This window comes from Choristoneura fumiferana, chromosome 7, assembly GCF_025370935.1.
Source record: "Choristoneura fumiferana chromosome 7, NRCan_CFum_1, whole genome shotgun sequence".
NCBI lineage: Eukaryota > Metazoa > Arthropoda > Insecta > Lepidoptera > Tortricidae > Choristoneura > Choristoneura fumiferana.
Genome location: NC_133478.1, coordinates 1060035 through 1132123, shown reverse-complemented (window position 1 = coordinate 1132123; position 72089 = coordinate 1060035). Strand labels below are relative to the sequence as shown.

General features: G+C 39.1%; 5 protein-coding genes across 6 annotated transcripts; 1 reads left to right on the top strand and 4 right to left on the bottom strand.

Annotated features, from left to right (window-relative positions):
- Positions 1–13218: 13218 nt before the first annotated feature.
- Positions 13219–16945, bottom strand: LOC141429875 (uncharacterized). Its single transcript, XM_074090434.1, has 2 exons — positions 14189–16945; positions 13219–13488 (listed from the first exon to the last, which is right to left on the bottom strand). Exon 1 carries the CDS (start codon positions 16943–16945, stop codon positions 15620–15622), a length of 1326 nt encoding a protein of 441 aa, XP_073946535.1. The 3' UTR covers positions 13219–13488; positions 14189–15619.
- A 22163-nt stretch (positions 16946–39108) lies between these two features.
- On the bottom strand, positions 39109–46560 carry mdu (mitotic spindle positioning protein meduse). The gene is made up of 2 exons (XM_074089779.1): positions 46434–46560; positions 39109–40790 (listed from the first exon to the last, which is right to left on the bottom strand). The coding sequence occupies exons 1-2, from the start codon at positions 46440–46442 to the stop codon at positions 39882–39884; spliced, it is 918 nt and encodes a 305-aa protein (XP_073945880.1). The 5' UTR covers positions 46443–46560; the 3' UTR covers positions 39109–39881.
- A 2229-nt stretch (positions 46561–48789) lies between these two features.
- Positions 48790–50593, bottom strand: LOC141429350 (uncharacterized). The gene has a single exon (XM_074089637.1). The coding sequence runs from the start codon at positions 50281–50283 to the stop codon at positions 48895–48897; it is 1389 nt and encodes a 462-aa protein (XP_073945738.1). The 5' UTR covers positions 50284–50593; the 3' UTR covers positions 48790–48894.
- A 1298-nt stretch (positions 50594–51891) lies between these two features.
- On the top strand, positions 51892–53998 carry LOC141429469 (zinc finger Y-chromosomal protein 1-like). The gene has a single exon (XM_074089778.1). The coding sequence runs from the start codon at positions 52039–52041 to the stop codon at positions 53410–53412; it is 1374 nt and encodes a 457-aa protein (XP_073945879.1). The 5' UTR covers positions 51892–52038; the 3' UTR covers positions 53413–53998.
- On the bottom strand, positions 53991–70802 carry smg (sterile alpha motif domain containing protein 4 smaug). Of its 2 annotated transcripts, none has more exons than XM_074089776.1 (7): positions 70305–70802; positions 65863–66058; positions 64268–64905; positions 60866–61108; positions 59803–59912; positions 57950–58080; positions 53991–57411 (listed from the first exon to the last, which is right to left on the bottom strand). In XM_074089776.1, the coding sequence occupies exons 1-7, from the start codon at positions 70555–70557 to the stop codon at positions 57255–57257; spliced, it is 1728 nt and encodes a 575-aa protein (XP_073945877.1). In that variant the 5' UTR covers positions 70558–70802; the 3' UTR covers positions 53991–57254. The 2 variants fall into 2 exon arrangements, with proteins under 2 accessions (XP_073945877.1, XP_073945878.1); XM_074089777.1 differs by having other exon boundaries at positions 65863–66055.
- Positions 70803–72089: the final 1287 nt, after the last annotated feature.

Genomic DNA, 72089 nt, shown 5'->3' with positions numbered 1-72089 from the left:
GTTGTTTTTTCTTTTGCAAGAATGTTTGTATGTTCTTTCCATGTATCAGCCCTCCTGTAAACCCCACTTTATATGCAATAAATGATTACTTACTTACTTACTTATTCATTATTAGGCAAAAACTACGTAATTGCGGAAATCTTCTTTATGAATAACCATATTATATAACAGGTGTAGGTAAAGGAGAAAATGAACAGGTTTGGTTTGTTTTCATTTTTATTTCACAAATAATTAATTTACAAAAATTCAAAGTCAAAGTCAAAGTCAAAATATCTTTATTCAATTTAGGCTATAACAAGCACTTATGAATGTCAAAAAAAATCTACCACCGGTTCGGAAAAACCTCTGTTGAGAAAAATCCGGCAAGAAACTCAACGAGGTATATTTAGCCAGTCTGTAAGATGGAACTTTAAGCTTCCCTGTGTTTCTAGTAGCCTTTGGGTTATCGACGTTAGTGGGAAAATCACATATGTTCTTCCTTACATACATGATTATTTCAAAAACATAATGCGACGGCAGGGTTAGGATACCTGTTTCCTTAAAAGAAGATTCACGCGTCTTCAAATTATAAATTGCTCTAATTGCTCTCTTTGGTAAGATAAAAATTTACTCAATGTCTGCAGCAGATCCCATAAAATAAGGCCGTACGATATAATGCTATTAAAGTAAGCAAAATACACCAACCGTGCCGTCGCCACATCGGTTAGCATCGAGCGTTATTCCTAAAAATATTGTTGATTTTACAAATTCAACAGTTTGACCATTTAACTTTATATTAGAAACTGAATTCGAGTCAATTTATCAACGAGAATTTAGATAGATTTTTAGAGAACCTGTCAAGACAATTCAGGCTACCTTATCTTGAAATTATATGGTTATGGTAGATTTAAATTTGGCGTTGGGGGCAGTTCTGGAACTGGTAACCTAAAACAAAAAAAAACATGGTACTTACATAAAAAAAACATTGACATAGCAGAACATGAGTGACCGACTTTCGTTCAGTCTTTTGAATGGCGTTTTTTTTTACAATGAAACGACTTACGAAGGCATAATATTTTCTACATACCAAATTTTCTTCCAAAAACTTTAGCGCTGTCGTATGTATCGAGAAACCTAATAAGTACACATTCAACACACACACACAATTGAATTGCTTGTTTGTAATGGGAGACTCTATCAAATTGGTAACTAATCAAAAAAATGCTCCTCACCTTGCTTGCAGTAACTCCTTGACTGCTTTAATTTCATTCCTAATTTCTTGCAGTCCTGCGCGCAAGGTCTCATTTTTCTCCCGAGCTATTTCAGTTAAGGCCCGGCGAGCCGTCTCTTGCGACATGGGGGGCTCGCGGCGCCGGCGCCTGGGTCTCTGGGGCGGCGAGCCTGCACGTTGTCGTGCTTGGATGCGGGCTCTTGGACTTTGTCTCGGACTTCGTAGGTACTCACGACATTGTGCTTCTTAACTCCTCATTGATTTTTCAGTGAGAAAGGAGACTCGTCGATTAGTGACAGCGTAAACATTTTACTTATTTGTAATCAACACAACGGTTGCTAAGAACACGAAATGACATAGAGTTATGGTTTTGCAAAATAAAGAGGTTTTAGTATACAAAATTTGGTTTGCATATAGCGGCATCCCTTTCGCGACTTAGCGTTTCAGTTTCGGACCAGAGACAATATCGGTCTTTCATTCACCTGTAAACCATTGAGACTCAGCTCTGAGAAATAAACGTCGTGGTACTAATTTCGACGATTCAGTTTAGGTGCCTAAATTAAACTGCTCTGCGTTTGGATCGTTTGTGAAAAGATTATGGTACGCCTGCTGGTCACATTAAAAAAATATTAGTAAGATGTAGCAGTATAACGAATGCCACAGTTATATTAAATGTTGTTGTTATAATATATACACACCCTACTAGTTGACATTATTACGCTAAGATATGGGAACTATTTTGAATTCTATCTTGAAAGAGATTGGAAAGATATGATCAGGTCTAAATGCAATACAATTTTAAAATCTGCTCTTTTTCGCGTAATTACATTGAGTGGGTACTCATGTGATTATGTTAATATCGCTATGCGCGAGGTGATAGAAAAAGCAACCAATGGCATTGTTTCAGAGAACCGTCCCTTGTAAAACCATGCGATCTCATTGGTCGTTTCTTTCATTCGTCTCGCAGATCTTATGGAAATTCAGGCTATGAGAAGAAAATTTAGATCTACTTTGTACTGTAAAGCTCGCCTATGTTTAAGTCAAAACATGTTATAAATTAATATTTAATTCATCAAGTGGTATTTTTGATTTCATCCATTGCGTTTCATGGCAGGTAAGTCTAACATACGACTACATTAGTCAAAGTTACGTAATAATCGGGAAAAACATTTCTTATTCCCCATAGTCACAGCGGAAAAGAAGAACCAGTGAGGACACTCAATCGTATAAGTATCTAAACTTATACAACAACGTTTATCTCTTTATCAAGATAAGATCGTACCTAGTAGCTCTCAACTTTGTCTGCATCCCGTGGGAAGTTTGTATAATGTGACCGGATACTCGGCTTTCCTATATGGTTTTCCTGGTAGTTTATCTCTTATTAGACCTATCGGGCATCTCGACCAGTAAGAATTTATGCGAGACAAAAGTTTTTTTTGTCACAAACAGTCAATAAATAAGATTTAATTACCTTAATTTATATGCAACTGCTCCAAAAACACCAAACAGGATTGCATTCGCGGATAACGAAAGTAAAGTTACGAAACAAACGGTTAAATTTCACTTTCGAAATAATCTTAATTTAGAGTTACAGGTGACCCTAGCATCATGTGTTAGCCCATATTTTTACACCCGCGAGTCGCAGACGCAGTCGTGCGTAGTTCGTAAAATGTAGGCATGCTAGAGATTCGTTAATGAGGTAGACAAAAAACTATAAGTTCGGTCACGCGATTTGTACATCTTTGACACGACCGACATGTGATGCGAGATAGTCGAAAATTATTAGAAAATACATCATTAAAGCTCTAAGAAGCTTTGTATGTGTATTGGGTAACAAACGAAACATCCCTAGATGGCGTTAGTATCGAGTGGTATCTTTGACATACAGTCTTGTTTGTGATTGGCTCGTTTAGCTAACGCATTCACTGCCACCGACGCACATACGTATGTTTTCGGAACTTCGCTCAGTGCCGCTGTCATAATTATTCATATACATCTTGAACGCACATGTGCGTCGGCGGCACCAATGAAATAAGTATTTAAGTATTTAACCAATCGCAAACGTGGCACAAATGTAAAGCCAACTAAACTGTTTAGAAATCTTCATTCATAAAAATGCAGCATCGTAAATATTATAAAATATTATGTACCTCGAGTTTCTTGCCAGATTCTTCTACAGAGATTTTTCCGAACCAGTGGTATTTTTTTTTGATATTATGGTCTCAATTGAAGACTTTATCTATGGATTACACCAATTTCGAAGTTTTGGCCGGATTAGTGTCTAACGCTTCGCAAAAAAAATGTTACTCCTTTGCGGGCGGTATGGCGGCCATTGGGAACCGTCGGAAAAGTATGACAAGGTGATTTCCGTGACTCGACGATGAATAGCTGCGCAAAAATTAGCCTGGTACAAAAGGATATTTTTTTATTTAAATTAATGTATTCGCGTCGGTGTGACGGGTAAGTCCCACCGGAGAAGAATGGCATTACGTTACCGCTTACATCTTTTTTTATCACCTATCGGAAAATACAAGCATTTTTGTGGAAGATATCGTTCGATTTTCGTTATTTATCCGACACGTTCGATTAACGCCCACGCGATTGGGCCGCCGGTACCAGAGCTATGAACATCATTTTCTTTTTTGTCATTCCGTAATTAGACCCCTGAAGAACCGCCATACTGGTACTAATGATCTAATATTTTGTGTCACCATCTCCGGGTCTAAAAACGGCAACGTCCCCATTGTACACCTAAACCTACCTACCTAAATAGGCATAGGTAGAAGTGATAAACCCAGACGGCGGACTACATTCCAACTGCAACGTTACGCGACTGGTTGTGATATTTCATGGCAGTCACTATATCAGTAGTTGTCATATTTCATATTATGTCATTAGCAATAGATGAGACCAGCAAAGTGTCATCACCACCACCATCACCATCACCAGCATGCCAATACTTCGTCTTCCAGTTCGTGGTTCGTTTTCCTGCAAACCTACTAAAATTATCTTCTCCATATTTTGTGTAGGTAAATTTGTCAATTCTTAAATTTAAAACCCTGATTCCATGGAAGATGGGTCGTGTGCTTGTGTGGGACGCGACTTGCTCTGACACGCTGGCTCCTACATCTCTATGGAACCTGCAACAGAGCCGGTGCAGCATCCGAAGCAGCTGAAAAGACAAAAATATCCAAATACAGGGGTCTAGGCACCGAATATGACTTTGTCCCATCCGGTGTCGAGACCCTTGGTCCGTGGGGTCCTAGCGCTTTAAAACTTTTAATTAGATTAGTAGACGTCAGGTGACCGAAGAGCTGGCAGTTTCCTCGGGCAAAGAATTAGCCTACCCATTCAAAGAGGAAACACTGCCACTATCTTCGGGACCTTGCCTGGGTACTCTTATCGAAAATACAAACTGAGACATGGATGCACAGAAAAACCAGAAAAAGAGACCAGCGCTGGGAATCGAACCCAGGTCCTCAGCAATCCGTGCTGCGTGCTATAACCCCTACACCACCGCTGGACAGGAATCTAGACACGTATGCATACATATCTCAGGTTGCTTATTTCTACTACGCTACTTATGCAGCAGCACTCTTTATGTAATTTGTTTTAGTTTTAGATTCTATTTTTATTTTATGTAAGTTTTTTATTTTATGTAGGTACTTAAGTTTGTAAGTTATGTATGATTTCAAAATGAACTTTATATAAAACAGAATCTGGTTGAAAAAAAACCCTGTTCCCACGTATAAATCACGTAAGATCATTGTATAACGCAACTGCCGAATTACAAGAAAATCTCGAAAGTGAACCCGTAAACTGCTTACTTATTGTTACCGTCATTATGTAATTTTAGTATGTTATTGTACATTGTGTTTTCTCGCGGCGACCTTTGACAGCAGTTTACTAATGTGTTTGTTATTTCGGTTACGCTTGTAATCGACTTTCGCTGGGAAAACTGTTGCGTGCGATGCCTGAGCTTATGATCGCCTGCGGTGGATCGCCCCGAAACACGTTATTTATTTAAAGCATGTAACGGAATCGAAAAGGAATCGAATTACAAGTCACAGGTCAGTGGTTCCCAAAGTTGTCTGGGCTACGACCCATCTAATACAAGTATTATGTATGTAAAATCTTTATTGTATTGTACACAAGAAAAGAAACATAACCTTAACAACAAAAAAGTTGGAAAACCCCAGACTTTGTCACTTCAAAGTTCAATATCTCAAAAACGGCTGAACCGATTTTGATAAAACATGTCCAAGAACCATCGCTAGGAAACCTGATTTCAAATAAAAAAAACCGCATTCAAATCGTTCCACCCGTTTAAGAGCTACGGTGCCACTGTTTGACACCAAATAATCAAGTTCCTTCCATAATAGTTCAAATGAAAATTATGTCACTCATTTAATACAATAATTAATTGTCACTTCAGGTGCCGTCGTATTCCTATATTGTCGTATATTGAGATCCGACTTTCCCGATGGAAAACCATTAGGTAGGTACCTATATACTACAGCTGTTATACTTTTATTAGCTGCCAGGGGCTCCAACAATCAAGAGCACTTTCTGTTAAGGATTTCTGTGCCTAGAGCGCTTTCAATTTCGCCTGGACGTTGAGGTATGGTATGGTACCTAATGCTAATGCCAACCGGAATAGTTATGGCGGCTGTCTGTCGACGACAAATGCGACTTACTTTGTTGCTCGCACGCGTCATTCTAGTTTTAGAGAGTTTTTAACCCCCGACGCGAAAAGAGGGGTGTTATAAGTTTGACCGTTGTGTGTCTGTATGTCTGTGTGTCTGTTTGTGGCACCGTAGCTCTTAAACGGTCGGACCGATTTGAATGCGGTTTTTTTTATTTGAAAGCAGGTTTTCCAGCGATGGTTCTTAGATGTGTTTTATCAAAATCGTTTCAGCCGTTTCAAAATCACATTACTAAGAATTTTTGAGCTGATCACGATTCGAATGGGTGCCGACTGTTGAACTTTAAATTAGCTAAGTACTTTTTCTTCCTTTTTAGTTTATAATGCAGTCGGGTTTTTGATTTCTGAAATTTAATGTTTTATTTTATACTTTTTTGATATTTCTGTGAAAATGGTAAATTAAAAGTATTATATTATAAACCATATATAATGGGCATTAATGGACATTGGGCATGGGAGTGGAAATTAGCTTTTATTTGATACCCATATTGTTAAAGTACCTACAAATTTTTTTTTATTCCTCCGCCATATTTTTTCGCAGACACCATATTGAAATATTATAAACCCTATGTCACTTCGACAATTATGACGAATCCAATGATACCTCAGATGTTAAAATCCGTCCAGCCTTTGAGGCTGCAGCGAGGACCACAGAAATGGACATACATACATACGCTCGAAAACATAACCCTCCTTCGGGAAGTCGGGTAAAAAGTTGATGACCCAGCTAAATACTCGCATAACTCACGTCTTAAATCGAGTTTGGCTGGCTGGCTGGCTGGTAGATCAAGGTTGAAGAAGAAGAAGAAGGAGAATCGAGCGTCTATGGTTTATCAAAAACGAAGACTATCGGTTGGTTTTTTGGAATCTTTTTGTATTTTTTATTTCAATTCCAAATTTTTACTTTTACGGTCATGCCGTAAAACCTAAATTGAAAATATTTAGAAACTGAAATATAGATGCACAGAAAAACCAGAAAAATAAGACCAGCACTGGGAATCGAACCCAGGTCCTCGGTATTCCGTACCGCGTGCTATACCGCTACACCACTGCTGGTCGAGGACCTGGGTTCGATTCCCAGTGCTGGTCTTATTTTTCTGGTTTTTCTGAGCATCTATATTTCAGTTTGTATTTTCAATTGAAGACTTTCGGATTGCCGGATTGGATTCAAACTCCTCCTGTGGCTTTACGCGCCAGAGGTATCCTTACTGGAGCACCCTAGGTACTTGGCCCTTTACTACGAAGTGCAAAATTCGAACTTCATATCTCACCGTCCCTGACGCTGGTATTACTTAATACGAGAGGGACGGTGCGACTTCGATTTTCGAATTTCGTGGTAGCCCCCCCAGTCTGGTCTTTTGGTTCTCCTATCAAAACAAAGTAAAGGTGTGTACACACGCGCCGCATTGTGATGCAAATCCGCGTCACAGCCGGCCGCTCCGCCGCGTGTTGGTGTTTCGTGAGCGGAACGCTTTACAATGGTAGGAGGCTTTGTGGTCTATAGTCTAAAACATAGTATTTTTCAAAAAAAAAGTAACTTACGCACATTTTTTGGTTCTATGGAACTTAGAAATGGTTATATCTTTGAATATCGAAAATAAAAATACCTACGGTTAAAATGTCGATGTTCAAAATATCGAAAATTAAAATATCGATTGTATTACAATATCGAAAGTTGTTGTACCTATGGTCAAAATGTCTAAGATTGAAATGTCGATTGATTAAAATATTGAATGAGTAAAAATAAAACAATATATCTAAGCTGGAAATGTCAACATATTTGAATGTCGAATACATCCTTTATCCATAGGTGCATAAACGGTTTAATACGAAGCCGAGAAAAGGACCTGGCGATGCTGATAAAAAAGTAGCATCGGTGTGTGTGTTATTCCAGCTATCTACATACCAAATTTGTCGTCCGTCCAGCCGTTTTAGCGTGAAGGAGTGACAAACATATACGTACGATTTAGTTTTCATTTTTTTTACATATTTACCTAATTCATATGAAATGCCAAGTCGGGAAAATTATTGATACTTGGGCCAATGACTAAAAAATAAGTACCTACACCGTTTCTGGTACAGAATGTAACAAAGGAAGGACAGGCAGCTAACAAATTTTCTACTGTCCTTCGGTCAAAAAACGCAAGTAAGCTTAGTGGGTCACAGGGGCCCGCGTGCCCTGATTCGGTGACCCACCGCGGCCTTGCGGGAAATGGGGGACGATTACTTGACATGTCCTACCATTAGGTCACCTTGGGCCAGAGGGGTATTAGGGAGTGTTATCACACTACTATAATAAATACGAAAGTTTGTATGTTCGTTTGTTTTTACTTCATCACGTCTAAACCACTGAACAGATTTAGATGAAATTCGGTATACGCAAAGTTTGAGTCTTGGAAAAGGGCATAATAGTTTTTATCCCGGAAAATAGTTCCCGCGGGATAGCGATAAACGAATTCTGCGCGGACGGATTCGCAGATAACAGCTAGTTAAAACTTTAAAGGGAAAACAGAAATTTGTTATATATAAGTAAACTTTAGCAGTAGGGCTGCTGATGCTTTAGTTAATTAAAGAGTACTAGAATACTAGACTTTTTCTTTTTTTTTGTATTTTATTTACAGTTTTTTCACGGGTTTAATTTAAAAAAAAACAGATACTGCACATTCTTACAGCTTTAGCATCAGTATCCCACGGATCCAACGACCTAGGTCTAAGCCAGTTTAAACTAATTTACGCAATTAGAAAACCGAATAAGGTATAATTAGGTGTCAGTAAGACTTTATTCGCGCCGTTGCACAACAGCTCTTATTGCAACGCGTTAAGGTGCTCTTTGGTAGCTGAGTCTATGTCGAATTTGTGACGAAACGATTCGTTGTGCGACCAACTCGCTCAAGAGTGACTGCGCCATCTTAGAAACTCTAAAAAAATATTGTGATTAGGTACAGCACGTACCGAACACAAGTGTGATGAGCTAAAATAATTTATTTGCTCACCCGCGACCTTATGATAGCTAAGTTTATGCAAGATATGCGTGTTCATGCAGTTCCTCCACCTCCACACTGTAAGAACACACACAAATCACACAAACCCATCTATCACCACCACCACAATACACTGACGCGTTTAGAACTCAACCAGAGCTCATCTTCAGAGCAACACAACCGTACACCAGATGTTGCACAATATTAAAAAAACCCCGATATAAAAAAACGCCAGCATAAATAATAAAAAACGCCCGAAAAAAAACGCCGCTAAAAAGGACAACTAAAAAGTAAAAAATAATTATGCTTAGCTGTTGCCCGCGACTTCATCTGCGAAGTATTCGTTTATCCCAATCCCGCGGGGACTATGCTGATTTCTCGCAAAATTAGCCTAAGTTAATTTAGTTTAAGTACCTATGTAGTAATATTTTTTTCTCTAAGCGTCGTCGGTGTCGGGGGACCGCTAAGGTTAACAGGAAACTAAAGTACATATGTTGTATTTTTTAAAGTATTGACAGACACACAGACAGACACACAGGCAGACACACATAGCGGTCAAACTTATAACACCCCTCTTTTTGCGTCGGGCGTTAAAAAATAAAATAGAAAATTCACAATCCCCATGAATTGACACAATTGACTAACTAACCTAACCGTTCAATATCTCAAAAACGACTAAACCGATTTTGATGAAACATGTCTATGAACCATCGCTAGAAATCCTGATTTCAAATAAAAAACCGCATTTAAATCGGTCCACCCGTTTAAGAGCTACGGTGCCACAGACAGACCCACAGACCAGACACATATAACAGTCAATCATATAACACCCCTCTATATGCGTCGGTGGTTAAAACAGACAAGTTGGTTGTCCAGAAGGTATAATTGTGGTTATTGGCGACGGTAATTCCACAATCATTACGCTTATCAGAGATAACGGCCTCGTCCGATAACACGCACTTGAGATCCATTGTGCCTGTCTTCGGACAGCTAATACATATTGATAAAATTAAATAATATTGCTTGTGATTGTATTGTTTTCTTTTTACCCGACAACAGCAAGGAAAATAACTGCAAAGTAAAAAGATATTTTATGATAAGTACTTACCAGATAAACGTAAAGCGGGGGCGATTTTTGTTCTTGTCTACTTCTGGTCGATGAGTGAGCGAAATGCATTTAACACTTAAATTAAGTTGGTTTAATAAAGATAATGAAATAAAATGGAATATTTTTATTGCGAGAATACAAGCTATGAACATAAGTTAACATAACTATATATATATAGGTAGGTACTCTACACTATGCTTTGCGCAAAATAGATAAAGTACAATTCAATAGAATCTGTCAATTTTCTACATATTTAAGACACCCTATCGTGGGCACACTTGATTATATATGTCCCTGTTGTTGCAATTATGATCTAAAAGGAATCAAAAAAGAATAATAGTCTCATCACAAAGCCTTAGGCAGCCCAATGTTTATATTAGTAGGCTGGAAGTGTCTACAGGATTGTCAGATTCTATTGAATTGGAGTTTAGGTACTTTTTAAAATTGCGCGTGATAGCGGTCCACTGTGGGTTTTGAAAAATAAATAGTAGATTGTAAAACAAGTGCATAAAACCCTTAAAAGGTTGCGCATTTTCTTACTCTTCGCTATCCTGGAATCATATAATGTTTCTTTTGTTTCCACAATAAATAAGCGCCGTCAAACAAAATGTTTTTGACCTCGGGCCATCCAATAGAGCGATCAGCTGGTCGATACCGCGATAACATACGCTGATAATATCGTCCGTGACTCAGCCAACATCTATGTTAGTAACAGCCATGGTGTTGATTTATTTAATATGTGAAGGAGATTATGGTTAATATGCAGACGTCCAAGATACAGGCTCAGCCTAGTTTGGAGTCTGATGGATATTTCTCTTGTATTGGCTATGTTTATTTAAATAAAGTATTTTGTATTTGTTTTTTGTTTGTATTTGTGCTAACTGAACCACTGCTTCCTGGGAGCCTGGTTTTTGGAATTATGTGATCGAGTTATTGTTAATTTACTTTATTTGCTTATTTACTTTATGGACCACGTTAAATGGCGTTTATCATACAAAACGACTGACTGAAAAAAAATGCAATTGACACGAAAATTTATCCGTACAACTGTATGAACAGGATGTGTAACAACGGAAAACTTTCATACTAATTCTAACTCATCATCATCCCAGCCTATATACGTCCCACTGCTGGGCACAGGCCTCCTCTCAGAACAAGAGGGCTTGGGCCATAGTTCCCACGCGGGCCCAGTGCGGATTGGGAACTTCAACACAATCCATTGAATTGTTTCGCAGATTTGTGCAGGTTTCCTCACGATGTTTTCCTCCACCGTAAAGCTCGTGGTAAATTTCAAATGTAATTCCGCACTTGAATTTCGAAAAACTCAGAGGTGCGTGCCGGGGTTTGAACCCACGACCCTCTGCTTGAGAGGCGATAGGTCAAACCACTAGGCCACCACGGCTTTCTAACTATTACACCCAAATACCTCCCATTCAAAAGTGATGAAAATTCGTTTAAAAAAATGTTTGCAATTCAAATCGAAATATGTAGTCAGGACGCTAAAGGGCGACCTAATATTAGGTGAAAATTGTTTGTCGCTCTCCCAACACAGCAATCCGCCAAGCAGCAAAGCTTACGCTTCTGTGTTCCGGCACGAAGAGTGAGACAGCCGGTGCCATTGTCAGCACTAGCACTAGTCTTCATCTTAGCCTCCTAGCCGGCAACGCATCTGCATTCCTCTGGTGATGCGGATGTTCATCAGGTGATCTATTTGCTCGCTGCACAATAAAGTAATGTACCTACTATTACAGACAGACTTATGCTAAGAAACTACTAGGAAATACCAAGTTTCATTGTAAAATTCAGTCATAATTCTAAAACAAGTGGTCTGTTCTGTTGAGTTGGCTTTGTTATCTATTTTATCAAATATATTACTTTGATATCACCAAGTAAGTCACAGGTAGGTACATAACATAATTATTATATTTCCTTATTTAATAACTGTGCTTGTTTCGTTTCCTTTTTTTAGATTCTGGAAATTTGCCTGTTCGAGACAAGGGAAAAGAAAATTAACCCTTTACCAGGCGAAGGGATATATTCCTCCCACATCTTATATCGGTTACCGTAGTCAGGTTTTAACTCCAAACCTCCTACAAAATATTTTGTCGATCCCTGAAAATAGTATTTTATTATCTTCATTCACAACACGCTTCTAAATCGCGTAATATATCTTTGGCAGCCGTTTAGATTCACTTGAACTCTAATTTCAGTAAACTACGGAGAAATTGGAACACTTTCCTTAATTTCTATGAAACAGAAGTACATAGATCGAACAATTTTTTGATATTTTATAGATTTTGAGTTTTGAAAGGTAATGTATCATTCAATATTCATGCATTTTTGTGTATGACCAAAATTAGGATGTGGTTTGGCATTATCCCATGGCCTTATTAGAGTTTAACTGTGCGGGAGCTATTCTTCCCATGGCCCGGTAAAATTGTCTTGTCGTGTCATAAAAATTCGCGTAAGTAATAAAACTGTTTTTGTGTTCACCCTAGAGCGAATTCATGTACCTAGCTGTAAAATATTCTTTTAAAGACTTTCCCTGAAGAATAAGATGTGGGAGGAATATATCCCTTCGCCTGATCAAGAATATAATAAGACAAAATCGAGTATGACAGTTAATTACTTAGACAGGCGATGGGATAACCGTAACCCACATTTTTATTTCTGGTTTAAAGGAACATCTCCGACTTTCGTAAATACATTTTTTACAAGGCGTTAAATACGGTTGTAACAGTATAAAAAATACGTATGAAGACACGCTAGTTCTAAGGGGCCTGGTAAAGGGTTAAGGAATAATAAAAACAACTTTTTCACTTCTCATCCTCGTAAAGTTCGTATTTATGCTGGATCTAGGAGAAAAATAACAAAATAATAATAGGTAAAATGAGTTTTTTATGCTCTAGAGGTGTCAACAGCCATAAAAAAGTGTCTAAGTATATATATATCAATGAAAATAAATCAATAAAACTAAAAATGTGTAATTTAATTATCGTGGATATGAATTTGTAGGGAACCCTCGGTGTGCGAGTCCTACTCGCACTTGTTTCCACTGCATTCTGTGAATGAATGGAAAGTGGTAAAGTGGTATTTGTGGAAATCCCGCCCGAAAGCGGTCGGTTTCGGCGAGCTCTGCCGCATAAGGAGGTGCCTTGCCTTTTTCGTATTTTTACGGGATTATGTGGCACGCGTGTGGCGCTTTGTATCATTGTGTTGGTTATTGTAATCAATATCTGCTTCGCTTATTAACCGCACCACATAAAGATAATTGCCAGAGTTCAGGTTAAAACCCAATAAAGAGCATGACAACTAATTCATCTGAATATCAATAGTAATATCGATGGAAATTGCAATAGTAATAACATGATCTCATACCTTAAACTATCTCCTGTGATGTCCGCACTCTTCAGCTATGTACAATTCACTCAGGCGCTAACCTGGTGCTCATATAGGTGATATTTATTCCCCAAATGTCCACCACCTGTAGTAAAAATAGTCACTATGACTTCAACCGCAGTTGAAGCCACATACACATACCATTGATAATAATTGAAGTGTTAATGCTAAGCTTTCAAACCAAGTTGGATAAGCCAACCACCAGTTATATATATATCCATACCGACTTTACATAGGAAGACATATTGCCATGTCTCCTGGTGATGATAAGAAGACATATTGCCATGCTTCTTCCATTGGAATGATGATAGGAAAACATATTGCCATGCCTCCTCCATAGGGATGAATAGCCAGACATATTGCCATGCCTTCTCGCAATGATGATAGGAAAGACATATTGCCATGCCTCCTGCATAAGAATGAATAGCCAGACATATTGCCATGCCTTCTCACAATGATGATAGGAAAGACATATTACCATGTCTCCTCCTCTGGGCCGCCATAGCCCAAGCAGATTTTTAAGACCATAAGACCATAGGAAAACTTAGCTTTAACATCGTTGTACCTCATCATATATTTGCTAATGCGTTATTAGAGTAAATCACTTGGCTAATCAGCCACCAAGGTACTTAGCTACTTAGTACTTCGAACTTAGAACTTAGGACTTAGCTTTCAGATCAGCTCAGGAGTCAGGACATCACATCACAACTTATTAGCACTTTATATTTGGTATGAAACATTTGAAAGTAAACTATGCAAAGAATATAAAACAAATGACAGCTTACCATAGTCAACTATAGAAATAGCGGCAATTTGAATCTTCGGATAATGTTGCTATATACAAAATATTTATGGTTCGCGATCCTTCGCGACACACCCGCCGCCGGCAAGCTAAAGTGTTAATGTAGTCATCAGGTGGCTCGTCCATTCTCTGATCTTTTCCAGAGCTCGAACTGCAGCAACTCGTTTTTGGTTTCTTTCTATAGACTGTTCCATGTTATCATTATCATCTGTCACATCCATGTTTTCATTTGTCTTATCCGTGCTCTCAGTGGTCTCTTTCATAGTTTGCGTCATATCCGTGTTCGCATCTATTACATCCATAACATCAGCCTCTGGCTGTAAGTCTGTAACTTCTTCTCCAATCATCTCTACTGGTGCATCCATATTTTCCTCTATGTTTGAATTACATAGTCTTGAGCTTGTTTCAGGTTCTATATTGTTGCAAGACAGATTCCCAGGTCTTTCAGTTTCGTCAATTTCCAAGGGATACAGATGTCCGATGGATCTATTGAATATAGTATTACCAATCTTCACTTTTGCAACTCTACATTGTCCGTCTGCACCCTTAACTAGTTCAACAATCTGTCCCACTTTCCAGTTTAGTCTGTTTTTAGATTCACCTTTTAATTGTACAATATCGCCTAAACTAGGTCGATCATGAGCCTTGACTCTAGGTTGTTTAGGTGAGTGTCTGTAGCGTTCTCTTAGGCTTAGTAAGTACTGGTTCATAAACATGTCTTTGTACTCGTTCATTATTATTTCTCCACGTTTCCATCCTTCAATAAGTTGTTGTTTAGTAGCTGTAGCTGAAGGTAAGACTTGACTTGTTGACATGTGAATAGCTAAGCATTTTCCAGGTGATAAAAAGTCTGCAGGTTTCAGTACATATGCCAAGTCCGAACCAACGTAAGTAAGTGGTCTGGTGTTGACGACTGCTTCAACTTCTTTGACAATAGTAGTTGTTTGTATATCAGTCTTCGGCAGACCCTCCCCCGTCGAAAAAGAATAGGTATGTTCAGTGTGAATTCCAGTCGGCCACGAGTCTGGGCTTTCAGAAAGAAACTGTGGACCATCAAGCCATTTCCTCCTATCCTCTCTCGAAGTGGTAGACTTTGTTTCGATTTCTTCCACTCTCCTCGCTATAAAGGATGGTAGCAATTTGTCGGACATACGCCAGGCTATTGCGATTTGACAATCAGTCCACAAAGTTTGACTTTTGATATTGTGTTGAAGAAATCTGACAATGCAGTTTATAAGTCTGCATTTGACTAAAACACCCAACAGTTGAAGATGAGGACTTTGCAGATGGTGTTTTATGGTCGCATTCAATAAGAATGGGCATGAAATTATGCCGAAAGTTACCCATGTGAATCTTTGATATAAAAGGTTATTTTCAGTAGCCGGTTTATTTGTCTTTAAGTCATAAAATCTGGTTACATCTCTATCGTTTTTGTAGGTTCTTGACCATTATGTAAATTCTTTGGACAAAGTGCTCTGTTATGGTGTCCATATTTACCACAGTGAGGGCAAGTATTTTTCCTTTTGCATAAATTAGCTCTGTGTCCAAATTCAAAACAATTGTAGCATCGGTTTTGAAGCCTCGATTTCCTTTCAGACATAGTCTTGAATTTTGTACATTTATCATTATAATGAGCCTCATGACAGAATACACAAGTAAACTTCTGTCTCTTGTTATAAGTTTCATCAGTTGACTCCATCTTAGGCTCATGCTGTCTCTTTCTTACAATAGAACAGTTATTGAATGTAGACGTGCTAGGCCTGAAATTCTTGTAACCCTTATTTCCATTCCGGTTAAATCTGGAGTTATTGAAGAATTTCTTAGAGCTATTGTCCTTTACATGTAACGTTTCAGTCGTGTAATGAATTTCCTTGCTTGTGGATTCAGACGCTCCTTTTGCATCCTCTCTTGCTGAAATAATTATATCAAGGTGCTTCCTCATTTCTTCAATAGTGTCTGCACTCATCTTCATTTTCATTTCATAAATGATGTCTTGAGGAAACTTCTCCATGATTAAAAATCGCAGATGATTATGATCTGTGTTTTCTCCCAGCGAGCGCAGTACTCTGAGATGTCTCTCAATCGCGTCCAAAGTTTTCCTGCAATCTTCTGATTTTTCAGCCCTCTCCAATTTATAGAGCGTGGAGTAATGTGCATCAATTATTTTAACTCCTTTCCCATATCTTTCCTTTAAAGTGGTTACAGCGATCTTGTAATTATCATTTGTAGTCTCTAAACCGTCGATCACCGTCCTTGCTTCACCCTTAAGAGAAGCCTTCAGGTATAAAAGTTTGTCAACATCACGAAGGTTTCGTTGATCTATGTTGGAGCTGAACTGATCCCAAAATTGGAACCATTCCAAAACGTCTCCCTTAAATGAGGGTAAATGTAATTCCGGTAGTTTGCCTCTGAAGCTGTTCAAGTTTGAAGTTGATGGTTGAGGATCCTTCTTGGCTTGTACTTTAGTATTAAGTTCGGCTAATGCTTCTTCTCCTTCTAACTGTATGGAAGTGAGAATAGATACTTCATCGGCATTTGGACAGACAGACTGGTTAAAATATTGGTATAATTCGGTGTTGAATCTATTTAATATGGATGTCAATTTCGAGACTGTAATTCTAGCTTGTTCAAGCTGATTGTTATTCCATGAACTGGATGAGTACAAACTGAGAGCTTTATCGGACAAATCTTTAATATTGCTTGCAAATGTGGACAGTATATTTAAATATATTTCCTCCATAATTCAGAGGAATTGTATTAATCTGTAAGTCAGTCGAACAAAAATATCACAATTTGCTCATGATTAATTTAATACAAGTACACCCTGTATAATTCTTACTCAGTTTTTGTATCAATATTTTTTGATCATAACTACAGTATAATTCCAAAATGTTGTATTTTAAAAGTGAATGTCAAAACCAAAGCATAGTTGATATATAATGATATAATTTAGGTCTACTTATCCACCCTAGCCCTACTGATATGTTGAATTAGGCATTTATATATGTATGCACATTTCTGAACACAAACATGATATAAAGAATTGACAGATAAATTCTCAAATGCCAGTCTATAATTATTCAATTACTCAGTCAATAGAAATTACTCAACTTGGCTGGAAGCACTGCTGTGCCCCCGGATGAAGCAATAAAATAATTAAGTATTATTTTCCAAACATACAATGACTTTAAATTTTCATGTTCTCAACTTTAAGTAGATTAAGACACATTATTCACCATGCATCATTAATTGCACAAATGTGTAATTATAATTATGTAAAACTATAAATCAAAGTAAAATATTTGTTTATTCTCATTATTCTAGTGTTAGCTTCATTTATTTCAGTTTAACACAAAACACAACACCATTGTAACTAGTAGGTACAGTCCACGTTTGATCACTTATTTATGACATTGACTGTACAACGTAGGTACATAATTATATAAAAATTATAGACTGATATCTGTATATTGTTGAATATCATTCCTGTTCACCTCAAATTTGGAACATATTCACGGTTTCTCTTACTACAATTTTAATAAGTTTCCACATACCTTAGTATAGCGTACTAAGACCTGCCGTAACACTGCTACATGAGCCAATACGCCTTGCTCCTTTTTAGTTCTAAGACTGCTACCGCTCTTAGTCGTCTTAATTGTTGCTGTTGTCTCCTAAGATATCAATACACATTGTTTTAAAATAGGTTACAACAAATTACTTTTTAGAAGTCTTATGCGAGCTGCCTTCACACGTAAATAAAAGTAAGTATGCTAATCTTCAAGTCGATCCGACTACTAGAAGTAGGTTGAATTTATTTGCATTTGCAAGAACGACCCATCATACAAACATACCTAAATCGTAAGTTAAATAAAGGCTTGTAAAAAGTATGAACTTGTACTTTGTCGCTAGCCGCCCTGTCCATGTCCCGAGTCCCGGCGCAGCCGGTAACAAAAACAAAAACATCTTGGTTGGTATAGGTACCTACTCGGTGTAATTTCACTCGAATACATTGTATTTCGACTGCCGTATTACGTAGGATCAAAATCGTGCCAATACTTGTTAGTTATTAACTTGTCTCACTGCCATTTTATTTAATAAGTAGCAGCAAAGAATTACTTGGCAAAGAAGTATCAAGTACATGAACTTTTATTTAATCTTTCTGGCTATCTAACCGTAAGAATCACATAATCCACATAATATGATGCTCACCTGTTGTTTATGCACACTTTCCAAATAGTTTCCACCATCAACACAATTTATTTTCACCAAAACGAAACTTTCATACACGATACGTACTAAGTACTTGAAGAAAATTTCGGCCATCTTAGAATTTAGAAGCGTCCCGCGCGCACTCACTTGTTTTGAACTACGAGTCAACAACATTATTTTATTTAGTGAAACAATCCTCCCGTTTCTCAAAGCTAGCGTAATAATTCTTATGAAATAATAATTTCACTTATTAGCTAATTTAAGGTCTTATTAGTTTCGTTTAGATCGAAAAATAAAATTTTCTTGTTAAAAAATTAGGCGGATGTTGATCGCCGCACATCCGGTTTCGTAATGAACACCAACTGAACCATTCCGAATTTCTTCAACTAAAATTATGCATTTTATAACTAAATCTGTTCCTTCTATGCCTGATATCATTATACATATAACATAAATGTTTCAAATCACGAGATTTCCACTCTTATTTTTCAAATCTAATGAATTATAAAAAATAGCAACTTTTAGTTCCACCAGCTGATCATAGATGTCGTTATGAGTCACGAAATTACATATTGCATTTGTAAAAGTCAATTTCAGATGCTCTTTACTGAGTTTATAGTTGTAATTATCACAGCAGAACTGTACTAACTTTGCAGCAGCTTCACCAATTTCCAATACTAGTCAGCAATTCAATAATTCTTCAATCTCATTAGTCAGTTCCATCATTATCTATCTTTACCATTTATATCATATCCCAGCTCTCTTTTCCACCAAATTTATGTGGCGCTTTGTGTCATTGTGTTGGTTATTGTAATCAATATCTGCTTCGCTTATTAACCGCACCACATAAAGATAATTGCCAGAGTTCAGGTTAAAACCCAATAAAGAGCATGACAACTAATTCATCTGAATATCAATAGTAATATCGATGGAAATTGCAATAGTAATAACATGATCTCATACCTTAAACTATCTCCTGTGATGTCCGCACTCTTCAGCTATGTACAATTCACTCAGGCGCTAACCTGGTGCTCATATAGGTGATATTTATTCCCCAAATGTCCACCACCTGTAGTAAAAATAGTCACTATGACTTCAACCGCAGTTGAAGCCACATACACATACCATTGATAATAATTGAAGTGTTAATGCTAAGCTTTCAAACCAAGTTGGATAAGCCAACCACCAGTTATATATATATCCATACCGACTTTACATAGGAAGACATATTGCCATGTCTCCTGGTGATGATAAGAAGACATATTGCCATGCTTCTTCCATTGGAATGATGATAGGAAAACATATTGCCATGCCTCCTCCATAGGGATGAATAGCCAGACATATTGCCATGCCTTCTCGCAATGATGATAGGAAAGACATATTGCCATGCCTCCTGCATAAGAATGAATAGCCAGACATATTGCCATGCCTTCTCGCAATGATGATAGGAAAGACATATTACCATGTCTCCTCCTCTGGGCCGCCATAGCCCAAGCAGATTTTTAAGACCATAAGACCATAGGAAAACTTAGCTTTAACATCGTTGTACCTCATCATATATTTGCTAATGCGTTATTAGAGTAAATCACTTGGCTAATCAGCCACCAAGGTACTTAGCTACTTAGTACTTCGAACTTAGAACTTAGGACTTAGCTTTCAGATCAGCTCAGGAGTCAGGACATCACATCACAACTTATTAGCACTTTATATTTGGTATGAAACATTTGAAAGTAAACTATGCAAAGAATATAAAACAAATGACAGCTTACCATAGTCAACTATAGAAATAGCGGCAATTTGAATCTTCGGATAATGTTGCTATATACAAAATATTTATGGTTCGCGATCCTTCGCGACAACGCGTGCCAGGCGGCATTTTTGTAAAGGTTTCTTAAAGTCAGAGCCGACGTGAGATTATGTATTAATATGTAGACGTTGGTCAATGCACTGAAGTAAGTAAGTAAGTAAGTAAGTGACTACAAAACTAAGGCCTACTAGAAGCTGAAAGTTAGGTGATGTCTTACAAAATCAGTTACTTATTTTGGTTACTAATTAGTAAATTTTGGCTAAACGTCGTGAAGCCAAACTAGTTCAGCTATCCTTTTTTTTAACCCCGACGCAAAAAGGGGGGTGTTATAAGTTTGACCGCTATGTGTGTCTGTCTGTGGCACCGTAGCTCTTAAACGGGTGGACCGATTTGAATGCGGTTTTTTTATTTGAAAGCAGGTTTTCTAGCGATGGTTCTTAGACATGTTTCATCAAAATCGCTTTGAAGCGACAAAGTCTGGGATTTTCCATCTTTTAGTTGGTTAGGTTAGTTCATCAGTGTGTGCGTCTAAAGGGGTTGGCGGTTCGGCCTCTCGGTAGGTGGACTTACGACATCGCGCGATCTACCGTAGATGCAATCGAGTTGTTGTTCATTGGTGACGCTCTAAGTGGAAGACCGAGGATCAAAACTCGGTAACGCACTTTTTCTCAGAGATAACCCTTAGCTACATCGATTGTTTGCACCCGAAAACCCCCACAGCACGTCTAGTCGAAATCGTCAGAGCCGTTTCCGAGATCCCAGAAAAAAAATATCAAGAATATTCTCAATGAAACATGTCTAAGAGCCATCGCTAGAAAAGTTGCTTTCAAATAAAAAAAACCGCATTCAAATCGGTCCACACACAGACAGACAGACATACATAGCGGTTAAACTTATAAACACCCCTCTTTTTGCGTCGGCGGTTAAAAAGTGTAGTTACAAAAATGACTGAATATCGTTAAGAAATACATCTATGCGTCTGTCTTAAAAAACGCCGCCTGCATTAGGCCGTTAATCAGGCTGATCTTTAGTAAGGATGTACTGTCATTTGTTTACAAAAGAAAGATAAAAAAAATACATTAGTATTAGATCTACGGTGCTATTATAGAAGATAACCAATCAGCGATCAGGTTGCGACACTGTTTTGTTTCGAGTGTGCAGAAAGCTGCGTCTGCGCAGAGGAATGACCTTGCGCTAGGGTTGCCACAATATGGTTGAATGTAAAGGTCCTGTTACTTAAAGTTAAACTTTATCAGAAGCCGTGATAAGAAGAGTCAAAAAATTAATAATTTTTTAATTCAAATCAACCCCGGAAATATCTAAGTATTCAAAAAGTATAAAGCGAACGTCAAAAATATCTACATAAATTTAGACTTTAAAAGGTCTTAGTTATAAATGTCAAAAAATTCTGGAAACCCTTTTTGAGAAGAACTTCAACAAGGTACAAAGTTCAATATCTCAAAAACGGCTAAACCGATTTTGATAAAACATGTCTAAGGACCATCGCTAGAAAACCTGCTATCAAATAAAAAAACGCATTCGAATCAGTCCACCCGTTTAAGAGCTACGGTGCCACTGACAGACAGACACACACACAGACACACATAGCGGTCAAACTTATAACACCCCTCTTTTTGCGTCGGGGGTTAAAAACAGTGTAATTTAATGACTTAGTTACATCACAAGTACATATACTATTTAACACAACTACATTTACTGTACTTTATACTTTTTGCCTGTAACATATCTACTTATTAGGGCCTTTATGCTTTCAGCCCTTAAAATATATAAGTATTTATACTGTTATGGAAGTCACACGTTGTATATTTCCTTTTTGTACGAGTACCTACTACTACTAATACAGTAACTTACTACATTTTTGACAACGTACTCGTAGATTGGCTATTTGAAGTAAGGGATCGCCAATGCGGAATCTCTCTCATCTCTGCCCAATCCAATTTACGCCTTAGATATTAATTGGCAAAGGTTAAGGTTTCTTGGCCTTTGAATTTTGTATCTGTTTGAAGGTAATATTTTTTGGAATAACTAAATTAGCGCTATGTACCTATGTACCTATATTTTCTATTCTACTCACATTTCGAATTCAACTCAAATTTTCACCACTCTCAAATTATATTTACGAGTAAGTAATTCAAAGAATAACCGTCGAGCAAGAAAAAACGAGAAATTATCTATTTGCCAGGATGTGACAGCCCTAGAGCACATAACTGAAACAATGGGCAATTGCGATGCACCGCATACGAGGCCTTGGGCTTGGCATTGCACCAGATCAAGCCTTCCGGAGTTACACCATGCACCAATGATTGTACCCTAGGTTCTTGAAGGGTGAAAGTATCTTAGGTTCTTCTTTAATAAAAATGGTAGAAAGTTGCCAAGAAGATGCTGCTGCCCATCTTCTGGTATTATCCCTCAGCCGGTCACGAGGAAGTGTGATGAAAAAGATTACAATAGTAGTCATCATCATCATGTCAGCCGAAAGACGTCCACTCCTGGACATAGGCCTCCCCCAAGGCTCTCCACTCCGGTCTTGTGCTTTCCGCATCCACCGCGATCACGCGATCTGAACCAGGTCGTCGCTCCATCTTGTTGGAGGCCTACCGACAGCTCGTCTCCCGGTCCGCGGACGCCATTCGAGAACCTTCTGACCCCATCGGCCATTGTCCTGCGAGCAATGTGCCCCGCCCACTGCCACTTCAGTTTCGTAACCACACACTGCGTACATTTTGCTTAGGAGGGTTCTGCTAATACGGGATATTGATATATTATAATATATTTCACGAATATTTACTTAACTTACTTTTGGCCGGTTTTTCTAGTGAAATATACCTAGCCACTAGGTATATGCCGTGTAGGTATAAAAAAGCCGTGGTGGCCTAGTGGTTTGACCTATCGCCTCTCAAACAGAGGGTCGTGGGTGCAAGCCCCGGCTCGCACCTCTGAGTTTTTCCAAATTCATGTGCGGAATTACATTTGAAATTTACCACGAGCTTTGCGGTGAAGGAAAACATCGTGAGGAAACCTGCACCAACCTGCGAAGCAATTCAATGGTGCGTGTGAAGTTCCCAATCCGCACTGGGCCCGCGTGGGAACTATGGCCCAAGCCCCTCTTGTTCTGAGAGGAGGCCTGTGCCCCAGCAGTGGGACGTATATAGGCTGGGATGATGAGGTATATGCCTCCAGAATAGAGAATAGGTAGACGCGATTCAGGAATGTTGTGAGTCTTTTATGCAAATACGATCTAATGGCACAGTTGTTTAAACAATCATTTAGAAACGGACCTATTCTGATCCTTCTACTACAGTCGGTATACGTGATGATTTTTAATCGGTGAGGGTTGAAAAATATTAATAACCAGCTAAAATGAAGTTTAGTAGGTGATATTCTTACGCCATTAGCTCACATAGCTCACAGAAAGTTTGTAAGTATGATTGTTTGGTTTGTTACCTTGTGACGTCTAAACTGCTAAATCAATTTAGACGAAATTCGTTGTACAGATAGTTTGGGTCCCGGGGAAGTACATAGAATAATATTTATCCCGGAAAATTGCTTAACAATGAAATAAAATAAAACCAGTAAATTACATTCCCGAGGGGTAGCGATAAACGAATTTTACGCGGACGGAGTCGCGGGCAACAGCTAGTATTCTACCAAATAGAAAAATTGTGTACCTAAACCATGTTGCTGTGTCCCTTCTCGGTTGAGGCCTATACTAGAGAATCACACAGCTGTTCGTAATAGTGTCGCTGCTGAGTAAACTCATCGCAAGCCAACCTCAACCATTCGCATCATCATTTCGCATCGCAACCATTTACAGGACTAGCCTACTCGCACTCCTAATAGTATACCTGTCGGCATGCAGTGCTTACCATTTTAATTTAGCAACCTATATTGTTTTGCAAACACCCTGTGAAGAAGAGAAAAACATAACCCTCCTTCGGGCGTCGGGTCAAAACAGCCAAGAGCTACATTTTTTTAAATACGTTAAAAAATAAATATACAATACAATACAATAACTCTTTATTGCACACCAACACAGTAAGCAGTACAGAAAACACAGGTATATACATAGAGATTTTCTAAGGTAAGCAATAGGCGGCCTTATCGCTTCAGAGCGATCTCTTCCAGGCAACCTTTACAATGGACAGAAATAAGGAATACATTTTAGCAGGTGGTGTAATTTACAGTAATATCATGGTCCCTGATATTTATTTTTTAACGTATTTAAAAAAGTGCTGCATGGGCGCCGGCGTTAATATATTGTCCCCCTCTCCTCTCGTGGGCGCCGTGGAAACCGGCTGAGGGATAATACCAGAAGATGGGCAGCAGTGTCTTCTTGGCAACCCTAATACAGCGCTCGCCAACCCGCTTGCCAAGTGTGGCAAGTATCGGCAATCCCCCACCCCCCACACATGGGGGAGGCCGGTGTCCAACAGTTGGCGTTCTGTGGCTGATACGATGAAGTCCATTGACCCCAAAAAGCACTACCTATCTATTGCGATCACTGACTACGTTGGAAGCGATAGCCAACTACAAATTGAGTTGGAAATACAAACTGAAATATAGATGCAAAGAAAAACCAGAAAAATAAGACTAGCACTGGGAATCGAACCCAGGTCCTCGGCATTCCGTGCCGTGTGCTATACCGCTGCTGGACAACGGTACAGACACGAATTTCCCCTATGCACCACATATCTCAGCTTGTTTGTTTCTTATTTAGCCACTTAAGCAGTGACGCTAGCGACATCTATACCGTAGCTCTCATCGAGAAACTTTCGGCATTCCATTGGAACTAACCGCTCACCCGGGCAAGAGATATCGTTATCTTAATATTATTATGTGGTGCATAGGGGAAATTCGTGTCTGTACCGTTGTCCAGCAGTGGTGTAGCGGTATAGCACACGGCACGGAATGCCGAGGACTTAGGTTCGATTCCCAGTGCTGGTCTTATTTTTCTGGTTTTTCTGTGCATCTATATTTCAGTTTGTATTTTCAATTTAGGTTTTAGGTACGGCATGACCGTAAAAGTAAAAATTTGGAATTGAAATAAAAAATACAAAATGATTCCAAAAAAACAATCTTGACAAATTGAGTGTCACTGTTTATTAGCACTGGTCAAATATTCTTTCCTTTTCTTTGTCCGGGCCATCTCATCAAACATGCAAAACAGTTGGCTCCGTTTACAAGCGCGGCTTGGCATCATCTGTTTCATACCTAGTATTCTAATGCTGGCTACACATGGCCTATAGTATATATATGGACCTATACTATAGGCACAGAATAACTATATAGGCATACCGGTTTCCGTATCCTGTACGTCCCCTTAAAGTGGGACGAGTTCGATTTTTTTTTGGGATTCACTCTGTGGGTAGATAAGAAACCCCTCTCCTCCCCGTAGAAGCTCCAGAGAATCTGAATATCTAAAATTAAAATACATACCGTAAACTGCTTCAACTTTGCCCTCTGGCCCCAACATTGCCTGATTTGATTTAGAGTCGATAACTTAGCACCCTTTAGGTTTTAAAACTTATATCCCCCCGTAATAATAATTCCCGTGCAGATAAAAGTTTAAAATCTATAAGAGTGCTAAGTTATCGACTCTAAATCAACTCAGGCAATGTTGGGGCCAGAGGGCAAAGTTGAAGCAGTTTACGGTATCTATAGTTCAAATATCGACGGTCAAAATATCGAACCTACCTACTTTCGATATTTTGACCGTCGACTTTTTAACATTCGATATTTAGATACGTCCCCGGTGTATAACCATGGGGTGCCAGCAGGATTATTCTCAGGAGGGTTCATTGCATCTTGCATCTGCATATGGGAGATGCATTTATGGGTTTTAATCTGTATCTTAGTGGGCCCTTGCACCCACAATATTACCCACGTAATAAGGAAGGCCCCAAAATGACCAAACTTTGCACAGATTTTCTTCATAAAAAACGATACGCTACACGAATTGCCCGGCTGAATTTCGCCCTCTATCCAAGCCTACTGGCTCGCACCGCTGTGTGTAGCCAGCATAAAAGTAAGTTTGCCACGCTCAGGCCCCCATCTAGCCTCGTGGGCAATTCTGGGCCACGCCAGTGGGGCAAGGACGCAGACGTTTATGGAACCACTTTTTCCGCTTAACTTAGAATATGATAGTCAATTTAGACTATAAATTTATGTGGGAATTTACTGAACTGTGTCGTTCATTAAGCTGGTTTTTAAGTAAACTTTAAAACATTTTTTTAGGTTCCGTACCCAAAGGGTGCCAACGGAACCCTATTACTGAGACTCCGCTATCTGTCTGTCTGTCCGTCCGTCAGTCACAGGGCTCTATTTCTTGAGCCGTAATAGTTAGACACTTGAAATTTTCCCAGATTATGTATTACTGCGGCCGCTATAACAACAAAATTAAATACTAAAAACTGAATAAAAATATTTAAGGGGGACTCCCATGCAACAAACGTGTTTTTTGCCGTTTTTTTACATGTGCCTATTCACAGAATATTTAGTTGTATAATCACTTTAAAAATAAATAAGTAAGTAGTTAAATTAAAATAAAATAAATATTTCAGGGGGCTCCCATACAACAAACTTGATTATATTGCCGTTTTTTTTTTGCCTAGTAATACCACAATACACACAACTAACTTACGTATATTGTGGTAATACTAAGAAATGTCAAAATTCCACGGAATAAAAAATAGGGTATAAAGTATAACTTACTCTTCAAGTTATGTTGGTAACCCTAGTTCAAATACAATTGCACATTCATGTATACTTAACAGTTAGTTCTTAGCACTAATTATTAAATTAAACCATTGTCAATAGTGCGCTGCAATTATAAACATGTAATGGGCAAAAACGGTCAATTCATGGCAATGGGCAATTAGTGGCGCGGGCGCCGCCGCGCAGGAAGAGGAACAGCGCACGCGCATAATTCCACACTCTTGGCAGTCTTGCCGAATCGTACTCAAGCGCAACCTATACAAGGTGTTAATTAAATAACTGAAAACCAGAATGTAGTTTGAACAGAATCCAGAGTAGAATCAATTACCTACACTAAGTTTTAAATTAGGTTGTGTTTGTGTTCTTAAATCCCTTTTTTATTGTGCCCGTCTAAAAGTTACGACTGCAACAGGCGCCAATTAAATATTTTAGGAAATATTAAGTTTTTAAATAATATTATTAAATAATGTAAATATAATATATTATATAATAAGGCTGGCAAGAGCTGGTTCAAGATCGCAAAGCGTGGCGTAATCTGTTGTTGGAGGCCAAGACCCACTTTGAGTCACTGCGCCCTGAAGTAAGTAGTAAGTAAGTAAATATATAATAAATATTATAAAATAATAAATAATTAAATAGGAGAAACTCCAGTTAGAGTACCTACCTACCATAATGAAATTGTTCTGAAAATGCAACTATACTTTAAATACTAACTATCCACCTACTGCTGAGTAAAACTTCTTCATATTCATTCCAAGCTCGAAAGAAGCAAGGCAAGGGTAAATAAATAAAGAAAACTTTTATTCACAACACAAAACACAACAATAGTAAATACAAATATACAACACGAAGGATAGTATAGTATGTCATTGCGGTTGTGAATCGGACACTGGCCCAGCATAATGAAGCGTTAATAAACGCGCTGATTTTCAGCCATCGTTGGTAAAGTTGATTGGAATGAACCTCTGCAAAGTAACGCCTGGATCAATCTTTTACGACGACAGGGTTCCATATAGATAGATTACATAAAAAACTTTATTCACAAACATGCCATGACAATAGTACGAAAATAAAAATTCAGGTTGTAGGTACCTATAAAAGTGACGGCACACGGCACAGCCGCGAAAAGTCGCCGACTCAGCATGTGCTGCGAGCTGTGACATTGCTGTCACAGCTGTGATATTCTGTCGAAACCCTCATAAAATACGGCGCTAGTATTATTTCACGAAAAACTTTATCACGAATAGACTTTACTTTTTCGTGATAAAGTCTATTCGTGATAAAGTCTATTCGTGATTAAGTTTTCGTGATAAAGTCGTTCGTGAAAAAGTTTTCGTGATATGGTATTTTCGTGATAAAGTCTATTCGTGATAAAGTCGTTCGTGAAAAAGTTTTCGTGAAAGTTTTTCGTGATTAAGTACCTACTGACACGACAAAATACGAGTCAGCTCAATTAAAGAACCAACTCTGTTTAATCAAAAAATATTCTAGATAATTCCATCAAGTACGGTTACCGTCATGGTGGAGGGAAGGTCAGTGACCCCGTAACGGAGAGGAAGTGAGTTATTATCGCTTTATCTCACTCATCTACTTGTAACTACCGAGAAACAGGTGGTTAAGAAATTATTTATTAAATCATGTCTTTAATGTCATTCCCACTTCGAAAAATCTCTTTATGCGGCTGTTTGTGTGTTCTGCCTCTAGTCGTATAGTTGCTATATATTTTCATGCAAATTACAGCTTTCTAGCGCTAATAGTCTCTAAGCCGCGGATCGACGGACAGACATGGCGAAACTGGGGTTCCGGTTTTGCCATTGGGCTACGGAACCCTAGAAAACAAATCTAGTGGTCTAGAACGGGAGGAGGAGGAAGACGCCGTATTGGAATATAATATAAGTAATAATACATATATTATCCTATATCGCCGGTCACGACGAATTTAATGATACGTCAAGTGTTAAAATCTGCAATGTCCAGTCGCTTAGACGCCAGAGAGGACCAAAAAATAGACACACAATTATACTGACATACAAACATACATATATACATACATTATATACACTCGAAAAACATAAGCCCTCCTTCGGCAAGTCGGGTAACCTAACCAACAAAAAGTTGAAACCCCCGACTTTGTCACTTCAAAGTTCAATATCTCAAAAACGGGTGAACCGATTTTGATAAATCATGTCTAAGAAGTAAGAACCATCGCTAGAAAACCTGCTTTCAATTAAAAAAACCGCATTCAAATCCCGTTAAGAGCTACGGTGCCACAGACAGACAGACAGACACACATAGCGGTCAAACTTATAACACCCCTCTTTTTGAGTCGGGGGTTAAAAAAGGAAAGATCTTCGTGCCATTAACATTCTTATTGAGTTGTAAGTGCAAGTCGCGTTAATAAAATTTAATTACGCTGTATTGATTACGCACCTTCTCGATTTCGGATCAAAAGTGAAAGTCAATATTGAAATTTTAACCCCCTTCGCGGAAGTGCGTTATTTGGTGACAAGCTTAATAAAATAACTGCGCAGTTGAGATGTTACTTCACACACACGATAATAAATAAATAAATAAATAAATATCACGGGACAATCCACACCAATTGACCTAGTCCCAAAGTAAGCTTAGCAAAGCTTGTGTTATGGGTACTAAGCAACGGATAAATATAATTATATAGATAGATACATACTAAATACATATTAAACACCCAAGACCCGAGAACAAACATTCGTATTTTTCATACAAATATCTGCCCCGACACGGGAACAAACAGTTTGATTAAAGGTATGTGGTTTTACAAAATTAACTACTTAAGTTATATTTTGCACTAGCCGTTACCAGCGACATCGTCCGCTTAGAATACGGTTACACTATCCCGCGGGAAGTATGGAATTTTCCGAGATAAAACTATTATATGTCGTTGCCCGGGATGCAAACTGTCTGTATACCGAATTTCACCTAAATCGGTTCAGCGGTAACAAATAAATAAACAAACAAACGAACAGACTTACAGACTTTCGCATTTTATTAGTGGGATAAACGTAGCTATCTTAAGGTCGCGGGTGAGCGAAGTAATTATTTTAAGTTGGAAACAAATTTTTAAACGACATTATTACATATATTATATGTCTACAGGTAACCGTACCACCGGGAAGCCCACTAACAAGCCGAAAATAGATTGGCGTGTGCAAGCCATTACTTAGGTAGGACTTTTACACTAACTATCGCGTTTATACTAATACTTATAGTAGGAATAAGTATAATGAATGATTACAGTAGTTCGAGTGGATAGTCACTAATAGCATTCTAAGTTCTATGGCTGCGGGCTGGATGCTAGCGGGCAGCGGGGCGGACAGCGGAGCGGCGAGCGTGTTCTGTTTGTGCGGCCGAGACGCCCGTCGCACAGAAGTAGTCAGGCAGCACACGTCAAGGGATCCAGGGGAGGTGGGGTCATGACCCCCATGATGGCAGATCCTGGGCTGTGTCTAGGACAACAGTAGTTATTTTTCTAAAGTCCAATGACTTTTAAAAAAAATATTTCTGCGACAAACGAGAGAATTGATTGTGCTATTTGATTAATGTTATTTTACAATTAAGTTTCAATATTTCATTCCCAATAAATAAATAAATATTCTGGTCCCAAAGCGAGGCTTATGTTATATAGGTACTAGGCAACGGATAAATAGATAGATACATACTTAAATGCATATTAAACACCAGACTCGAGAACAAACATTCGTATTTTTTGCCCCCGATGCAAAAAGAGGGGTGTCATAAGATTGACCGCTATGTGTGTCTGTGGCACCGTAGTTCTTAAAGTAGTTCGTAGTTCGTAGTTTTTGAGACATTGAACTTTGAAGTGACCGAAACCTCAAGCTTGTTTCTTTCTCAACCACTAGGATATCCGGTTCGGGGGTTCGGTTCGGTCCGGGACGGTCATTTATAGATCAAGCCTAGGAAAAAGTCAATGTCATGTCGTATCAGGAGCTGAAAACGCTGGCAGAGAACCGAAAAGAGTGGCGACTACTCCACCGACAAGAGCTAAGCTCTTCTTGTCCGGTTGCAATTAACGAGACATTGCCCGCTCCCCGCTGCCGTTCAGTCCGCGGCCTCAAACCAACTCATAGTCAACCAACTCCGCTTTATTTAAATTAGAATAATTTTGTGAATATTTTGCATATCTGAAATTAATTGTGGCAAATATGCGTTCAAATGAATGTCTGTGTGAACAGTTTTGTTTTCGCCTTGTCCTCTTTTTTCCGAAACATTTGCAACACTTATGCTCGATAATGGTACGGTTTTAAGGGTATTTATGATTAATCTAAACTTGTCGTGTAACACTTTGAAAGCCATACTTAATCAAACAGTGCGGTAGACGATAGCCCTCATTAACGAGACATCGCCCGCTCCCCGCTGCCGTTCAGTCCGCGGCCTCAAACCAACCAAACTCAACCAACTCCGCTAAACAAACAGATACTTGCATAGTATTGTATCATATTACAAATTAAAAACATTGTTGCCTCGTCTCGTGAAAGTATTGCGTTATAACATAACCACAGTTATTTTATTACATCTGTCAACACGAAATGCCTACTTATATTTAAATGGGTAACTCGATATTATTGTATTCGTGTAGGCAGACTTTAATGGGCAATTCGATGGCTTTTGATTTTTATGTTCGTAGTTGTCAAACGGATGGACCGATGATAATGATGCGGTATTTTTCATTGCGGTGGTTCTTAGATGTTTCATCAAAATCGGGTCAGCTGTTTTCAACTTTTCTAGAACGACAAGTGCGTATCTACCTATACTTACTCATGGATTTTAATAAAATTAATATATTTCTGCGACAAATATCTGACGGAAATATCCACGGAAATTTATCTGACACCACGCCACTGATATCTATACTAACTCATTGATTTTAGTAAAATTAATATATTTCTGCGACAAATATCTGACGGAAATATCCACGGAAATTTATCTGACACCACGCCACTGATATCTATACTAACTCATTGATTTTAGTAAAATTAATATATTTCTGCGACAAATATCTGACGGAAATATCTGACGCCACGCCAGACGCCACTGATATATATAAGTACTCATTGATTTTAATAAAATTAATATATTTCTGCGACAAAAGAGAATTGCTTTTGTTATTTGATTAATGCAGTTTTACAATAAATAAGTTTCATGTAACTACGGCCAAAGCCCTCTCATTCTGAGAGGTATGTGCCCAGCAGTGGGACGTATATAGGCTGGGATGATGATGAACTATAATTTAATCATTTTGGTATAAAGCTGAATCCGCCTTCGTGCGACCACGTGAAAGCTACGGAACCCTCAGAACGTCACGTTAAGCTTCAAAGCTGTGATCGTAGGATAGTGTCGCGGCTTCTAAGTGCCTATTACGAGTACGGCCACAATACCTGCGTAGGCGCATTGTTAACTTTATTGCGCCGAGATAACGTCTGACTTTAGTACTTATCTCAATAATCAAATCATAATTAGATATAGGTACTTACCTACTTACTGTTAAGGAGTGTCTGTGTGCAAAAGTAGCGGTTTTTTTCAGTGCTAGCTGTTGCCTCAGTTTATTGCCTGTGTCCCGAGGGAAGTTTGCATTTTCCCGGTATTCTTTTGAGATCAGAAGTGATAGAGTTTACCATCTAAAAAAGTTTAAGGGGCTGTTTCACCATCCTTTGATTAGTGTTAACTGGCGGTTAGGTGTGTTGCCGTCTCTATTTGTTTTGTTCGAATAGACGGAAACGGCATCACATTTAACCGTCGGCTAACACTAATCAATGGATGGTGAAACAGCCCCTTGGACTTTTAGATGGAAAAAGCTTCCTATCTCCTCCTCCTAGCTTTACGCGCCAGAGGAGTAACCAGACGTGAACCAGACCAGACCACCGAAAACGTTACCAGCAATACAATTTACGTTTAAAAAAAAATTAAGTCCCATTTGTTAGGCCCGGTCGGTTTGGTTTGGACCTACTTTCTATGGGACTTGTTACATTCTGTGACGGAACCCTTAGTGCGTGAGTCTGACTCGCACTTGACCGATTTTTTGTGTATTTTTAGAACACGTACATACGAGTATATTTAGATACAAAATATTTTACTTACTACAATACTTGTATTTTTACATCGTGGTGTATCCATTAACCAGCATTCTGTTGTTAGTTTCTACCACAACCTTCAAATACCCATTAAATACTGGTTTCTGCCTCACCATTGATACCAGAACCGAAGTAGATTTTACAACCGAAATACCTAATACCATTTTAATACATTACTGAATGAGTAGGCAACATAACGGTACCAATTTGCGCAAAAACCATGTCAATGTTCTGGTTTTGACGACAGACCAACGTGGCCACACGCGAGGACTTTGACGTAATAGTTTCAAAGTCCAATTTCCTTCAATTTGAGAACGACGAGGACCTGTCACGCCAGATAGACGCGACTAAATCAATGGCTTTGTCCGCATTTGTAATTGATTATAGTGTTTATATTTATAGTTTAGTTTTACAGTTGTGTTGATTGAAAGATCTTAGCTTTAAGTAGTTGGATGACTTGCGTCGTTGGTGTTTGCTTTACGTGGCTCTAGTTGGGCGCGGTGAGCGATTTTTGTGTTCATCGCGAGTTCTGCCAGGTGACCACAAGCGACGAGTCTCCGCTTCGCAATGAACAGAGAAGATTGATATATTTGCACATTTGGTGCTCTTCCACTGCGCGGTTTAAACGTTCCTTTCTGCCTCACACGTGTAAAATGTGGAATGGACTCGCTGCTGAGGTTTTTCCATCTAGCTGTGATTTAGGTACCTCCAAAAATCGAGTGTATCGCCTATTGCAAGGCCGGCAACTCTCACTCACTATCAGGATCAGGATCACTTACCACCAGGTGACCCGTCGGCTCGTTTGCCAGCTATTCGATAAAAAAAAACATGAACAATACGAGACAGGCATCTAAAATACAAATCATGCTTATCCTAATAATTCCTACCGCTAATATTATAAATGCGAAAGTTTGTATGTGATGTGGTGTAATTATGTCTCACAGACGTTATGTCTGACTCATTCACGCTAACACTGCTGGACGGATTTGGATGAAATTTGTTGTGTAGATATCCGGAATAACATTTGATAATATATTTATATTCAGATTAATTCTGTGGAATACCCTCGGGAGTTCAGTAAAATCCTGGAATTTCAATTAAAATACTGGATCTAATTGGATTGCAATTGGATTCCAATCACTAAAGATATAAATCTGACTGCGGAGACGGAGCGGTGCGGCGCGGCGCGGAGGCGGTACGCTGTAATATTCGAGCTAACGTGAAAGAGGCCACACAGTATACCGCGCGGGAAATAAGCGTGGCGCGGTATGTGTGGCCTTTTTTACGTTAGCTCGAATATTACAACCGGTACCGCCTCCGCGCCGAACCGCTCCGCCTCCGCTGTCAGATTTCTCTTTATCGGCTCCTTTCAAATCTTTACGACTCCGCGGAGTTACATACTACGACCTGCCTGCTGGATAGTTAGTATTCTTTGCCGCTGGCGTCTAGTCTACCGCCGGTGGATGTCCCGGCCGTTCACTTCCACCAGCCACAAAACTAACTACAATCTAATTAACGTTATACTTCCATTATAATCGTGACCTCATATAACGCGTAATGAATGGACGGGCATCTAATAACAATAAACAATAACCGTGTTTATTGAAATCCTTGGCAGCCCTCGGCAAACAATGGCGGATAACTATATTGATTAACATCCATTTACAGAGCGGTTTTGACGGAAATTGGAAATAATTGTAATTCATAAGTATATTTACGAGTTACAGCACAATTTATGGGACAAGGCTGGCTAAAAGTTGTGTAACGTAAATGTCGTGTGAGCGAGAGAGAGAGGCATTTATTTACTTACACACTAGCTTACCCGCGACTCCGTCCATGCAGAATTCATTGGTCGCTATCCCGTGGTAACTATGCCTTTTCCGAGATAAAAACTATCCTATGTCCTTCTCCGGGACCCAAACTATCTGTGTACCGAATTTCATCTAAATCGGTTGAGTGGTTCAGATGTGATGAAGTAACAAACAAACAGACTTATATACTAACTTTCGCATCTGTAGTATCAGTGTAGTACTTATGTAGTAAATACACATGTATGCATGGTGCTGACCCTCTATTGCTAAAGTCATAACTTATATAATAAGAACAGTTTTATCAGACCACATTTTTAATTTTCATTCAATTTTTAGGGAATAATCGAGACAAACTAACAGAAATGCAACGTTGCCAGCTCAGCAGGTATAAACGCTCTTAAATTAATATTAAAGGAGGCTTATTTAACACCATGATGCCAGACAGAACATCAATGGTTGTCATAATAAAATGACAAAGAAGCGGAAGCTTGCTGGCTGCCATCCAACACGAGTGACGACCTGAAATTACCCTATTTATGTAGGTAAGTATAGATAGGTGCTTATAGCACCAAATGTCAAGGCAAGGTGTATCAGGGGAAAATGGCGAAGAAAGTTGAATCTACTGTATATACAGATATAAGAACGGAAAACGAACACGATGTCATTTTGATACTTAACATCAAAACAACAACATTAAAATTGGATTTATAATCATTAATCATCAAACTCTCTAGTTTGTGTATTTTTTATGCAAACAGACAGCAACCAGTTACAGATCTATTGAATAATATTTCTCCAACATATTTTGTCGGATAACTTCGTATATATCTTGCTGTCTCAGTTAACTTTAGTAAGCTAGTTGAGAAAGCAAGATAAATACCTAGGTACGAACTTTTTCGACAAAATACAATGCCAAACATTATTCACTGCAGCTCTAGTTTTAAACTGCGCTAATTAACCTAACTTTATATAGGTAAGTATCGGTTTTGTTTGAGGCTTAGAATACTCGTAAGTTATAATTGATTTGGATAGGTATTTAACTAAATGTAAACAAACTTCAGCTGCCAGATTTGGTACATTAAAGGATTTTAAACATTTTACTTATCTATCATTGTAATACAAACTAGACAGTCTATTTCAATTTCAATACAGAAATGTAAATGTTTAGATAGTTTAATGGGGGAATTTCAATATTTAAGACAGCAATTGATATTGTTTTGTTTAAGTACATTTAGTTAAAAACCAAGTATAGTTTTAGTTTTATTTGTCTTTGCTTTTCATAATGTATTGGTTAGTTTTTGCTGTAAGAGTACATATATAAAAATGTGTACGTAGTAACTCGTTGTATTTACATACTTAGGTACAGATTTCTGTATGTCACGAATTTATGTTCATACGTCGCAATAATTTAAAGGAATGAAGTTGGTTTTAATGTTTCTTTAATTTACACGTCACGTTTATATGATTATAAAAAGAATTAAGTAATTAAATAGTAAGTATTTATTAAAATAACTTGCTAATTTTAACTACATGAGAGAGTTGTCAACAGCTGAGCTCAGTTGTCGGGTGTCTAAGAAAAAATGAGTTTGAAGTAATTTTAACTTTGTATGTAAAAGAGTGTTACTCCACAACAAAAAATGATTTTGTTTTCATAGCAATTAGATACGGAGGTATAACAATATTTTAGGTAGTGCCACGAGAGTTGAAGTGAATGATTATTGGTTACACACACACAGCTATAAAAAGAACTGATTGCACAAAAGGTGAATGAATTAAATGAATGAGTAAACTCTGGTGGTACCTACCTATACACAAAAGAGAAGCGGATCTGTGACAGCTGTTACATCAGCAAGTGCAACGTTTCGAATAAAAACAATGTACAATGATCATGTAGTGATACATTACTTGCTAATTTATTTTAATAAAACATTATGAAAGCACATTACGTTTATTAGTTTACTTACTACTACCAAATACCCATAAAATTTGCGGTTAAAGCAAAAATACGACATGTATACGGCACGCTCCGCCACTCAATCAAGGCACTAAATGCCAACTAAAATAACACGTGACTAAGTACGAAGATTGTGTTTTTAACCCCCGACGCAAGAAGACGGGTGTTATAAGTTTGACCGCTGTGTCTGTGTGTCTGTCTGTGGCACCGTAGCTCTTAAACGGGTGGCGGTTTTTTTATTTGAAATTGGGTTTTCTAGCGATGGTTTTAGACATGTTTCATCAAAATCGGTTTAGCCGTTTTTGAGATATTGAACTTTGAAATGACAAAGTCGGGGTTTTCCAACTTTTTGTTGGTTATAGTAATGATAGTAAGTACCTACAATACAACTTATAGGAATTTTTCTATTGCATTTCTAAATGCATATAACATTAGCTTTGTATTAGCAATTATTAAGGTTAGTAGGTGTTAGTGTTAATTTTCATTGTACACTATTAAATGTCACTTGAGTATGGTTGTCATTTTTCTTATAGCAAATTACCATTAGGTACTTATAACAAAATCATCAGTATACAACGTGTTAATTAAATAACTGAAAATCTCAGATCCCGCAACTGTTTTTTTTAGTTAATGCTTATATACAAATAACTTCCTGCTTTAAAGTAAGTATAGTGTAATCGACTCTATACTCTTGATTCTGAACAAACTACCTACTAACTACTGTCAGATTTTCAGTTGGGTAATTAACACCTTGTACATAATATATTTAAGTGGAGATTTGATTTCCTGAAATAGGGATGACGACTGGGTCAAAAATATATCATTCTATTTAGTCCGACAGTTAGATTATGGAAAAATATGGGACACGTATTTTTTGGTTTATCAAATTATTAAAATCGATAAACGTATAGATCATCAAACTTGCGAAGTGGGGGCGTCTGATGACGTCACTATTAAGTAAATATCGTAATCACTTGAAACTTCTTGTTTGTCAAACAAAAGAAAAAATACGTGCACAATATTTTTTAATTATCTAACTGACGGACTAAACAGTTCTTTTAGTCGTCTAGCCTATTCCAGAAGAGGGCAGGTTAAGAAAAATAATGAATACTTTTTACAATGAATTTATTTCAAAAACTTAAATATTTATAAATTAACAATTTACCTACTATGCACAATATAAATAAGTAATTCATTTGTATACGGACGAGTAATCGCGGGTTTTATAAAACGTTTTATATTACAGTAAAGTTAACAATATTTAAGGCAATTTTATATCACAATATTTTTACGGAATGCACTGAAATATAATATACCTACATTTTATTTTGTTTTGTGTATAATAAATATGATATCAACAAGAATGTACAGGCCCATCGCGCCGTACGATTATTGCAACAATTAATACTATCAATCTCAGTTATAATTATTTTGCTCTAGTATCTAAAATATTAAATTAATTTGACTAATTTATTATTATGCTCAGTAAAGTAATTTATTGACAGTGAATATATTTCCAACCGGATATTTATATCTTAAGTGAAAAATAATTGATAAGGTTGAAATATATTCATTGTCAATCGAGCAGCGAGTAAATTTTAGGACGCATTTAAGTAGACTTAATTTCGCCATTTATGTAGCTAAAGATAATGCCATAGCCCGTAACTTGTAATAGTAGTTTCTGACCATCTTCAAACGTGCACGTTACACCCTATGTCATTACCCCCATTATCCTTTTACACTTTTATGGCTACTGACTAAGGCTAGTGACATGGTTTAAATACCTACGTACTAGTTTATAAAAATACGCAACAACATTGCATAAGAAAAAAAAAGTACCGAAAATCCAGTAAAAATACAGTCAAAGCTGATGCTCGTCAACTTTTAACACGTTAATTAATTATTAAAACACGTTCGCTTCAAATTAACAACATTATGAGAAATCATGACTGATTCAAGTAAAAATAGAATGAGAATTTCATAAACAATACAATTGGAATGCTATCGATAGCAAAGATAAGATAAAAACTACAGCATCGATAGAAGAAAACAATTGGTTGCAATCCGTGTGCACTATTCTAGATATAAAAATAAGGCACGCTATTTGACACTACTGACTTCACGAAGGCACTCGTTAGGAATGTGAAATGTTAAGTACAATGTTAATACTAGAAATTTGAAAGGAAATACAATCTAATGACCCACCGACGTTCAGCAATTGCGGTCATCAAGCACAGTGAAATATGAACGCGATACAGTCTCATTTATAACATCCATCAATCTCTTGCTGTGAAACTTTAGCATTCAATCTTCTGAACATGAATTCGCGTTTTCGTGCAATTAAATGCATCCACGTGGCGAGAGGCTGACGGCGCTCTGGCAACCTCTGATACTGGCGGGAAATAGAAAACAATCGAATATCAGACGTATGAATAGCACTTTATTAATAGCGACATTGTAACACTGGGAGCGAATTCCAGTGTAATCATTGCTTTTTACGACCGGCAACGTTCCCACAGCGTCGAAGGAAAGCCAGCACAATAGCCGCCGGAGGCAGGCGACGTCGCAAACTGGGAAAGCGTCACAACCGACCAGTTCTTTCAGTAGCTATCTTTAAACAATAGGAAGAAACTTACTCACACGTCGAAGGAGTTCGGATCATATATCGGCCGCTTTCCAAGCGCGCATGCGCGAGATAATTGCTGTTACGGATAACCATCATTTGCATTGTTCGCGATCGGGAGAAAATTAATTGCTCCGCCGCCGATTGATCGATGAAAGAAATCGATCAGCTGAAGTCGCCTGCGCATTGGTGCCGTTACGTGGCAAAAAATACTGTAACTACTTTATTCGGCCGTCGCAAAGATCACTCACACTCGCGTCCCGTTCATTAGATTGTCCGCTGCACCGTATCGTGTTTCGCACTAGATAAAGTTACCGAAACCCACACATTTTGGCTCCGAGTTTCACCGACCGCGTTTGGCGACGAGCGCCCGATTGGTACATTCTAACATCCCGTGTGCTAACTGCTACTAAGCGGCGCCAGTTTCATGCTTCTGCTGTATGATGGACTCCCACTGCGCAATGAGCCGGGTGGAGCTCGGCGCGAGGAACTCCTGCCCGGGGCTCAGCTCGCAAAGCTCCGCGAGAGACTTCGCTGGCTTCAGGCTCCCGATGGACTCATGGCCCGAGCTATTCCGCGGCGACGGCGACCGCAGCTCCTCATTCAACGCCTCATACAATTCTCCTATCGACTTCGTCGCCTTCAATTTCCCCGGCATCGGGATCTCCTCGTCCTCCGATTCCGAACTGGTCTCATTGTCGCTCAGTTCTAAATCGAAGGGCTTTTGTTTCTTCCTCATACGTTTGAGTTCGTATTCTCTATCCTTCATGTCTTGGAGTTCCTTCTGGATTTTCTCCTCAACAGGTACGTAGCCTTTCCGAACAGGTTTGCCTTCGGGGGTACGTGTGATGATCGGCGGGCTCGTGGGGCTGATGATGACGGGCGCGATGGCAACTGGTGACGGCGTGAACGCGAGTGGCGGCGGCGCGAAGGCCGTAGGCGAGGTAGGAGTCAAGGGGGACGTGACCGGCAGCTTGCCTTTGTTGGCTATGAACCTCTGCATCATCCCCTTCGTGCCGGTTTGGGGGGTGAAGCGGCGCGTGTAGCCATTGGTATTGGTGTTGAGGAGCGTCGGGGTGACCGGCGGCGCGGGGGCGATCGGCCCGAGCAGCTGCGACGTGGACACGGCGCGGTTCAGCGCCCGCGCCGGCTTCTCCGCGTCCCCATTCATATGGCCATTCTGATGATTCACCTCGATGGTCGACTCGGACATCAACCGGTTCACTCTAAAATGCCCCTCCTTGAATTCCCTTTCTCTTTCAGTGACCTCGATGATTTCTCTCTGGATCCTGGAGAGTGGATCCTCCTTCAGCAGCGACTGGAAAAAAAGAAGACGGCGCGTTAGAAGGCAATAAAATCACAAATAGCTAGAAAATGATCTGAGCCGCTTTCATCAGATCATAACTTATGTTTATGTGCAATATGTGCATGTTTATTCCAATTTTAATTGCTTAATTAGAATATTTACGTTGGCGTGTAATTACTGAGTTGTAAATTAAATTCTCGTACCATTCTACGTACGAAAAGTGCACGTCATGTATGTATACGGAGTGGGTAGCGGAATATAATGGGCGGTCGGCGTCTGGGTCAACCGCGGACGCAGTGACCTTAAAAGATACGAGTTATCGATCGAGAGAACGAGTTATTGATATAATTCAGTGCGGCTTAATCGTGTTGCCTAGTTTACTAGTTCTAGAAAAAACCTTACGTGCAAATTTGAAATGACGGACGTGACTAATTGCCGGTTAGGTCCGCGTTTTGTGCGGGGAATCTGATACGTTATCGGGAAGCGATTAATAAAATTAGTTACGTGTAATCCGATGCATCTGATAAACGTTTCCGTTCTCGAAATTCCAAATTTGGCGAAGCCCTTTTGTTTTTAATAATTATCTCGTTACAATCGTTTCGTGTCAATTATTTCTGTACATTTGGAACTTTTGTTTCATTTAAGAGCGTTTATACCTATTGCGCTGGCAATGTTGCATTTTTGTTAGTTTTTCTCGATTATTCCATAAAAAAATAATGAAAATTAAAAATGTGGTCTGACGCTCTTAAAGTAAGAGAGGAATGATTAACTCCTTCAGTATGCCATAAATAATACAACAGGGCAACTTCTTATCTTGAGCAACGACCTTGAATGCGTAAAAGCGAATTTAACATTTCTTAATAGTAAAGTACATCCACAAACATGCCCCCAATACTCAAAAAGTTTATCGACATCTGTACTAACTAATTCACTGTTCATTTCAGGCACGCTTAACAACTCTCTCTTCAGGCTCTTCTTTTGCCAGCTTATGCCTACCTCGTGTCGTGATCGGATAAACGTCACCTGTCCTGAATATCAATCAATCAATCACTTATTCGCTGTAAACATGATGCTTAATGAGTGTTAATATAAGTAGCTGACAAAGCTTCAGATTCACATGTTTAATTATAGGTGCTATTGAAAGAGAGGGTATACGTCCGTCACCCATCGTTCGTCCGTAGGACGTCCACCAATGAGATGGACAGATGACCTAGTTAAAGCCGTGGGTGCGTTTATGCCGGCCGCTTCCAACCGAAGCAGCTGGAGGTCCATATGGGATGCCAATGCCAAAAGTTTACGACTTACAGCTGATAAGAAATATAATGATGTTGATAATAGGATGTACACAATAGGGGTTGGAGAATTCGTGCAGAATCATTATGAGGAAATATCGGAGCCGAATCAGGACAACTTTCATCGGACGCTGCGCAAGCGCAAGGGCAGATCTGCGTCATGCAGGACAGTGAAAGTAAAGCAAATGAAAAAATCAGCACCATTTACAACTGTGTGAAACATTCGGCTGTGTGCCGGATGTCTTGTAGCAAGCTTGTATCTTGTATATTGATGATAATAACATACTCGGGATTTTAGTTCGGTCCTTATTTTTGGAAATTATTAGGCCGTGGTGGTGGTGGCCTAGTGGTTTGACCTATCGCCTCTCAAGCAGAGGGTCGTGGGTTCGAACCCCGGCTCGCACCTCTGAGTTTTTCGAAATTCATGTGCGGAGTTACATTTGAAATTTACCACGAGCTTTGCGGTGAAGGAAAACATCGTGAGGAAACCTGCACAAGCCTGCGAAGCGATTCAATGGTGCGTGCGAAGTTCCCAATCAGCACTGGGCCCGCGTGGGAACTATGGCCCAAGCCCTCTTGTTCTGAGGGGTGGCATGTGCCCAGCAGTGGGACGTATATAGGCTGGGATGATGAGATGATGTGCAAATTTTTTGTATAGATATCGTTTAATATGAGATTGAATAAAATGGAGGAGGGAGGAGGTAAACTTTACAGAGGTAGACCATTTAAATCGTTTTACTTTAATTGAGTACAAGGGATGGCAATATTTTGTAAAGAAATTAAGTTTGTCAAAAATCTATTCATCTAAAAGATACGAACCATAAGATAAGACGATATATGCATATCGGGTCCGAATATACCTATGTTAGTTTAGCAGGGTTGGTCAAACCCAGGCCCGCGGGGCACCAGGGGCTCCGCCAAGGCATTTTTTGCCCGCCAACACGTTGAACAGCCAGCGTTTCTTGTTTGTGTATAACTTTAATAGGTATAGGTGAAAAACTTAAGATGCCCTGTTGTATGTAGTAATGCACAAAATTGATATGGGAGTTAAGTATTTTTTGGAATATGGAACGTCGACGTCTAGATGCGGCTCAAAGTAAATAATAGTGCATCTAAAAGTAATGGCCCGGCGCCAACCAAACTAAAAAAAATTGCCCACCTATAAAATCGATTGACATATAACCTAACCAACAAAACGTTGGAAAACGCCCGACTTTGTCACTTCAATGTTCAATATCTCAAAAACGTCTGAACCGATTTTGATAAAACATGTCTAAGAACCATCGCTAGAAAAGTCATTAATAAAAAACCGCATTCATATCGGTCCACCCGTTTAAGAGATACGGTGCCACAGACAGACATGTCAAACTTATAACACCCCTCTTTTTGCGTCGGGGTTTGAAAAGTAGAGGCCCGGCGCCATCTCAAACTAAAAAAAATTGCCCATTTAAAAAATCGATTGACGATGGCAGCCTTGATTTAAAGCATAGTATCTACATACATGTAAATAGAAAAAAAAGGGGAAGAAAGAGAAACGACGCGCCAAAATATGAAATACATACGTTTGTTACGTACATGCGTCTTGTGTCGGATTTCATTGAATCGGTTTACTTGATAAAAAATACTTTCGCTTTCAATACTTATTAGGTATGAATTATTAACGCAAGCGTGGCTTTATAAGTAAATTGAATGTGCCCCAGTTACAGACCGCTTTAAAGAAACACCATATATGTAAATTCCGCACATACTAACCTACTTTGTTGCATAACAAACATTTTTATATACTCGTATTAATCTAATTTTAAATGTATTGTTAAGTTTTCATTTAGTTTCATAAGTTTTGCAAATGATTTTCACTGGTTTTTACTTCAATATTTTGTTTACTAGCCTCAAGCCATCATTAGACTTTACCCCACCAGACCTTTATTAGACAAACATAAAAAAACATCACGAAAAGTCTAACGATTCACGAAGAAAACTAAATTAGCCTATGACCTCTATTTGACATTGAGAAAATGCAATAAAAAAGACATCAACGCGTATAACTAAAACACGCTTAAGAATCAGTCGAAGAAACTCAATCACCTTTGCATATTCAATTTCGCTATGATTTCTTTGGCAAACGTATGGGATGTCAAATAATGTCAATATGACATTTTTTTTAATCAAACAGCTGGCAAACGAGAATGCGGGTCACCTGATGGTAAGTGATCACCGCCGCCCATGGCACCTACAGCCTTATTAGGATTGCGGGTGCGTTGCCGGCCTTGCAATAGGCGATTCACTCACCTCTTTGTGATATTAGTAGCACAAAGTTATCTACTACCCTGGTACGTAATTCAGATTCCTCGACTAGGTAAACTCTCGTTTGGCTATCCGTCCGAGGCAGAGGCACACTTTGATGGAGATTCTTTAGGACGTCCACTGTTGGTTAGAAGTGGCCATCATCACCGTGAACCCGCGACTTTAACCAGGTCATCCGTCCATCTCGTTGGTGGACGTCCTACGCTGCGCTTGCCGATCCGCGGTCTCGATTTGAGAACATTTTCGGCCCCAACGGATATCAGTACTATGAGTTAATATGCGGTTGTAGACATTTACTTGACCGAAGATTTAACGGCTGATTTGACATTGTTATAGTAACTGGCTGCAACGCACGCTGATGCAAAGGCAACTGGGTTACGCTTCGATTCACCGGGTCAAGCCCTTATGGCAGGGCCGTAACATAACACGCTGGTGTGGCCGCGGCAAGGCAGGAAGATGTAATGATACATCATACTCATACATCGCTCGCCGTTCCCATTCCCCGCGGGAGTAGTTTGTCTCAGATTGCATGTGGAGTGCCGACAGGGAACTTCACTTAGAAAATAGTAGCAGAGAAGGTAAAAATTGTTGTTCATTTATTGATTACAAATGGAACTTTACATGTCGCACTCCTAGATCAAGGGTGTATCAAATTATCAATGCACTCGAAATAATCCACCATTAAAATGTATACCTTAAACTAATGAAGTCTTAATTAAAATGGGGTGTTATTTTGAGTTGATACAGCAGGGCTACTACGAAACTCGAAACTCGAAGTTCATGTCGTGCGATCCCTCTGACACTTATACTATTTAATACGAAAGCGAGAGGAAAGGTACGACACGAACTTCGAGTTTCGAGTTTCATAGTAGCCCTGCAGGTGTGCGATGTAAGTATCTTTTACAGTGCTTTCAGAAAGACAATCATTGCCAAGAATGCGACGCAAAAACTTAGCTATTTAGGTTGTACCTTGTTGGCTTGGATTTTATTTGCGGACGTTTACTTACACGATTCATCTGTTTATTTCTGCTCAGCTGTTTCTTTAGAGGCAAATATGGACTAAGTAGAGGTAACTATATTACAGACATAATTGCCTACTATGTATACTAACTTATTTTAATCAGAGGCCGTATTGAGTAACGTTTCTGATGCTCGCGATCCCAATCAAGTGACAGTTTTTGCAATACGGCCACAGGTAAGTGTAAGGTTTTTTGGCCTGAAGTTGAATTGAAGTTATTGGAGAATCTACGTATACCTAATTTATTACCTACTCTTAATGAAGAGTTGAAGAACCTTATCATTAAGTGCCTTAACAGCATAAGTAAGTTGATCATCAATACCACCGCCTATTGTATCAATTTGTATCGCATGCAATTTGCAATTAACATGTTATTTACATGAACAATGGCACTACCTATAAACGTGACCGGCATCATTAAACTCGAGATTACGTGGGACAATCGATACTTTATTAAAAAGATCACTAATTCCCCGAATGATAAGACAATGGTTTGTTACAGCGACAAATAAAATGGAACAATATCGCCGATATCGGTTTATCAATGTCGAGATATTATAACGCGCGATGTGGCAGTGGCAGGGTCGGCTGCTAAATTACTTTAGGCAAAATAATTTACTTAAAACTATAGGTATTTAACTTAGCTACTTGTTTTTTTTTAACGGTTGAAATGAGGTAAACAATCTTGACGTGTCTTTTACGGAAATAAACTTTAATGAAATAGGTAATAACAGCTAGTAAGTAACAGTATGTTAAATTTATGATGTGACCAGTAACTAGTCAATCATATTGATATATATGGTTGCCGTAACTAATAAAAAGAGAGGTCAAGATTGTTTATCTCATTTCTATTGCTAAAAAACCGATGTGGTATCACGAGTAATGGTACTAAATGATACAGCTACAGCCACAACAGCCAACGGTTACCTGGTACAGTTTCGTTCCCAAATAGCGAGCTTTCTCGCATTCCCTAAGTTCACACTGCGCTAATTACGCCGTAACCCGAGCCGTGACCTTAGCTACAATAAAAACGGTACTCACTTCACCCATAGTGAATGTTATGTTATCCAAGCTGGCACAGAACTAACACTCGCGTACGGTCATGTCTGTTGACGACACGTGCGGCTCGAGCGGCGGCCGGCGGGCTAACGTCCTCGCCTCGCGGCCGAGCGCCGCGCCGCGGCCGGCACGCCGGTGACAGGCGGCCAGAGAAACGGCGGGGGGCGGGGAGGAGGCGACAGCGATTTTACACCTGCAGGGCCAGGGTCTGAGACTTATACTATTTAATACGAGAGCGAGAGGGACCGCACGACACTAACTTCCAGTTTCGAGTTTCGTAGTAGGCCTGCTGAGCCGAGAGAGCATTTGCATTGGTTGGTAGCCGTAGGTATAAGTAGCGATTTGCAAAACAAACTCTATATCCTACCCATTTGCTCGTTTGCCATCCAGTCGAATAAAAAAAAATACTCCAGGGGTGGCAAACTTGACACAAGATCACTGTTTATTGACGAAACCATGCGATCTACCAATTACACCATCATCAGCCAGAAGACGTCCACTGCTGAACAAAGGCCTCCCCCTTAGAACGCCACAATGAACGACAACTCGTCACTTGCATCCACCGGTTACCCGCAATTCTCACGATGTCGTCAGTCCACCTAGTGGGAGGTCTGCCAACGCTTCATCTTCCGGTTCGCGGTCGCCGCTCGAGAACTTTTCTCCCCCGCCCCCGCTATACTCTATTTAAACCGCTGTAGTAGATAGCACATTTTCGCAATAAGTCTCAGAGGCTTCCTTGATGAATACAATGAGGCTTACTGAGAAAAGGTTGTGTGTAGCTTAGCTTACGCCAGTTTACCTAAAATTTGAGTAATGTAGTTCGCAAAACCTTTTCTCAGTTGTCTGAGGATTATCAACTCTTATCAATGAACTAAAATAATTTCCTTGCTCACCCGCGACCTTACGATAGCTAAGCTTATGCAAAATATGCGTGTTCATGCAGTTCCTCCACCTCCACACTGTAAGAACACACACAAATCACACAAACCCATCTATCACCACCACCACACTACACTGACGCGTTTCGAACTCAACCAGAGCTCATCTTCAGAGTGACACAACCGTACACCATGCTACCAGTAGTTAGAGTTGTTGTGTTGGTTGTTGTTGTTGTTTGAGTCTGGTCTGGTACAATATTTGCAAGTCCTCTTGAACCTCCCCCCGCTCTTCTTCTAGCCCCACACAGCCGCGAGAGTGAGAGGGCTCGATAACGTTACCTGTAGAAAAGAGAAAGGGGCATAACACCTTACAACACCGGCTGCATCGCCGCTGCTTTACCGACGCGACGATCGACGATTCATCATGGCGGCCGTTCCCGCCATTTTGTAATTCGAACGCGGATGTACGCTTCGACGGTTAAAGGAGGGTAGTGTTTAGACCGGGTGCGGCAGGATATGGGTGAAGGCCCGCTTCCGATGAAGACATTTGGGTCAGTTTGCTGTAATTAAATCTGACACCAGTTTTTATATACGAAACCTCGCAAGTGAGGCCGGTCGAAGTTAGAGGGTTTCATTATGATATCATAATTTTCAATTATTAAGTTATTGAGTTAATTAAAATTTTGCTGAGATTAGTTGTTATAAATTTATTTTTCAAAAAAGCAGATGTTTGGGTTGGTTTGACAACACATTTACCACTCAAGGGTTCACTGGCAGATATCCCTTCAGGGATAAGTCCGCCTTTGTGTTTTTCTGTTTGTAACCTACTTGTATTTACTTTTTCGTACAATAGAGTTTTGCTATATTACTACTACATTTTGGATCAGCCAAATCAACCCAATACTCCTGTACAGGTTATGGTCCCTCATGCGAATTTTTGTCTATATCCATACCATAGTCACGTTACCATATCATACCATACCATGTTACCTCCATACCATAGTTGTTATGTTAGCACTATTATAATATATTCTGTGCCATAGTGTTTGGACTTTGGACAGGGCAAAATTACCTGAATGTTGAACTTTTTCTCAGTAACTGTAAATACTCAAACTCCCTGGAAGCTGAGCAGTAATTTTCAGTATGATATAAAATTGATTTGGAAATTTTCCAACTTGTTTTTTTTATTAAGTAATTAAATTTACGTTACTTGCATAGTTTACTATGTGCATTTAAATATGGATCTAAATTTAAAATAATACCATTTGGTAAACATTCAGATAGTTTAGTTATGGATCTGTCCATCAGAGAACAGTATTGAAAGTATCTAGTAGATTTTGCATAGTTCTTTATAAAGTTATTGTAATTTGAACATCAAACTCTATCATAAATGACATATATTAGCATTAGGAGGTTATATGGTAAAACAGTTAAGAATCCTTTAAACAGAAAGTCACATGTACAATAAACTTACTATATTTCTTTATGTAAATCTATGACTAGAAGCCTTACATAATCAGTCAGTGAATATACCACAAGTTTGAGAGGAACTACTAGATTTAAACTTAAGTCAAAGGCGGTTTTAACTGCAGTTTGAGTTGCAAGTCCATGTGGCTGACTCTAAGGTGCCGAGACAGGTCACTGTTCCGAAAGAATCCACGGGAGCAATGCTGACAGATGAAAGGAGTGTGGTTAGTATGCTGCTTTAGTAAATGGAACTCTAACATCATAGCTGTTGGGAACGTTTTTGTACAGTCTCCGATAGAACACTTGAATTTTGCAGCATTCTCATGCCGAAAAGCCATGTGGTGCGTCAGACTTCGCTTCGTAGCAAACTTCTGCTGACAGACAGCACACACAAAAGGTTTTTCACCAGTATGTTTACGCATATGGACCTCCAAGTCCGAAAACGTCTTCAAACAAATGCTGCACTGCCCCGATTTTTCTGAATGCTTCCTTCGTATGTGAGTCTTGAGATTCCCTTTCATGGAAAAGGTCATACCGCAGTAGTTGCAAATATTCTGTTTTTTATTAACATGCACGTGTTTCATGTGCACATTTAATGCGGTTTTGGTCTTCATAGATTTACTGCACAGGTGGCAGCAAAACTTTTTCTCATCGCTGTGGACTAATAAATGTTTTTTAGCCACCGTTTTATCAGCAAACTTTCTATTGCAAATGGTACATGAGAAAGGTTTTTCTCCGGTATGAATTCTTTTGTGACGAATGAGGGATGCTATTTGTCTGAATCTAAAAGGACAGTACGGACAGGGGTACGGTCTCTCATCAGTATGCACCCTCATATGGGTTATAATTTCATTTTTCCTAAAGAAGCTGCTGCCGCAAGTTTCGCATGTATATTTTCTCTCTCTTTCTGTGTGATAAGTCTCGGAATGTCTTTTTAAAGCTCCTTTGGTGGGAAATCGTGCGTCACATGACGTGCATGGGTAAGGTCGCTCTCCGGTGTGTGTTCGTATGTGTATCTCCATGGCAGAAGGGCTGGAAGCCATGTGCCCGCATGTAACACACTGGATGGGCTCCATTTTGCTTTTCTTTCGTTTCTTGACGTATTTTGGCTTCTTTTGCTTATAATTACCTTCAAGCTCTTCCCAACAGGAGTTTCCGCTGTCGAAGCCAGTGAAATCGATGTAGCCATCATCGGGCTCTTCTTTAATTTCTTCCTTCTTAATGTTTAAAGCTGTTTCGGGCTTAGTATCAAGTTTGATGGACTTTAGAGCTTGATCAGACGCCTCACATTTGATTACAAATGCGTAAGATATGGTGAGCTCCGCGCTGCAATTATCACATATCATGCTAGGAAAACCATCGTTTTCAGCAATAATTATTTTAACGAATCCCATTATTTTGGCGCTGTACTGTAATCCGTCGTGAAATTCGAAGAGGGATATATCACCGGGTTTGTTGAGACATATACGACATATTTTTAAATCCATGGTGACTAGCAGTGTTTACACAATCAGATATCGTTTTTTATAATTCTCTTATTATTAACATTTCCTTAATTTTATTATACTTATGGCACAAATCTCATTATTAGAAAACAACAAAACAACATACCTACATAACAAAATAAAGCAAAGCGGAGTAGAGGTGGGTAAATCCGGATCTGAAGATTCAAAAGAGTCAGATCCTCAAGCGGATCCGAATCCCTTAATGACTCCTTTCAAATCTTATTGACTCCGGAGTTACTAACTCCGACTGGATCGAGCGGCTCGCCTCGCTCGTGATCGCCGTCACGCTCACTGACACTGACTCGCTCCGTCCGCCTGCTTTCGCTCTATCGGATCGGCAACTATGAAACTCGAAGTTCGTATCGTACCGTCCCTCTCGCTCTCGTATTAAATAGTATAAGTGTCAGAGGGACCGCACGACACGAACTTCGATTTTGGAGTTTCATAGTAGCCCTGCGGATCGGATCTTGGACTTGGATCTTATTATCTATGTTTGGTTGGTCGGTTCGGTTCGGTTCGTAGTAGCCCTGCGGATCGGATCTTGGACTTGGATCTTATTATCTATGTTTGGTTGGTCGGTTCGGTTCGGTACTCGGACTTGGACTAACGAACGAATCTTTCTCTCTCTCACGAATCTGTACTTCAGTTCGTTCAGTCAGCGGGTGGGGCACCGCAGTAGGTACCGTACCGACACCGACCGACCGAACCGAGCCGGGGCGGATCGGCCATAGACCGCTCGAATCAATAAAGGAGTCGGATTCAATAAGCGGATTCGGTACCGACACCGGAGCTGGATCTAGTGAGTCAGATCACTTCGCGGAGTTGAGATTACCCATGTCTAAAGCGGAGGCCGGAGAGTGAGAGGGAGCATCAAAAAACAGACAGCAATTATGATATAAAAGTATTGAGTTAAACGGAATGGATCTATTAATTTTATTGTACTGTAAACTTAGACAAATAAACAATGAAGCCCTTATTTCAGTATCAAGAAAATAAATATTTATTTACTCTACAATAGCTCAAATGTTGACTAAAAAATTTGGGGAATATCGTTTTATTTCTTTTATTTAATTTTGTTCGAAAATCATAAGTTTTTCATAACGGAATGTGATGTGAAATGTAGGAATAGATAGGCTATTGAAATTCATTAAATTGTTCAAGCTATTGTGAAAAAAGTGGTAAGTAAAGATAAAATTATACGATTCATTAAAAAAAAAACCTTTTTTTAGGCAAATCTAACCTAAACTAACACAGTATATACAGCATAACTAAACTGACAAACGATAAAAAATGCCAAAGCCATTCTTTTGTTTAATTTTATTACAGGAAAAGTCATCCTTAAAAATAGCTAAGCCCTTATTATTACTATTACTACTTTTTCAGTCACTGATCACTTCAATCTCCAATCTCCTTCCTCTTAGGTTAGATCACTCCAACTCACTCTTGCTTTTTTTTTACACACTAATTAAACTGTCTCAGTCATCCTTAATAAAGCGATAATAATGGTCTCAATTCTCAATACAATAATCACACGTGTGAATAGCTTGTGTCATCGTATTGTCATTATTATGTCAACAGTAAAAAAAAAAACTGAAACTGTCAAATCAAAATCATCGATTGATTTGTTTTGTTATGTATTCGACGATACAATTTTCATTGGTCTCTTCTCTGGTATGGTTCAACGACTGGAAACAAGTTGAAGGCACCAAGAAAGAATAATGAATCGTTTATAACAATATGGACCAAAAAATTTGCCGGTTGTGCTGCGAGAATGAAGGCTCTTCATCCATGTTTAGCGAAGACAATGGCGTATCTATTTACACTAAAATGCTACATTGCTGCGCTAACGTAAAGATTAGCGAAGACGACGGGCTCCCGAGCCGCGTCTGCGGACCCTGTGTCGCACAGCTGACGGCGACATACAACTTTATCCTAAAATGCGAAGCTACTGACCAAATACTGCGGTGCAGAGCGGCTGAAATCTCGCAACAAGACGATCTCGATTGTAAATTGAAGATTGAGGTGAAGCAAGAGGACGACGACCACCGGTACGAAGATGCCACTGAACCTGAAGAACCGTTCCCGTATCTTGATCTTAATTTTAAAATAGAAGACAGACCTAAACGCGCGTACAAAAAACGAGCCCGGATAAAAGTTAAAGAAGCCTGCACATGCAAGGAGTGCGGGCGAGTGTGCGCGAGCCAGTCGGCTCTACTCATACACGGCCGCGTACACACCGGCGAGCGGCCCTTCCAGTGCGCCTCCTGTGATAAAAGATATGCAGATGGTGGTGGCCTAAAAAGACATATTGAAAGAAATCATTTCGGTAAGATGCGAGAGCGAAAATTTATCTGCGAAAACTGTGGCAAGGCATTCTTCACCAAATCTGATGTTGCTGTCCACATGCGCACACACACTGGGGAAACTCCATACGCTTGTGCCATATGCCCCTCAAAGTTCACACAAAGCAGTGCCATGCTACGGCACCTCAAAACACATTCCGGAGAAAAATCCCATGGTTGCCACACGTGCGGCAAGATGTTTGGCACCAAAGACAAACTGAGAACCCACCTCCTAACTCATACAACTGAAAAAAGATTTATTTGCCAACTGTGCAACTCTCTTTTTAAATATAACAGCAGTCTGAAGAAGCATTTGAAGCTGCATGCGGAACCCAATAGATTTGTGTGTAATTATTGCGGGCGTACATTTAATGTCAAAGGCAATTTGAAATTGCACATCAGTTCACAGCACTCGGAGAAATCAGGTTTCTGCAGCATTTGTACCAAGAATGTTTCAAACATGGACACACACATGTGGCGGCACACTGGAGAAAGACCTCTGAAATGTGAACTTTGTACGAGTAGCTTTTATGAATTGAAAGCTTTGGCTCACCATATGAATTTTAGACACAAGAACACGGATAAGTATAAGTGCCTGATAGAGGGCTGTGGTATGTCATTCCCGTCTCGGCCCATGTTAGCATTTCACCATGCTAAGTTGCATGATACACAGATCCCGTTCCCTTGTGATCGATGCTCCAGAGGGTTTTATAGGAAGAATGATCTAGCACGGCACAAGATAGGGACACACAAGGAAAGACTGACTTAGTAAATCATTAATTTATGTGATAAGAATAAAATATACTGAGCGGCAAAAGATGTGTCCCTCAAATGTATGCAGTAATAGCACAGAATAGTAATAGGTAATTTTGTATGCAGAGTGGACCAAATTTTATGCCGGTGAGTATATTAAGTTGTATGTTTTATTCCATGTGATTTAAAGCTAGGAGATAACTAGCTCAAAAGTGGCAAAGACTATTTTTCTGTGATAGAATTAATCATTCATTAGTTTAAAGCTGTATGTTTGGATTGGTTTGATGTATGTTGTATAAGTATGTAGTTTTGCGAAATTTCATGTGTATTATTTATTTTATCTCTGTATTTATTCATAATTATAAAAGTTCAGCCACTTGTTGGAAAAATTAATCAAGATTTAGTAATAACAGTTTAGTAATGTCACAATATATCATGTTGCATTATGAGTCCATACCATCAGCCCTCAGTCTGGGAGGGTTACACAGTTATTCTGTCATCATTCTGACCACAATGATAAACTGAAGTGATGCCAGAATGAATGTGTAATGGACGTGTTTCACTGCGGATGGATTGAGTAAATAAAAGATAGTAAACTGTCACATTATGCTATATTCATTTAGTGCCGATGAACATGATCCAAAAACAAACCACATTATCACAGTCCGCTACAGATAACAGAAGTTTAAAAGAAAGAAGAAGCAACATTACAGCCGTGAATAGAGAAGTACATTTACAGGAGTATAAAGATATTGGCTAATATATAAAATCTTTGTTCTACATTACAAAATTATATTTTCTGGCCAAAGACAATCTGCAGACCGCGATCTGGAAACGTCCAACAAAAATAAAGGTCAACTGGTCATTTCATTTATCTAAATGTTTGTACAAAACAATAATCTTACATTAAAAATATTTAAAATACACTGCAAAATTAGTCCATTACATATATACAATTACGCTTACGTTTACGCAACTAAAGTTACAAAATTGCACATGCTCCATCAGATTTTTGATCCAGTCAAAACAATAAATATTGCAGGATATAAATTAATAAAAAAAGTGTAAAAAAATCCTTTGCAAATTACATAAATTATGCACTCATCAGTCAACAATTACATCTAACTACATCAACGTGGCGCGGCGTGCGCCGACGCAGATGTAACATATAACAAAGATTCAACACTTACAACACAAATGACATGCAAGCCACGACACTAGTACACCGGAGACGCGACGTCGGTGATTACAGTTTTTATTACCCTGCCCCTAATGCAGATTCTTTCTTCACAACTTTTTATCAAAAGGTATAATGATGATAGAAAGGGACGATGAATGCTCTCTCAAGCGCAGTGTTACACAATACGCCGTCTGTTTTACAAACTTTAAATCATCTTTCTCAAATGTAGCCGATATCTCTTCTGTTGCCCAGAATGGTTAATTTTGGCACGCATGGTTAGGCTACGCACGCACTACACGGTTAAGATAATCGTGCGGTTTGAGCGCGCTGTCTCTTTCTTAAGCGATACTATGAAGAGGGACGGAAAACCGTATGCCTAACCGCATAGTGCGTACGTAGTCTTGGAGCTGCACATCGCGTTTTTTATTCCATAGAACAGCTATACAACTCGCGTGCGTATCTCGGTTACGCGTCGCGCGTTCAAACAACGCGGTGTGTAAAGGCCCTTACAATTATGGCAGATCTCAAAACAGCGAGGCTTGAATAGGTTCCGGTATTTCGCTGCAAATACCGATTTATCGTAAAACACCGGTTCTAGGTAAGTTACCGATTTTCCTGATTGACATACCGAAACTATCTGATTTAGCTACTAAAACTAGTCTAAAGCAAAAATCATCTGTCAATAGCACCTGAGGAATTTAGGATTTACGTTGAACCGGAATCGATGTGATCGAATTAATTTAAAACATTATTAGTACACCACTGAGCTGTAACAAACGATGGTTCCAGACGAAAATAAGGCTCCATCTTTACTATGTGAGACAGGGTTCCATTCGTGATGAGCGAGAGAACTGTGCTTCCGAAATGCCAAAAGCATACATCCCTCTTACACCGTAGTTGGAAAAGGACTTGCAGTCTACGATAATCGTATCCTACGCAACGTATGCATGGTTCCTGTTTGAACACTTTTTTTTAATGTATAATTTGTACCAAGTATAACCAATTTTTTTTTAAATATGTGACAATGGAATATCTGTTTAGATATATAAAAACAACTTCATTTTATCACGTTGCCATTGAAAAAAAAATAGTAATTTTCTCATTTTCTTTCTTTCTTTAATTTCTCGTAATATCGATTTTCAATCCAAGCCCAATGGTACTCAATCGCAATGGTCCGATAAAAAAGCTACAGCGCAGTGTCTCGCGGCTATATCGTGAATCTAACAATGACGTCATAGTTTACTATTTACTTAGGTATAATTTGTATTTTCGACAAGGCGCCGGTCCGTCAACACTGCCTAATTAAAGCGTACCCTATATTTTCTAGCCATTATTTACAAAAAGTACATTTATACTATTTTAATTACCTACATCTCGCTAGTTTCCAAAGGGAAATGGAAACGTTAGAGAAAGACAATTAAACAGATCGTCCACTCGTATAGTTTTCTCATGCGGTAGCCACAAAAATATAGCCGTTTCTCTCCATCGTGTGAGCGACTGAACGAGACGGCATTATTTTGGCGGGCAAATTTTAGACACTCATTCAAACATGCTGTGAATGAATTGTAGGCTTAGGTATTTATCAGAGGACTCAAGCTAATCTAACAGAGTCCCTAGTCAGAACGTTTTCACATCATCGGATCCGATATCAATGTCGGACGCTGATACAATATCGGCACCAGTCAAATGTAGCATCCAATATCGGATCGGTTACAGATAGGAACACAATTTAAACATTTTACTAGCCCCGATATCGGATCCGATAATGTCGAAACGCTCTAAGGTCCGATAGTCGGGTATTGAGCTTGCTTTAACCTACTAAGATACGTTCGTGAAGCCCAGAGGCGCGAACCGTCAAACAAAAATAAATAAAAATAAAATAATAAATAGACGATTTCGCTCAAAACATTGGACATATGCGAATTGTGCAATAATAAATAATAAAATACAGATTAAAATTTGATTGCTACGCAGCAACATAATCATACATTACATTTAAATTATTTTATTTAGATCAGAGGTTCTCAATCTTTTCATACACCATTTCCGTTAAAAGGTTGCTATTTTTTTCAACATTCTCGCCTCACAAGTTTGAGAACCCTTGATTTAGACGGTATTTGCGTCCCTTGGACCGTGATTAAATCAAATTAAATAAATATAAAAATAATATGTAATAATACATTAACGCATGTATTCTACAAGCCCGTCGTCGATCGACGATTTGGTTCACATTATTCTATTCAAAACAGAGTTTGGAAAATTATGTCGAGAGTAAAGTTTGCCTAAAAATAGGCACAAACGTGAACGTCCCACTATTACATAAAAAATCGTATCACTGAATCCATTCCGACATCCAAAATGGAAAATTATCGCAGCTCAAAAACTTCTGTCACTCTCTAACTCAGTAAGAAAGATAGGGACAGAAAGTCATGTTTGAGATATCACTTGGACTTGGAATATTAAAAGTATAATCATAACAATTTCCAAACGTCTGCAGCAAGATATAAAACAAAACGGCGCAGGCGTCGACCAATCACGGGACGCCGCGCGATCGCATCGACCAATCACAGCCGACCTGCGCATCACAACAGTTCTAGCGACGGAATTAAAGTTTTCTCGATCAGTTGATGGCCTGCTCTGTCATTTGGAGGCACAGAGCGTCTAAACTGGAATAGTCGTCACCGGGGGGCGGCCGGAGGAGGGCGGCGGGGGGAAGGGGGGTATGAATTGGACTTGGGGCGGGGGAGGGGCGGCCCGCTCGGCGGCAGCTTGTGCGTGTGCGGCGCCCACGCGCGCCTCGCCGCCGGACGGTACGAGTGCGGGTTGGGCCGCCATCTGCACAGGGAAAAGGACAAACTTAAATAATTTAAAAATACAACCCGACTGCCTGGAAAAAACTTTAGATAATAAAAAGGAAAAACAAATAACAAGTTTTGTAATCAAGAACTCTGTTAACTTAAACTTCAACAGTCACATTCCTGGGAATTTTTGGGCTGATCACGATTTTGAATGGTTCCCGATTGTTGAGTCTTTAAGTTTCTTAACAGTCTGATTAATAGACTTGGTATTTCCTTTTTAGTTTTTACTCAAAGTTTTTGAAGGCAGTTTAGTTAGTGTTTTTTTTACCGTTTCTTTTTTTGGAAACCATTTTGGACTGCATTACTGCCGTGAACTGCCGTCTGTCTTCGTTTAAAGAGCATGAAATCAACCGATTCTGTCAGTTAAAAAAAAAACATACAAAATTTCCAATATTTTGTTTCATTCTATGCAACATTTTGGATGTCTCTTGTGCGCGCGCGGGGCCCCTAGGCACTAGGCAGTCGCCTACTCTGTCTAATGGTTAATCCGTGGGCAGCAGACGGCAGACACTGACCTGGGCTTGGGCAGTCTGCGCGGCGGCTGGTCCCCCACGTGCCGGTAGAAGGTCCGCGGCGGCAGGCGGTGTCTCAGCCGCCGCAGCGCCCCCTGCAGCGCGGCGCCGCGGAACATCGCGTGGTGCAGCGCCTGACAACAACACCGAACGAGTTACGCCACCACGAAGGGGGAGGGGGGGGCTACCACGAAGTTACAAAATCAAAGTTCGTGTCGTACCGTCCCTCACGCTCTCGTATTAAATGTTTTCTCAAAAATGACCGTAAAAGTTGACATTATTCTTTATATATCAGAAGACGAAGTGCATAGTTTATGGTCAACAAAGTAAAAAAAAAAAATATTGGTGGCTCGCTAGCACAATAATGTCGCATACGAATTCCATTATTGTCGAGTCTCAAACTTTTTAAAAGTCAATACGGCCATGGAAGTGTTGACACAAGTCGTATACAGCCAACTCAAATGGCCGGTATCAGTTATTTTATATGGTATACATACATAAAATGAAATGGCATAATATATTTTGAGAAAAAGTTTATTCTAATTTAGAATTCTTCATCATTTTTGAGAAAAGCTTTATTGTCTCGGCTAGAATAGCAATTGCTGGCTTCGTATTTTTTTTATTATGAAAGGGAAGCAAACGAGCAAGCGGATCATCTGATGGGAAATTAACACCACTGCCCACGAGTACAGTCACCAGCACCAATATCTGACACAACAAGCGTGCATAAATATCTGATACGACTCTATGTCTAGGGCCCGAAGGACGTGTCAGATATTTTTGCAGGCTCCGATGTGGCAGATATTAATGCTGGTGACTGTACCAACTACCCTCTGCTCAGTTTGGGACCAGGTCAAACGTTGGAAATTGTTCCATGATATTTATTTTTACATTAACTTATTCATTCTATGGATTAAATGGACTGAACCAAGCGGGTGAGTAAAAGAGGTGGAGTTACGATAGGAATGAACATAGCTACCATGCTAGGTGTCTTTTCTTTACTTTTGTTATCAACTAGACAACTAGGGATGGGCCGAAATTCGTTTTATATTCGGTTTAAATGCCGAACATTCGGCACTAGAAAAAAAATCTAATTGTACTATTTAGACTTAAATTCAAAGAAAACATGTCTATCATATCAGTTTAGTAAAAAGAAGAAAACTAAAAAATATGAAGTCTTTAGTAGTTTCAGATTTAATAAGTTTTAAAATACCTAGTAGTTGTAGTAGATTGTAAAGCAAGTGCACTGCACAGTCATATTACCCCAGAGGTCTATATCCACGTGAGCCGTAGGCGAAGGTTGATAGTTAATTTGAGGGTATACGAGTAAATGAGTTTTTGACCAAGTTTAAATTGTGATTTTCGACATGATTGATTGATATATAAATATACCATCATATCAGTTAAATATGCAATAAAAATTAAATTAAATTCTTTCAATAAATAAACACCTTGATTAAAATTCATAAATTAAATTTTAAAAAAGTTTTTAGTTGTCAATTTTCACAAACTAAACATTGAGAATCATTAAGAATCTTTAATCATTAAAGGGTGTTTTCAACAATAAAAATTAACTATCTTTTCTTATCTATCTACTCGTATTTAAAATTCACTAGAGGCAGTTTGTTGAATCGAAATTCGGCCGAATTTCTAATTTTTACCGAATGTTCGGCCGAAGTTCGTATTCGGTTCAAACCACATTCGGCCCATCACTACTATCAAATATTCTATATATTACTTTAATAATTAATTTAAATTGGAAAAAGTAATTTTCCTTCGCACGCTCTCACATAGAGGGGATACAAAGAAGGTCCCTGGCTGAGGGCGTCAAGCATCAAGCTCCAAGCTGCAGTTACCTTCTCAACGAGCCAGCAGTGCAGCGACATGGGGTCCACATGTTCGTCTCCGTCGTCACCCTCCCGCGCCTCCCGCAGCCCGCCCGGCGACTCCGCTATGCACGTAGACGCTGCAAACAATGTCGTCAACATACCATCTGTAGCTTGAGGTTTGCTGTTTACAATCAATATACTCTACTATGTAAACGTGCTAGCGGCCATCTCCTCAGCGGGCAGCTTTAAACGCAGTAAAGTCCTGTCGCTGCCGTTATGTGATGTAGTTGGCCATTTTCACAAAAAAGTGTACCTTTTTTATGTTATACAAAAAATATGGTTTATCCTACTCAGAATCAAGAGCGTGATAGTTGAAAAAATGTCCTAAACAAAAACGAGTTTTGTGACTTTTTTTTTTAACATGCACTCGGTAATAATGAGCATCATAAAACTGAGTCCAAAAATTTGTATGAAAAATTAAATACATTGAAAGAACAGGTTTACTATTATTTTTAAAACGCCCACTTATAATATAACATATTATGTTTGCAGTATGTCCGTTTCAATAATTATGAATTAGTGAAATTAATCCGACGCCATAATATTTCAAAAATAATAACAAAAGACAGATTTCGCAATACATTGCTTGTCAAATTAAAGTTTAAAGTATAATAATAATCACAATACAAATTATTTTCAAAAGTTTTAGTACTAAAATAGCTCGGTATGAAGAGCGGAAGCTGTGATTTAATTTTTTTCTCTTATTACAAGGCCCACCCAGTATTATAAACTTATTTTTAGGGTTCCGTACCCAAAGGGTAAAAATAAAAACGGAAACCCTATTACTAAGACTTCGTTGTCCGTCCGTCTGACACCAGGCAGACAGTTGAAATTTTCATACATGTGTTTCTGTTGCCGCTATGACAACAAATACTAAAAACACAATAAAATAAATATTTAAGGGGGGCCCTCATACAACAAACGTGTTATTTTTTACTAATGTCTAATGTTGTACAGATAATGGTACGGAAGCCTTCGTGCGCGAGTCCGACTCGCACTTGGAAGTTTTAAAAAAATAAATTAAATTCACCTGTCTCGAGCGCTCGCACGATGCCGGCGGGCAGCGTGGTGTTTGGCGGCATGGGCGCCAGCAGCAGCGCGCGCAGCGTCTCCAGCGCGCGCGCCGGACTACGCCAACCCCCCCCCACCCCCCGCCGCCCGCCGCCACCGCCGGCGGCGCGCAGCTCCGCCATCACGCCTTCCAAGATGGCGTCGCGTTCGCTCAACTTCTTTATGGACAGCAGCAGCTTGTGCCGGGCGCCTTTCGTTACACCTGAACACATAATAACGACCTAATAAGTCCCGCGGACGCTACAAAAAATGTCACACTCTACAGTTTATCGTAGTGATCTTCAATGAGGGCCAGGGACAGGCGAAATATCGCTAGATGGCGTTAGTGTCGTGAGGTTTTTTTGACGTCACGACACTAACCGACCGAACCGACTAAAAGACCGTAACGTCAAAAAAACCTCACGATATTAACGCCATCTAGCTTTATTTCACCTGTCTTTATGTCACACACGCTACAGTTTATTGGAGTGATCTTCAATGAGGACCAAAAGATAGGCGAAATATCGCTAGATGGCGTTAGTGTCGTGAGGTTTTTTTGACGACACGGTCTTGCTTGCGTTTGGCTCATTTAGTTATTAGCCAATCGCAAGCAAGACCGTAACGTCAAAAAAACCTCACGATATTAACGCCATCTAGCTTTATTTCACCTGTCTTTATGTCACACGCTACAGTTTATTGGAGTGATCTTCAAAAGACAGGCGAAATATCGCTAGATGGCGTTAGTGTCGTGAGGTTTTTTTGACGACACGGTCTTGCTTGCGTTTGGCTCATTTAGTTATTAGCCAATCGCAAGCAAAAGACCGTAACGTCAAAAAAAACCTCACGATATTAACGCCATCTAGCTTTATTTCACCTGTCTTTTAGCCCTCATTCAATGAGGGCTATCGCGTATGAATTCGCCACTAGAGGCGCTAGTGTAGCGTGAGGTCTCCGAAATGTCAAATCTCATAGTTTTTGGGTGAGCCACGCGGGTTTATTTATAATTAGAATAATTTTGTGAATATTTTGCAATATCTGAAATTAATTATGGCAAATATGCGTTCCGGGGCAATGAATGTCTGTATTTTGAGACAGTTTCGTCTTTCGGAAACCTTTGTCCTCCCTTTTTTCCGAACAAAACGGGGACTATGCAACACTGTGGCATGCTCGATATTTTTATGGTACGGTTTTAAGGTGTGTTAAATATGATTTAAATCTAAACTTTGCATACTTAAAAACCTCACGCAGCAGTGCGCCATCTAGTGAGACAAAAAACGATAGCCCTCATTACGATGGCGACCGACGACATTTACCTATCATTTACCTATCCTCCCACAGCACCGCTCTGATGTGAAAACAATTGAGCGGCGCGAGGCTAAGTAAATAAAGCATTTCTATTGGTTCATGAATAAATTAAAAAAAAAAAACCCCAACTGTTGAACTTTAAGTTAGCTACTTAACAATGTTCTAGCCCACTAGACTTGTTTTCTTCTTTTTAGTATTTTTGAAGGCAGTCGGGTTTTTGAAATTTATTGTTTTATTTCACACTTTTTTAATAGTTCTGTGAAAATAGTAGATTAAAACTATTATAACCCGTATATATTTAGAATGGGCTAATTATTACCTTTCATTTGATACCCTACGCGATAGATTTGAATAAAAATCATTTTTTGAAACTTACAATTTGGCGCCAAACACCCGCCATTTTGATTTTTCAAGAATTTCATGTACCCAGTGCCACTCGCGTCATCAAGACAAATCCAATGACTATCATTTATTAGAATCGGATCAGCCGTTGAGTAGTTAGAGAGGTCATAGGAATAGACATACATACATACGCGTCAAACACATAACCCTCCTTCTTCGCAGTCGGGTAAAAACACATCTCTGGTTGAAACGCAACCTAATAGGGCCCACAAAAGCTACGAAAAATCCTACAGTCAAAATGCTACGTTCGAACGATCCGATTTATCCACGCTACAGAGGTAACACGAAACTCGCAAATCGAAGTTCGTATCGCGCCGTCCCTTTCACTCGCGTATTAAATGACATAAGCGTCAGCGGGACGGCAACATACAAAGTTCGAGTTTTGCACTTCGTGGTATAGGGCCAGTTCATTGTAGCGATCTAAATTTACGACGCAATAGCGGTTGTGGGTTCAACTGTAGCTCTAATTCATCTGTTCCGATTTATCTATTACAATTTTGATACTATTCGTTCAACAGTACCCAGTGCCATCCACGAAGACGCGTGATTTTGTCAAAATTAGCCATTAATGACATTGTAATAAGAACCACGGCACGCGTCATCGTGAATGAATCTACATATAAAGTTTTAAAAATCATACAAAACTGTGTTTCACACATACCATACCATAAATGGTACCTATCGGTCGAATGATGCAGTTTGATTGTTAGGATTTTTCAAATACATTTATAATCTTACATGTTAAACAAGCAATTCTTGTATACATATTTTTTTATAGGCTCTAAAGATTTCGACGAACTTTTCTATGTATGTGGGGGCTTTTCGGGACTAAAAATCGATTGGACCAAGAGCCCACAGCGGTCATACCTTCGTTATTTTATAAAACTATTTTTTTTATATACCGTAAACTGCTACAACTTTGCCCTCTGGCCCCAACATTGCCTGATTCGATTTAGAGTCGATAACTTAGCACCCTTTAGGTTTTAAAACTTTTATCCCCCCGTAATAATAATTCCCGTGCAGATAAAAGTTTCAAACCTATAAGAGTGCTAAGTTATCGGCTCTAAATCAACTCGGGCAATGTTGGGGCCAGAGGGCAAAGTTGAAGCAGTTTACGGTACGCATTCATAATTGTTTGGTTTATAATTATAAGCTATGCTAATATTCAATCTCTGAAGGGTCTGCTAGGCTTCCTCCAGGAGCTAGGCTGGCATGAATAGTGCCTAAAGCCTAATCACGCAAAATAGGCGCACTTAGACGTCGAGTTGCGGAAAACAGCCCGCCAATACCTATACCTATATTCAATCTCTTACAGTTAAACTTAACTAAACAGCAAAATTCAAGTCGCAATGCGATTTACTAGAAGGCCCAAGAATACTTCGCAGTGCAGAGAAATCACATTTTCGTACAGTTTGACGACCAGATGGCCTAGTGGTTAGAGAACCTGACTACGAAGCTTGAGGTCCTGGGTTCGAAGGCAGATATTAGTATGAAAATACGGATGTTTGTTCTCGGGTCTTGAGTGTTTAATATGTATTTAATATGTATATCTATATAATTATATTATCAGTTGCTTAGTACCCATAACACAAGCTTTGCTAAGCTTATTTACTAGGTCACCCGTGATATGTACAAAGTCACGGGCACAGCTAAAATAAACTATAGCAAGACTCACCTAATTTCTCCAGATACTCTTCATCCATGGCTATCATTTGCTCGTAGCTGATGTTAGTGAACAGCCACACATACTTGTGCAGCCGGAGACTCTTGAGCCACTGGGCCACGGTGGACATGCCCGGGTACTCCGTGAACTTGTTGGACCTCAGATCGTCCAGCCTGGTCTCGCTCCCCGTCGTCCCGTACATCACAATGGGCCTGATCCCTAAACTGTGCTCACTGGACAACGAGAAACTCCTAGGTTTCTGGACAAACGGTTCATCAGACAAATTCTCCGCTGATGAAGACATGTGGATGAAATTGGTCGACGGTGGTGTGAGGCTGCTGGATCTTTGGGATTTGGGCTGGGCGATGGCCGCGTCAAAGTTAAGCTTGTCCCCTTCCATGCTTATGTCTACGTCCCTTCCGTTCTTGGAGAACGACTCCTGGAGAGGGTCTGCGGTGAAGAGTTGTTCTATGGGGTCGGCGAGGTGTCGGAAGTCGAGGTTCTTGCCTATGGTGCGGCGGAAGGCCGACGAGCCCCAGATGTTGGCGGCCGGCAGCAGGCACGGCTCGATGCGCTGCTGCCACACTGACTCGGGGTTGCGGCTGCCCGATATGTGGTTTTCGAGGTAGCGGAGCCATTCTGTCAGCGTTCTGAAAGTAAATAAAGTTTGGTTAGATTGTTCTTTTAAACTTTAGCGACTTTCACTCAAAAAGGCCTACTTCCTCTGCCGTCTGTCCTTTTATGTTTTGTTTATGTTAGTTTTGCCAATTGAAACATTAAGCAATAGTAGATTGATAACCAAGGGTGGAAAGTGACCCTTCCAGCGCCAATAGTTCGAGGGGAAATGGGTAATTTCACCCGAGTTAGACACTCTAGTTTTCATTTCGACTGTGAGGAAAGTAAAATAGTACAAATAATGAAAAAAAACATTAATATCATTGAATTTCAGTATTCAGTAAATTGAATTTACTTATATCCAACCTCCAACGGTACCTTTTCGACCTGGCCACTTGCCTCGGCCGAGTATAAAAAAAAATCGAGTTGGTCACGACCAAGGAGTTTATATACCTATTACCTACAAAACTGGAGGTTGAACGCCGAACGAAGAAGTTTGACTTTTATTACTTATTTATATATTCCATCTCTTTCTTTCACATTTCACGAATGACATCCATCTCTTTCTTAGCCTAACTAAAGAAAGAGATGGAATATGTTCGGCGGTCAACCTCCAGTGTTGTAAGTATATAAGCTCCTTGGTCACGACGTGCATCTAGATGGCCATGCCGAAATGTGAAAAAAAAGTGTCATTGACGTAACTCAATTATCTTCGACTCCGTGGCTAATCGAAAAATAAAAAAAAAATACTTTCCACCCTAGAGATGAAAACGCAATTTTCCACCCGGCTATCTACCCATGAAAATTAAACTTTCCGAACAGGAGAGATGAAAAAAATTTTTTGTTTAGTACGGTCACAATTGTTAATTTGGCATAAGATCGAATATCTGACATTTTGATTTTTTGACGAAATGGCTCTCGAATTAACGCTCGTGACCGTACTGTATTATTTTTATTTAGCCGCGTGTGCTGACTGTACGACGGGGGCTCACCTCTGGTGTTGGGGCCGTATGGCGGGGTGCACCAGCAGATAGGACAGCAGCTGGCGGCAGAGCGCGGGCGCGGCGCGGCCCCGCGCGTCCACGGCGCGCTGCACGAGGCGCGGCGCGGCCGCCACGTAAGCCGCCGCGCACGCCGCGTTGTCTGTGCGCATGTGCGGCAGCAGCGTCAGCAGGCGCGACCACTCTGCTAATGATAACATTGTCACCATCATCATCAGCCGCGGCTGGCGTCCACTGCTAAACAAAGGCCCTTAGAATGCCACAATGAACGACAACTCGCCACTTGCATCAACCGATTGCTCGCAATTCTCACGATGCCGTCAGTCCACCTAGAGGGAGGCCTTGCCAACGCTTCGTCTTTCGATTCACAGCAGCCACTCGAGAACTTTTCTCCCCCAACGGTTCTGTTCTTCGAGCGATGTGGCCCGCCCGATGCCACTACAACTTGCATATTTTTAGAGCTATGTCGATGACTTTAGTTTTTCGACGAATTTCCATGAACTAAATAACATTGTGTAGCGGTAACTTTTTAAATTTAATGGTATCTATCCTGCCGTGGGCTAAAAATCTTTGCTGAGATTTGACAGATATGATAACTTCTCGAAATAGTGACTGTCGCTGAAACGCATTCCAGACGGTTGTAAACCAGCATCCCAACAAAGGTGATCCTGGTTGCAACTTGGTTTACAACCACAGATTGTGTTTTCATTTTCAATAAGAGTACCTACACCATTTTTGTCTTCATTTCCGTTAACTTCGTCAGATGGCTCAGTTCATTGTTAAAAACAAACTGGTAAGTAATTAACTTTTCTCAAACATCCAAGGAAATGTCATCCTTATCTTCGTGATCATAGAGCGCCAAGTACGTCATTGTATAGCACTTATTGAGGATTCGTTCTAATTCCAAATTAGAGGATAGTAATGGAATTTCATACAACATTGCCGGCCAAGGCCAGGAGAGATTGTCTTTTGTTTCAGTGGGTTTTATTTCTTTTATTGACTATCTATGGCATACTGCCAATAAAAAAAAAGAGTATTTACGCGAGAATAGAAAAAAAAACTTATACGGTTTATATCTAAAACGAGTGTTTTTTTTAATTCAAATAAGTGTTATTCTTTCCAATATGAGTTCATCATCAAGTGACATGGTATTATTTCCTTAGATTTATTTGAGAAAAGCACTATACAAGCCTCGTCCGCGAACAGGGATTGTCGACCTCGTATCTCTAGATGGCCTCGTTAACACTCGGCCATATAACTACTCGGCCGGCAATCCTCTATTTCGCGGACTTTGCAGTAAAGTACTATTATCTCCAACCTACTCTGGTGTTTAGGGAGAAGAAAAGGTAATTCAATATGTTTTTCGAAATGGAAAACTCATGTATACAATGTTTCAGTAGACTGACAGCTTAATAAGTTAAGTACACTGTTGTCCGCTAGCATGACAAAACACGTAAACAATTTACATTGATAATTAACGGTACAAAAAATAGTAGCAGGATGACATCATACTGCTATGAAGAATCGAGTTTAGTTTTATACAAGCTGTAAATGAAAACCTCACAACCTCTTTTTAGGGTCCATTTAAATCAATACAGAGATTTAAAAGTCAGAAGAGGTAACAGACAGACAGACAGATTTACTTCTGCAATTATATACTCAGTGGCACAAAATTTGGCCCACTTTGCATACATTCGAGGGCCAGATTTTTTGCCGCTCGGTATTATATTACCCTAGGTTTTGCTTGAGATTTTGTTTTCAAGAATTTGTCTATCACAACCCGTGGGCACTGCAATTCAATAAAAACTAATTATATTTCCATCCTGTGCTTGTGTTTATTACACTTTAATAAATAATAATCATGCATTTCGCCAATGTCGAAATCGTATCAAGATATTTTCTGTGACAAATTTGTAATATACAGTCGAGTTTATAAACTTGTGATCAAAAATATCTGACAAGCTTTTACGCCGTTAACAATAGTCGTGTTCAGATATTTTTGAAAAAAAATTTTTGCTCACAAGTTTATGAACTCGACTGTACAATGACATTAACAGTAAAATATTTTGGTTATTATAATTTTATATTTCCATTCTTCCAGTTTAATTCAAATGTCACTTTTACACGTCATTTTTTTAACTACCAGCGCTTTCGGAAAGACCATCATTGCCAAGAAGAATGCGCCGCAAGAAACTTGGCAGAAAGTCATTTTTTCAAAATAAAATAATTACAAATAAAATACTACAGTATAGAATTAAAGAAAAAATGACAACAATTAATCCAACCACTAGATACGTGCCACTACCACAATAGTTTTTTATAAGCCGTAGTTGACAACCCTAGAGCGACCGCCGAGCGTAGGTACAGTCACCAGCACCAATATCTGACACAACAAGCGTGCATAAATATCTGATACGACTCTATTTCTATAGGGCCGGAAGGACGTGTCAGATATTTTTGCACGCTCCGCTGAGGCAGATATTAATGCTGGTGACTGTACATACGAAACGTGAAGTACATACATGAGATTGACGTCTGTACCTATCTGTTTTGTGGTTCTACAGACCGAGCCGAGAATTCTAAGTTTTGTGATTTTGGAAATTACTTACATAAATTTAAAGTTCTTATTTCAATGAAAAATTTATACTCCACATAGTACATTCGACAGTTATTCTTACATTGATTTGTACTTTATGAAGTACACAAGGACTTATGGGGTTATATTATTAGTGAAGATGAGGATTAGTTTGGATTATGGTTTACGGACAACATTTTGTTATCTTTTAGATGTTATTTTAATAAAGTAAAGCATGTAAAAACAAATTTGAGTCATCAAGTCAAGGTTGTTTTTGCAGGTAAGTAATACAATATATAAAAACAAAACACATCATATTCATTACATATAACTTCACTTTATATTTTGTTAAATATAAGTAACATATCTTTGCTATAATGCTCATAATGTGTAATGATAAAATATAATAATTTAGCTATGGACATAAATACATAGAGTATAACAATCAAATAATATTATATTTGCAACCCCTAACAACCAAAACATATAATATTAGTTTAATCTTATGATGAAAAACATAATGCTCAAAAATAAATAAATAAAATATATTTCACTTTTATGGTTGCTATATAAAAAACCTAACAGTGATGCCTTAGCCTTCTGAATCTAAACTATTCAAGTTGCTCTGGTCCAAATCGTCTTGCTTGCATGCTTGCACAAATTTTAAACACCTAATACCTAATTTTCTGGATTTAAAATTTAAAAATTTACCAATTACTTTAGAAGCAAAGTATATCACTTGATGTTATTAAGTATTATAAATGGTATACCTTATGTTATGTTATATAATATGAATTTAGCCCTTAAATATGTTATTTCTTATGAAAGTATATAAAAAATGTTATACTAATCAAACATTATACTTAATGAAATTATAGTGTTTCATGTTATACATAATGTTATTATACATTATGAACGTTTGTACAATACAATACAATAAAATACAAAGACTCTTTATTGTACACCAGAAATAGTAAGCGATACAGAAAACAAAAAAATAATAAAAAATAATACTTGTAATATGAAATTAATGAAATTATATCTAACGTTTTTATATAACTTGGACGCACCCTGTTTTTGCCCATATTGTGGTGTTTACACTGATAAACAGCTTCTGCCTCTAACATTAAGTTTCTTACAAGAAAAATCATTCTGGCAATACCAGTACTCAGGGATCACTAAAATAATTAGTTTCTTTTGACTTCCTAAACAGTATTACCAAGGCGGTCCTTTTTCTACTTACCTAATAACAAAAAGAACAGAATTTTTTTTGAAGTGACAAAGGCAGTTCAAACGAAGTAGCAGGCAATAGTATAGTCTAAACATAAGATGTAGGTAGAGCTGTATTGTCAAAAGTATTATCAACCAATTAAGTTTGTTTATTTTCAAAGCTTAGCTCCTCTAGTATTAAATAAGAAACAAACAAATCTAATTGGTGTTTAAAAAGCAACTAAGCAAGTAACCTATGCAACTGATAACTATGTTTTGTCTAAATAATGATCCATATAATAATATAAGAAAAACATCGTGAGGAAACCTGCACAAACCTGCGAAGCAATTCAATGGTGCGTGTGAAGTTCCCAATCCGCACTGGGCCCGCGTGGGAACTACGGTCCAAGCCCTCTTGTTCTGAGAGGCCTGTGCCTAGTAGTGGGACGTATATAGGCTGGGATGATGACGATGATGATAATAATATGATAGGAAATGATTCTAGCTATGATTATAAAGTATACAAACAAATTCTCTTCTTGTATAGGATACATTAAAAGCACAGGGTTGAATTACATTCTTAAAATGACGAATGTTAGGGGCGGTTGTCGTTGCGTTTTAAAAGTAGAATGGTTGTTTTTCGACTTACCCTCATCTTCGTCGTCCTCTGCCCTCCCGGCTAGCAAGCTCGCAAGCAAGGTTTCGTCATTCGCGTCTCTCTCGAGTCTCTCATCCTGACCGTGATCCTGTAACGCCGCGTCGACGGCTCGCTGTAATAATTGAAGACCCGGCCACGGCACGCGCTTGGCCAGCGCACAAGCCACCACAGTTCTCTCACAAGCGTCCCACTGCTCGAATATCCCCGCAACACCCCCAAGTTGCTCGTAAAAAGTGCCGTTCATGTTAACAGCATTACGTTACCAACAGATTTGTTTGTGTTCTACACGTCAAAGCTTCCTGACAGCTGATCGAGCTCGCCGCGAAGCGCTGTGCCAGCGTCGACTGGATGGGGACGCTGAAGTTGCTGGAGTGGCGGTTGCTTTGAGACGTTGCACTCGCGTTATTTTTTTGGTAATTTTACAGGTAGATTTCATACAATTATTATTTTTGAGACGGACGTTCATCTAACTACTAATATCCAAAATGGCTGACTGGCGGTGTTGCCGCTATTGAAAGTTTGATAAATTTACGGGAGAATAGTTTTAATGTCAAAAAATAAATTTGGGTTTAAAATTATTTAATTAATTTTGAACTTATCTTTTAAATAATCTAAGTTTTATTTGAATAGTATTGTTCCGCTTAATGCAATTTATTCAGTTTTAGTTTTTCTATCCAACGTTAGATGGCAGTAAATTCAAAAGTAATTCATTTGTTCCGCTATGCGACGCTAGATGGCATAACAAGTAGCATTTGAAGAACCTAGGAAACACACAATGTAGGTAGGTAGAAAAATATTTACAATTAGTCAGTACCTACCTAGATGAATTGAACAAATTACATTTTTAGGTAAATCCATCTATTTTACGTAACATTAATTTTTACAAGCTTTCTTTAACGGGCCGTGTTGGACTGACTTGAAATTTGATACATGTATGACAATGCAATAACCTCCGCACCTATATGTATGTATATACCTCCGCAAAGTAACGCCTGATTCAATAAATGCAAATACCACAGACGACGAAAATATTCTGTGGCGAATAAATTCAACAAAGGAAACATTGTATCATCATAAGTATATTTTATAACAAAAAAACAGCTATTTGCACGTTCGATTTTTCCTATGTACTCAATTTTAGTCTAGTAAGTGAGATAAACTTTTGCCCTCATCTGCGCTTAACATCAGGCGAGAATAGGGGTCAATCACTAAGTTTTATGTAAAAAAAAAGTTTTAAATCACAAAATGCATCTTTAACCAACTTATTATAACTATTTCCAAAAATCGCAGTGATTCCTAATGCTTCAATTTGGAAAGCCCTTTCAGCTTGCATCATCAAAGAAACCCAACCGTTGCCTTTTCAAGTGCATTCATTCAGATAATCTCAACACTCACAACCTAAAGTACGGCATCAAATCTTACTAAAGTCGTAAGTTTTAAATATTATACAATAGGTTTACTTCAAAGAACCTTTGCGGGATAATCTGCAATTGTACAATCTGGACCACCGTCACAGTCTGCGACAGACAGACAAAAAACTGTAGGGTAGCTAATCTACCTATAGAGTTTTATGCTTCAAGGGATAAGTTTAGGATGGACAAATCCGATCGGCGACAACCGCACAATATCTGAGTTCACAGAATTGTGCAATTTAGCTTTGAAAGAATAAGAAAAGATGACAGTTGGAGGGAGAAAGGTTCTCGTGCTCGAGGCGACGCGGTGGCAGACCTCCCGGTAGGTGGACTGGAATCGCGAGTTGTGGGCAAACGGTGGTGA

Excerpts from the sequence above, each read along its gene's own strand:
- LOC141429469 (XM_074089778.1), top strand. The coding sequence starts at position 52,039 with ATGGACCAAAAAATTTGCCGGTTGTGCTGCGAGAATGAAGGCTCTTCA.
- LOC141429875 (XM_074090434.1), bottom strand. The coding sequence starts at position 16,945 with ATGGAGGAAATATATTTAAATATACTGTCCACATTTGCAAGCAATATT.
- smg (XM_074089776.1), bottom strand. The coding sequence starts at position 70,557 with ATGAACGGCACTTTTTACGAGCAACTTGGGGGTGTTGCGGGGATATTC. Across the intron at positions 66,059-70,304 it reads AGAGGACGACGAAGATGAGG|CAGAGTGGTCGCGCCTGCTG; the intron begins GTAAGTCGAAAA and ends TGTTATCATTAG. Across the intron at positions 59,913-60,865 it reads CGTGCGAGCGCTCGAGACAG|CGTCTACGTGCATAGCGGAG; the intron begins GTGAATTTAATT and ends CATTGTTTGCAG.
- LOC141429350 (XM_074089637.1), bottom strand. The coding sequence starts at position 50,283 with ATGGATTTAAAAATATGTCGTATATGTCTCAACAAACCCGGTGATATA.